The sequence below is a fragment of the Varroa destructor genome, unplaced genomic scaffold (assembly GCF_002443255.2).
Source record: "Varroa destructor unplaced genomic scaffold, Vdes_3.0 BEIS01000001.1, whole genome shotgun sequence".
Taxonomy (NCBI): domain Eukaryota; kingdom Metazoa; phylum Arthropoda; class Arachnida; order Mesostigmata; family Varroidae; genus Varroa; species Varroa destructor.
In genome coordinates, this window is record NW_019211454.1 from 60,415,397 (window position 1) to 60,487,485 (window position 72,089).

Here is a 72,089-nt window from a genome sequence, read left to right on the forward strand (position 1 = left end):
CGCCTTTAACTTTATTCAATAGGTAACGAACTTAGCGCTGTTCTCAGTTGCCTACTCTATCACTGGCTTCGTTTCAAGAGACGTTAGTACAAAGAAGACACTTCAGCTGTTTCAATCCGCTCGATTCGTTTTCTATATCCGGAACCTGCAGGTCTTTATCGTCTGCCAAAAACATACAATAATAACACTTAGTTGTTAATGTTACTTAGTTACTAATGAACAATACGGAAGGATGGTTTCCTTAATTAACTCGGAAAATAAGTTGCAATGTAAGTAAGCTTTAAATTGTTTCAACTTCCTGCCAAGTGAGTTCGACAAATAGTGTAACATGTATACTTAGCTGTTTCAGATAATTTTTGCTTTGTTTTATTATCGGACGCCAGTTTGAAGAGTGCAGAGACCTGCTTCTTAATATATATATATTATTTTATAATGAATACACTTACGACAAGTCAATTTTCGGTCGGCAAAGCTTGCAGCATGGACATACGCTACAGGTACAGATATTTTAAGCTTTTATCAAACTACGAGATAACAAATCATAATTACGAGGTCGAGCGCACCTCACGGCTCTTGTAGCACCGTTCCAAGGGTCTGAAAGCTGGATACGATGAGCAGTTTCAGACGAATGTTTAGCTAAAGAAAAAAAGGCTAGGCCTTCATCAGACGAGTAAGAGTCATAAGCAGGAATTCTTGGGTGTCTAGAACAACAATAATAATTGCTATAAAAAACGCAAGGACTTTGCATACAACTGTTTTTCGACGTTTTACCGAAACTTTACAACTGCTAGATGCGTCTTATGTTGATTTAATGGGCTTTAGCCCCTTCATCAGAGATCATAACACGTTTGGTCCTTTGCGCTTTGGCTATCCCAGTCATGAACGGACAATTCGTTGCCAGCGTATGCATAGTAAACGTCGTCTAAATTTTACTCATATCAAACCATCTATTTATCAATGAAAAAGGGTGTTTTCTTCTTTTCATTATTATTACTATACTACTACTACTACTACTACTACTACTATATTACACACTTATATCAACACATAGGATCATTGAAAAGTCCTTGGATTGCACTTCCATGCAGCGTTATTATCAATCAGTCCACTCGTAGTTTCTGATAACGATTGGTAAAGGGCATCATTTCATATTCGAATATGACGAAACTTAGCAACAATAGATATGTGAATTTATCTGTAGTGATTTGTTTTCTTCATAAGGCTGAAGGGACCTTTAAGATTTGACAATCATAGCCCTTCGTGTGAGCTCCTCCGCTGCAAATCGTGCTTTTCAGCATTAGACGAATCGCCTTAGGCAACGAGGGAACGTGTTTCTATTCTACTCTAGCCACTGTTACCGTTGCTATAGTTCTTCCTCTAACGGATTGGCAACGGACCAATTTGTGATCGACACATCTCCGGTTCCATGATTAATAAATATATCGTATACAACAAAGGATCCAACTATAGTCTTCAGAGATTCGTACCAGCCATCTCGACGACCGCCCATGTGGCTGGGTGTATTGATACGACTACTACTAATGGACTGGAGTAAGATAAAAAAAAAGAAGAATGAAATGAACTGGATGATCAGAACTCTGTGCCAGGAATATTAGGTATTTTATTAAGTTTGTATACTCACTGTCTATTCCGATCTGAACATTTAGTTGTTTTAAGGCTTAAGTAAGCTTTAAGGCGTTCGCAAATCTTTGACGGACGCTCTCGGATTATTGGGTCGTCATAAATATAATAACCTATATTTTCCTAGATAAACAGCTTTAATGTCACATAGTTTAGCTGATGTCGACTCGGTGTTGGTACCGTTTGAAAAAAAAAGCTGAGTTTTGACGGTGCTAAAATTGCTTAAATGCTATTATTAAAATTTAACATATAAGCGAAATTACCACGAAAATTCATTACATTACGGTAAACACAAGTGCCGCCTATATCCGTCTATAGTTAAATGCCTCGTCAAAACAAACGACCCAAAGATTGCGCTGTTACTTTCGTCCTGGAGATTTTGGGGACGCGAAAGGGGCTTTTGGTAGTGGTCGACCAACTACGAAAAAAGCCCATGAAATTATTGCAAAAGTTGAATAAGACAGACACGTGAGTGGTCATAATTTCAGCTTCCTTCCTCTCATAATTCACATGCCACCAAACAAAGTTGAACCATTTGAAAAACTGGCTAGAAAAAAATCAGCGACAACAAACAAAACAAGTTGGTCGTATTTCCATCTACGAATTTCTACAAAGATTCAACGAAAGCAAATAATCACGGGGTGATCGCAAATGTATTACATACGAGAACAATCTACAAATGGTAAAATACAAAGATATACTCTACAATGCGTGGGAAAGCCCAGACTGATGCCAAGGAAGGTGCCATTTGTCTGGTGGGAGTGGAAAAGAATATCTTTCCCGGGTTGTCAAATGGTCGCAACGATAATTTGGAACTCTTCGATCCATAATCAACAGCGTTACAGCACGCCATCAAAAAACTCGACCGGATCTCAGGAGCAGAAAAAGTGTTGTCTTTTACCATAACAATGATAGACGACCACACGTGTCCTTAGTTACTCGGCAAAAAAAATGCAGCAACTTGAATAAGCAATCATAGTTCACCAGCCGTATAACCCAGATCTTGCACCATCGAACTATCACCTGTTTCGGTCTCTGCAGAACTTTCTTAATTGATTTAAGCTAGTTTCGATGGAGGGGGCAGCAAAAGTCACTTGCTACTGAAGAACATTTTCGGATTCTAGGAATATAGCACAGGCTCATTAGCACTAGATCTCATTTGTGTTCTGAATGTAGTTGCTAATATTTATATTAATTGTCCCTTAATCAGACGCGCAGCCTACCTCATTTCACCGTTATTGGCAGAATGGTGAAGATCGCCAAATACGTGTTTCGGCCTAACTTAACAAGATTCCACTAAAAACCGCGCTTGTAAATTGTTCTGCCATTTGAAATGAGGACTTGTGGGTAGCCAAGATGGACTAACGTATATTCTAACGTTTTGCATATGTTTAAAAAATTATTGCATTGAACGGGGTCGCCTATACTCAACTTGTGAATGCGTGAACAGTGGTTAAACTCTGCTTTTTTTAGCCAAGGACCAATTAAATCGAAACAGGTCATTTTTTTTCTTAAGCTTTATTTGAGAATTTCTATAGATCGATTTATTACTTTTAAGGATTCGCCGTATATCGCAGGACATGCAGCCAGAGGTTATTTCCGAAATATTTTTACTTACATCAGGCCTCGAAGCATAGCTTCCGCAAAGAGCTTCTGCTCATGCGATTTCAAAATCGTCACTGTGTAAATATCTTAGTGCATATTAGCGTAGCTTTCACAGGATAAAAGACCATTACCACGCAATGACTGCAAGACGCATAACTTACTAATCAACATAGTTTTCCGCAATTTATTTACTCTAGTTCTTAAATAATTGTTATCCTAATACAGTTTGACGATTCCAAATATTGTGCAGTAACGATTCTTTATTTATAGAATTAGTAAATTACCTGAAAGTGAACAACCAACAGACTAGATTTATTTTTATGTAGACCTGAGTACGAAAGAGGACGTAAGTCTGATTATTTTATTATTTATGAGAAAATATGTAACCATGGGTGTACGACAAACCAATCATGTAAAAGCAATAAACGAAGTTGTATACTTGGATTGTTGTTTTGATTCGATTACGGTGATTCACAAAGAGCTCAGCTAAGACCTATTCGCTGTTGGAGTGCTCTCCTGAGGGTTCACATACTACATGCTGTAGAAACAAGTTTGATAAGCAAAGCACTGCGAATCCAGATGCGTCATTGGCTTAGACTGGGGGCTTGATAGAAACATGCTCAAACAATTAGCAGCTGCGGCAGGAACTGTACCTCTTTTTAGGCTGAATACGATACTAAATGATCATGTGCATTAAACGGAACGCAGAACTTTCATTGCAAGCTAAGGTCCGTGGGTTACTCCGTCAGGTAATAGTTTGTCGATGTATCCTATAAAATAAAACCTTTCATCACGAAGTAAATAAATTTTCTTCCCGCTGTATCTGAAGATGACCTAATAGTAACACAGTCATGTAATGCCTTGCCAGGTCCTAGAAGCACCTACTTTTAGAATACGGAGACCTTTTAATGTTAGTTATTCAGACTGAGGTAGTTGGATCCGCTTCATGTCATGCTGGTGGCAATCCGTGGTGGGGCGATGTGGGACAGCAGCATCGATCGTTAAACTCTGAAACATTTGCTGATGAAGTTGTGTAATTACAATGTTCGCCCAATGTTTACGATGCTACCGCAACCACTTAGGAATTGAATTGCAAAACCATTTCTAGAAAAAATTTTTGGACTTCCTACAAGGTTGGTCTTCACGAACAGCGTCATTACCCTCAGACTTTTGAAATTTATAAAATAGCACAGCAATTAAGTAGAGTTCGATTATTACATCATTAATTACTTAAGGCTCTTCTACCACCATCTTTCCCAATGTTCTAGACTCTAGTTTTAGCTTCCTCAGCAATTGATTTAGACAGCCAATGGACAACAAAAATACGGACTGCCTGGTAAAATTACTGGCCTCGGTGAGCTCTGTCCATTTAAAAAAAAACATAGTCTCTATTTATATAAGAAAAAAACTGTTTAATAAACGATTGCTTCTTTCTAAAGTAATCTAATGGTATGCCAGTAAGTCGGGGTTCATTTGGCAATTTTAACACGTCCACAAGCTCACAAATCACAACGAACAGCTGAATTGAAGGGTGAAATTGCCTATTTCTCAGTTCAGAGGCAAGCCAAGTATTCTTTACATAAAATAAGTAATAAAAATCTGTTCTATCCGCTTAAAATAAAACACGTTTGTTCACAGATTTTTTAATGCTGCCTCACCATAAACATCGCATAATACAAAACTTCTGTTCTATTATCATGTACTATGTGGAGCGATCGGTTTTTGAACAGCGCCTCCAAGTACTGCCATTGAGCCGGCTGAGTTACCACCGCACGCGTATGCAGAAAAATTTACAGTAGAGATATATCAAATTAGATCAAAGCAAGTCTCGTTCATTTTCGTCACAGCGGTTGCTTTTCGAAAGTTCGAGCTCAGTACTAATTGCACCTTAATTTTGCTAAGATCATCCGATACAAGAGGCGTACAAAATAAAAAAACAATACATACACACACATATATTTGGTAACATGAGTTAGTAATAACTGCATCTGTGGTCGAAATTTTCTTAGAAAGAGACGTCAGTACGACCTGATTTGCCTCTCGAGCTCTTCGCATGCGTGTTGCTGAAATACAAGACAAATTTTCACATACATTTTTTAATGCTGTTTTACCAAGGCAAATTGACGGCACGCTACGCTGCCAACAAACAATTGGTAGTATTACCTTAGCAGAATTGTTAAAGAAACACACTCTGTCATACATCATAAATTTCGTTGTGCCTGAGTACAATTTATTCCCCTTAATATCTTATCACATATTCAAATCGAACGATCCGATCTGTTATGCGGCTCTACGTCACCTACTCGCGGTCTAAATTCCGATCCCTACAGAGATATGAACTGGGTACATGTGGGCCACCAGACTAAACAGGCAGCTATTGTAAGGAATCATGTTCCTATTATGGATACGTTTTCAGGGGATCGCCACCCGAAAGCCTTACTTTGTGTTCTAGAATACTGATTATGTCAGCAAGAGCAAGGCCTCTCCCACTTACGGAAAGTGGGTTTTGGCCAGCAGAAAATTCAAAACTGGTCGACATAATAAACCGCTGCTGTTGTTGTTGTTAACCGCCCGCTCAAATAGACAAGGTGCGACCTATGCAGGATTCTGTTACCGGACAAGTATATGCCCACTAGAAATGTCAGCAGAGACTGATGTATGTAGTGTCAACGTTCTCAATTAAATATGACTGCTACGATGTAATACAGTTTTTGTTCCTGTCCACCATTTGGGACGCATACGGATCGAACTATGAAATCAAACTAGTATATTGCGGGACGGTGGAATTTCCTCTAAAACGTTGGTTCAAAGTGGAAAGCTAGGAAATTCATACTCTATTTAGCCTGTGGTATGGAAGTCTCTGTCTCCATCAGTTTTTTTATAGACGGCCTTTATGGCTCAGAATAGCAATTCGTAAAGCTGACCGAACAAAGCACTGGTCCTGATGCTTCCGACAATGACTGCAAGGTTGTACGTTAGGACTCTTAGAGTGAAACTGGTAAGACTCAGGAGGGCCAAGTGAGCAACGTAGAAAGAGCAAACTTGTGCTAGTCTATACATCTACTGAGCGAAAATGCAATTTGGGGGGTTAAGATTTGCTACAGGTACGAAAAGCATGTTCTTCGTTTTTATTGCAAGGAAGCTAGTTCGTATAGGGGAATTTGGAAGTATCTTTTTAACATAGTTTTTCGCTCGTAGTCTTTTTATTCAAGCCTGTTATTTTAAATTAAAATGTACATATTTAATGCTTAGAAAAATGATTAAAAAATTTATATAGCCATTCGTATTATTTTAGAAATATATAAACTTTTTGTAGGTAAATATATATCTATCTTAAAATAATTTGATAAATATACGATCTATGTTATATCGATGTTATTTAGGAAAGTGTCGTGATGAAATATACCGATAAGAGAAACTTAGGTGTTCGGGATAACTTGATGTCGCTCATCTTTACATCCTTGTTTAAAACTCCGTAATAAAGTACATCGTACATACAACAGGTATACTCTGCTATCGTTTAAATTTCTTTGAACACTAGTCTGTATTCAACAAAGCAACATGTAATTCGTACGACTATTAATACATATAACCTAAATATAACTTGAAGTTACTTACTTTTAGCTCCCTAAATATGCCACAGGTTAGAGGCTGGCTATCATAGTTCTATTGTAGACGGTCGTTTCACCGAACGTTCCTGATTCAACCGCCTAAGCACCGATAGAGACCGGGTCAGCCAGAAGAACCCACTTAGCCAACTTCTCCCATACCATTACAAAAATGACTGCACCAAAAAAGCCCATAACTTTTGTAGCAAGGGAGTCGCTTTCTTCGGTTTGGGCTTCGTAGTATCTAACCCTGAACGATCTAGGACATCAGCGCCAACAATGCATTTATATTTCTCTCTCTCTCTCTCTCTCCCCTTCGCGCTCTGCCAGTCTCTGACGCACGCGCGCGCACGCCTTTATGTCAGCTTCCATATTTTTCGTCAAATTTGAATAAACGATTACAATGGATGCAATTCTAGTAAACGCTGTGGTGAGAATGAGTAGAAGCCACGAACGACAGGGCGGTACGTACAAGCAGAAATGACATGGAGAAAAGTAGTTTTTCCATTTGAAACAGCTACAACGGCGCCGTCTGCAAGCAGTAACGAACTCGCTGTGAGCTTGCGGACAAAAAAAATGCCGCAATATTAGCAGAATTATTAAACCGAGTGTGACTGGACATGAACGAAGTGTATTTTGTCGTAGTACCAACGACACGAGCGTCAAATGAAATTCAATTTCACTTTTTCCACGCCCCAACGGGATGAGTTCATATGATCAGGTTTAACAACTACATAGAGAATTTCCGTAGCTGGCACTTTAATGAGTCACAATTTATTTAGAGGTTTATACAGTGAGAAGTGTATCCGTTTGTCAAGCAAACATAGATGCTCCTTGAACGAAAGCTGATAAAATTACTTCTGTGAATTCGGCACACCCTTTTGTTGCAGACAAAAACCGCGGACAAGAGACAACAAGGTGAGAACGGCTAATGAACGCAAATATTTGTCTAGGAAGCTGGAAGCACACCTTCAAGGTCTCTTACTGAAACTATTATATGATAGATACAATGACGTTTTGCTAGTTAAAGAAAATCATTAACTTCATTTAGTTATTGTGGACAGTGGGATTTGACGAATGTTTCTATTTTAAGCGAACGCGCTAAGCGATGAGTTCTCCGACTGTAAGCTGCATGGACATGACATTATCTAACGAACGCCCTGGTCCTGATTTTGCCTCGCTGTAGATAAATTTATTTTTAAAGGCTTCGTTAATATAATTTAAAGGTTTACCGCTCTTTTAGGACTTCCACTGCAGCTGGTGTATTTCTTTCATATAGTTTTCCACATCAGCGTTGCTAGGTTCACGAACCGAACTAGAAACGAATTTTTTTGAGTATTTTTTTCGCTGTATCGTGTTAACTGGCTGTTAGTTTACCAGATTTTACCAGACCGGAAGGTATTGAAATCGAGCCTGATGAAATTCAAATGTTAAACTAAAGATGAAATGTAGATTTAGTATGGAGTGCGAAAGCCTTGGACATCGCGGCCCACTTCGTATGTATGAAAAATATGACATCAGATGATTTATAAATGATTAGTATTCCTTCGAACAGGCGCTCCTCGGCCAGCAATAGGCCACATATGTTCTCCTTTGCAAGCCTAAAGTTCGAAGCTACCCTGTCCTGGGATATATATATTACCGGTCGAGCGAATACAGTAAGTACACAAGACGTATAGCAAGGGACTTAAGTTCGGACCACTTGAAGAGATCAAAGATCAATACGTTTACCCGCAGGCGAATATTGGCACATTGAATATTATTGTTTAAGTAATATTTGCCTCAGCCACTGCTTTCTAGTGTCTTGACCACTGATAGCTGAATAGCGCGGGGGTAGCTCTCTGTGAAGGTTTCACTTGAGTCACACAATTCGAACATTAGAGTTTCTGCTTCAAAGAGGCCCATTAATCTAAGCGTCTAAAACCTTAGTAGTTCTTTTCGTCGTGGGAGACGAACTGCTGGAACAATTCAAGATTTACCTCTTTGGGTATTTTCCTTTTCGATGAAGAAGCTCTCTAGCATTTATGCAGATGGTTATTACTAGAAGGTGAAGTGGAAAAAAATTCATAGGATTGATTTGACCATTTAGTAATTACGATTCATAGTTTTATGTCAACTTGCAGGATAGCTGATTCACTCAGGCAACGAAATAGCAGCTCGAATACTCTATACAACTGTGAAGTCATAAAGTGTATAGTAAAGTAAAGTAAAAAAAAGTCATCCTGTACGTTTTCTGTGACACTACTGAGTACTAATGAAACGTACAGAAATTGAAGTACACACGCTAATTATTTGTTAATTAATGAAGTGCAGGAGTGGACCTTTAAATAAACGATGATCGAACGACCAAGTTGCTCCGACGAGAAAATTTTCGCAGCGTTTTGAGCACGAACTATATAATATACAACTTTTAATGGTGTCGCTATATTGATATTAAATGTAATATTAGTGTACCCTGGAAACCGCCGCAATAGATACAGAACAACTATATATGAAAATGGCGTTCTTCGAGTAGCTTAAGCAAGAGGAAGGGCGGGCAAGGTCCTAACTCAACAAGATGAAGATAATGATGTGAGGTCTGTGTTTCTATTATAAAAGCAACTTTGAATAGATAAGATGACGAGGCACATAAGTATTTAGTGTAGCCTGTCTGTATTTAGAATTGAATATAGAACGGGTAACAAATTCCCCAAGAATGAAGATAAGCAAATGGGTGAAGATCGAAAATTGTTTTTTTGAAGGCCCCACTACGATTGAGTCGAAATAAAAAAATTAGTTCGGCCAAAACACCTAAACAATGATCTGTGTGTTTCAGCAACAAAAATAAAATGAGATTTTTTTGAGGTGAGTGTCTTTGCTTCAGAATAGCATGCCAATCTTGACAAAAGAAAACGCTCTTTAGTAGTTCTTACTTATTGATTATTGTCTATAGTAAATAGCATGTTCCAAGCACATTTTACTTGACCGGGCTAAAGCTAATTTGCCCCTATGTCAGCCTGATATATTCGAGGTATTTTCCCATAAGCTATCACGAACGTGCGGATTACCTGGATGTCTTCATTCAAGGGTATAACTCCCTGTAACTGGGCAGGAAATCAGTATGGACAATCTGGTAGCAGCCGCAATACCAGAAACCACCGCCGCCTTAAGGCACCTACTTTCCTTACGATGCATTCGTCTGCCAGCCAGGCTCTACGTCGAGCGATGGAAACTAGAAACCCTGAAAATGCTCCCGAACGAGATATCCTATACGTAGTAGCAGAAAATTTCTGCTCTCGCGGGATAAGAGTAGGTCAACAGTGGCTACTTTATCCTTGGATTGAACTGATGATTTTGCGGTACAAAGCGAAATTTCGACTTAACGGGAATTGAGAGCCGGCACTAAACGTCTATCGAGCTGATTACTAGAAACGTTTTACACACGAGTAAAAGCGATTTTGTTCATTTCTAATTAACCCGAATGTACCGTTTTTAATTCTTTTTTATAATAATAATTTTATTTGGGCATTTAGTCATGCTCCCTTTATTCTTTTCTGTTTTCACAATTTTCACCTTAATATTCCGTGACAAGACAGGAAAATTTATTTATAGGGCCAAATAGTAACAAATGTTCATTGAGCATATTTGTACCATCGCAAGCTCCAGTACATTCTGTGTATAATATCGTGTATGTTTGTTGCTGACTTAAGCTATCCGGACTCGCAGTTAAAATGTGGATCCATTCATTTATGGGGATTCAATCTGCCGCGTCCGAATTTACAGACTGACGCGAGTCGACAAGCCTTCACCTCGAACATTGAGCCCCGCTCTTCACGCATGCTAATCCTAGAAGTTATTCTAGTCTATTGCTTTTCCCTATATGCCGATACGGTTGATCACTCTACATGATCACGGCATCAGCTACCACATACTTTTTTTTTTTAGAAAAATTGTCATAATTGAAGCAGGTGAGGTTCTAATTCATTTAAGATTATCACTGTTTCTCTTCAGCCTACAGAAAACCCGTTTTGCCTCATTTGTTCAGGTCTTTCCATCGTTCGTCCAATATACAACAGACGCTCTTCTACTTGATCAGGTCAATTGATTGCCAAAACAACAAAGCTTCTTGAACCTTTACTAGGTCAACGTTAGGAAGATTCCAATTGACAAGTGAATGGATTTAATGTTGATTTAATTCCATCCGGTCAGCCCCCGAATACCTATGTCGGAATGGCAAGACGTTCGCGGTAGGTTTTTTCTCCAACGAAACGACCTAACCATTTACGGTTTTGAAAAAAGTATGACTACATTCAATACAGCCGTGGAAGTAACTACGTCAAAAGTAGCGATTATGTCTTTTATGGCTACTACGACGCCATAGTTGTACACGATGACACAAATCACCAAATGTGGTCTGTTTTTTCCGCATGTTGCTATCTATGACCAATCTTTTTACTCTGATTTCACCTACAAGCCCATTTTGTCTCAGCTATAAGCTTACATTTGCTGAAACTGCATACTTTATCCGTCTCGTTCCGCGTACCGGTGTATACGTAGAGTAACACAAACGAGCCTATGCATGTTATTACATATGGCCCAGCTAATAGATCCAGCAAAGCGTCGTCATAAGGCAAAATAATCTCAAGTATAATTTGACCACCGGAAGAGACAGGTCACTTCCGTTCAGGATGAGAGAGTGCTAACTGAAGAAGTTACGTACATTGCTCTAAAAGGGAAATAGCAAAATTGAAGGAGAATCGTAGGTCTACTTGGCCTCTTGGGCTCGTGCCAATACGACCCATCACCGCATTATTGAAGCAGCAGGGGATGTGAGCCCCGTAGGTACATTAATACAAGATAGGACGTACTGAGGTACATAGATGAAGTCAAATGTTTTCCTCTAGAAATGCGTGCTAAAAATAGTAGTTTTTCGCAGAGAACTTAGTTTTAACAATTTAGTGTTCTATAGATTTGGTGCGCATAGGCTAGATGCTGCGTATAGATACTTTTGACCTAGAAGCAATGATGTGTAGAATGACAATAAACAGGCAAACGTAAGTACTATACAATAGTAAAGGCCATTGTATAAATTCAACGTTAAAAAAATAAATAGAAACTGTATGCTGTACAGGTCACTCTGTTTCTCTCTAACAAGCGATGGTAGTTTTTCGAACTTTAAGAACTTTTGAAATGTATACGGGTCACAGTTGTGGTGCAATACGTGTTACTGGATTTTTTGTCGTTGTTGTTAGCAATGTGTTACATATGGTCATTTTTGAAAGAAATGTTGATTATTTCATTAGAATAAGGCGTCGTTCGGGTAAAAGAATGATGCCGATATATGTGCCATATTGCGTATAGTCATGACCGTAGACCAGCATTTACCATGGAGGATTGTGGTATCAAGTGGTGCGTCTAAATAGAACTGTTTCTCTGGCTTGTTTCTAAGACCGTATCTTAACGAACATGGACATTTCAATGAAATATTTTGAAAATGCTTGACATACCATTGCTAATGATTATCGTTATTTAGTATAAATACTTTTCACAAAGCTGACAGCTTAAATTCGGGTCCAAAAGCACTGACTAGTAGTATTCAATTTAATCCGAAAATAAATCGATAGTAGGTCAAAATTCACCAGGGTGTCGCTTATGTACGCCTTACTCGAAAAATTGTAGCGTAATTAGATTTTGGGCCGATAACAAACTGAAAATGTGAAGGGCCAGAATGGCCAGGAAGTGCAAAAGATGCAGAAAAACACGAAAGGTCTCAAAACGATCAACTGTTGGAGCTGATCCATACGACCCAATTGCCAGTTAATATTCTCCTTTCTAAAACGGCCATATTAAAAATGTTTTCCTTTTAACCAGTTTGCTTAATCTTGAAGCCTTTTATATCTAAAACCTACTAAGGATCTTCCGGTTTGTTTCATGGAAGTCCTTTCAAGGTTTGTCAGAGATCGCATGAGAACTAGCAATAACATAAAGCATCAACTTCAATCAAAAATGCTTTGGCTTTTTAATCTTTATGGGGATTCCCTTACTACAGACTGAATTTTACCTGATCCTCGCTCAAGTTCTGAAAACAATGCACTGCCGTTCGCTATGATGTGTACGTTGATTTGTTTTAGAAAGAACCGGCTTTCGTCTGGTAATGCCTGCTCGTAGCCCACCAGAGTCTTTCTCAATTTGAACGCATTACTACTCGTGTACAAGGATCATGTTGTGGTTATATAAGAACAGTGCGTACGTCATTACTTTGGGCCCCGCCGTTCGCAATCTCATCATTCATAGGTATATATATATATATATATATATACTGAAAAAATTGTTTACGATTTTGTTGTTTATACATATTTGTATCAGTACTGGTGTTGCTGCGTCGGTAGATAGCAACGCACTTAATCTATGGCTATGAATAGGGCTAATCAACAACCTTCAAAAAGAACAATTCTATGCTTGTGTATTGTTTACAGCCGCATTTATTGTCCGAGACAATAAATTTTTTTTATTTACTAGAGGCCACTCTGCGTAGCAATGGCAGGCGATCATTTTTACATTTGCAAATTTAGTAATGAATTGTATACCGTTCCCTGTTTATCCGCTGAACCCTTTAGCATAGCTGGAAAGGTACAATCACTTTTTTTTATTTTCTGTGAAGAAAGTCACTCCATTCCAAAGATCATCAAGGACAATTATTACGTATATGATTATAATACTTACGGGATGCATATAGCACGGTGGATAGCAGCTTTAATTTTCAAATACTACGCGTCGTCCGCGAATATTCACAGAATTTCCAGACGAACTCCAGTGTGCAAAAATCTACGTTCGTGATCCAATGCATTACTGGCACCCAATGATGCTATCTACAATGTACAGATCGCCGTCGATCACCCCCCAGAGAAACAATGGCTTGGAAAATCTATTATTTAAATTAGCCCAATTGATGCATGAATCGCTGGTACGTTTACTTCAATACTTTTGTGTTTCTATGTGACTTCAGTGTTTCTTGTTGAAATTTTTGTTTATCAGAACCCTCCAAATAAGATGCATAGAAACTTTTCGACTACGATTTACTAGGTAAATATCTTATTATTATTATTGTTATAACAATAGTTTTTACTACTGCTATTATTCACTACAGATATACTACAGTATACGACTAACATCTACCCTATTCCCTTCTTCATCATGGATTTAAAGATAATATTGGTAAAGTGTATTTTTTTAATCAAACATTGCTCGTGGAAGGGTTGTAGTGTCATGCCAAGAACCAGCCATCTGATGCAGTGGTTAACGGCGCTTAAATGAAAGACTCGAACCATCTAATTAGTCCAACACTTTTGAATTACCGATTTTGTGTAAGTTAATTAAAACACTTTAGAATTCACTAAGCTACAGCTCGAAGATCCTAGAAAGCCATTGTTTGGTTTGCCTAAACCTTAGCTTTCCCGTACCCTTGAGGAAAGCGATTGAACTGTATTAGACCATAAGAACGTGGCGACCACGATAAGTCACCGTTCTTCGAAATCAATTATTCGACAAGGTTAAATTTCTTCGGGTTTTATGGTCTGTTTAAAGCCATAGTTGAATAAGTTACACTTTGTGCAGACCGTTGCGAAGGGGCAAATTCAGCATCAGCTAAATACGTAAAAGGCGTTAACCCTTATGCATGACGCCACACCAAAGCGTCCGGCCCTTCATTGACACATCCCGAACAACTTCGATATTTTCCTCCGTTCAAGCAGTTTACAGCGGTCCTTGATGTTGTTTGCCATGAAGCGAATAGGGTTGTTGGGATCTTTTCTCAAATGACCTCTGATGCTCCGAAGGCGTAAACTTTACCCCAAACTACATACGAAACACTCGAGACGTTTTGGCGCCTAATCGGTTGTTGCCGGAAATTACTCCTATGAATGCAGTTCATTCGATATGGGTATTCCAGACAGTCCTTAAATAGATTTCGTGTGAAGCTCAGAAGGACCGACAGGACAGCGGCCACTGACACCCTGCGTTTGGCCATGTCACCTCTCGCTTATGTCAAGCGGTCTTTGTACTTTCGCACCGTATAGAATACGCGGCATTCAAGAAAATTGCACAGCGGCGAAACTCAAACAATTAAATAGAATCAAAGTCTCAAGAAAGTACTGGAATTACATTTAACGACCCCTAGATCGTCTCGTGTGTTTCCTAACCGACTCACTGCTGCTGTCTAGGGATTTGCGTCACCGCTCTCAGCTCTAAGCAACACGAGTCGTCAGAATCAATCCTGGTACCCTGGAACGAAAATTCGCAGAGGTCGATGGATGTTTCTTCGGCTCAGGTATGACCAAAACAGCGAATGAAACGAAACGAATCGACTAAATCGACATGTCGTGATTCATTTCGCCATCCATGGCTTCCACCGTCGACTCTGCAAGGAACCAGGTTTCCTTAGCCTGACGATAGGTGTAGCCGGTCTAAATGCGGAGACAACTGCAATAAATATAATGCCCTTTTTGTTCTCTGGTGACCTTTTACTACATTTGGCAAACTGCTCATTGTCATCAATTGAAGTTGTATTATGTAAATTATATGACGCACTCTGGCCTTGTGATGTATATATATATATGATAGCACATCACAAGATAGACTTATAATAGACAGAGATTCTTTCAAAAAGAATAATTTTAGATAGCTAAATTATCCTAAAACGGATATGATGTGATACATCAAGCAAGTTATAAAAACTTCGTACGAGGATTCCTGAAAAAAGGCGGCAGAGCAAATCTAAATGTATTCGACCCTACTGGCCTAAATTGTAACCTAAGATTGTCTAATAGATGCCAAGAAGGTGTTTGTTACGTGATGAAATTTCAAGCCGCCTTATGTAGGGCATTTCATGCTTACATGAGTAATATTGTGTACACCACCATATCGCAATAGCGTATAGAGTTCTTTCTTTAAGACCTCAGGATACGCTTTCTGTTTCGGTGACAAAATCCCGATAGTCCTATTCTGCACGGATGCAAACTAGACACGTTTTCAGACGAACAATGTTTATCGCATACAGCTTTTAAGTGAAAAAAAAGCATAATCCTGAACCAGCTAGACAAAGCAACTCGATGATCTTTAGTGATTAAAATTAATAAACTTTTATAACGCTGGATAATCGTATCGAGGTTGATGTCTATGTATTTGGAATAGGGACAGGATCAATGTAAATATATACAGTAGACTTACCCTTTTTAAAAGAGAACAAATAGCAGTGTTTCGCAGTACTCTCAAGAGCGTCATGATGAAAACTCAACAATAAGTTTGCTCAATCTCTTGTTGCTCAAGTTATATATATGGTATCGCAAGTAGCCATGCGAAGTAAACGTCAAACCTAGATTCGCTTTCACCCTTCAAAGGAGATGGCCTCTGTGAACTGGACTGCAAAATGGCTCGAAAGCCGACCGCATTGGCTCGAAACGCGGCAAAAAAAAAAAAAGAAATTCGACTTATGAAAGAAAGCACTACGATCTATCTAAAATTTGAAGAAGTGCTTTGTGACAGACCAACATAAGGTCGAAATTAATAATAAACAAACAGTCATCTTTGCGCGTAACATGTTCGATGCGCCAATATGTTAAATGATTTGGCTTACAAATGAGAGTTGGGATAAAAAGGCATTCCCAGCAGAAAATCAATGTATCCTGAATGCTTGTGGCTAGTTGTGTCATTGAAATTTTCTTTACACAGATTTATAGACTAGATACTTTACTTAACCAGTCGAACTTTTAAGCAGTGCTTTGTGTGCAATTTACAAAAAGTTTTAGCACACTAAATTAGTCGGAGAGCTTATGGCAAATGAATAAAGTAATGCCTTGACATGCTGACGAGAGGATGAAAAAGATATCGAATAGAAACCCGCAAAAACGCCGTCCGTGTGCACATAGAAATAATTACAATATAATAAGGGAGTACAAAAAATATAATGTATATATATAATATAAATAATGCTACACAGACAAATTCAATAAGATAGATTTAATACAGCTCACAGCTGAGATACAACTTACCAATATTATATTCCAGTCTGAAAGGGAACTGTGCATAGGTTCCAGTACTGTGTATAGCTGAAGACGGAGCTCTCTGGGAGTGTCTTAATGACGAAGCGACACGCCTGCAAACGGAAACTACACCGATTTTCGTCTGAATTTGACGAGCTTAGTACTTTAATATGTTATTGTTGATAAAAATATCCTGCTACTTGTCGTACTCATATAGAAGACCTCAATAAACATTCCGTTCTCACCAAAAAAAACTCGGCCTTATTTATGAATTCGTAGGTATATGGATCTGAATAATCTAGAAAAAGCAAGACAGACTCTGCTCCGCTTTGGTTGTTTCACCTGACAAGAAATTTCGCCCAAAACATTGATTGAGAACCCATTGGCCTATTTCAAACTGCTCAATATGTCAAGTGGCCAAGGTTCATGTATATATAATGATCCTAGATAATCGCGGACAGTCTTGAAGACGACAGGACAGTTTTCGGCCATTATTTTTGAGTAGACTGGACTTCACGAGGAAGAGCTTTTGACTGGAGAGCTCATGTCTGGGAACAGTCGTTTTCGGAGCGATAGACCATTTCCCTAGAATAGTATCGATTTGGTGTGTGAGCCTGAACTGGTAAGAACCAGGCCGAGGCTATGCTCCTATTAAACATAATCAAATAGATAGATATTCATTTCGAGGCTAGCCTATCGTAAGCTTCTTAAATCTCTGTTCCTAAATAAGTGCTCTCAATTTTCTTCCTATGATGCGGACAGGGGTTTTTCGCCTGCTATTTAGTAGATTAAGCTGTTCGGAGATAAATAATAGCCACTATAACAATTAATTAAAGCTCATGTATCAACTCGAATGAAGCTCAGGTACAACTCTTTATAGAAATGATAGCTTGCAAAAAGGTATGCTTATAAATCTTTTCAAGTTTGCACAGACCTCAGTGTATGATAGGCGATTTATGATACGAGCAATACTAATACTTGATATTTGAATCTGGTTTGAACTTCATGTTTATCATACGCAAGTGATACAGGCTTCTTACCATAGGTGTTTTTCAATTTTTGTGAAAAAGTACACATATTTCTCAACGTTTCAGTATCATTTTAGGTTAGGTAACTTTGCTTCATAGGATTTGGCTAGGAACGAGCAAACTTCACGAAGTAGAGTTTTAGCTGATTACAGAATTTTTCTTTCGTGACAAAGTATCGAGTCCATTTGCAAACCGGTGAAAGTTGGACTCACAAAAGAACTCATGACCGAATAGCATAAGCAAACGTAACGTATAAATGTTAGGAGATTACACGGATCATCTCCGGCATTCGCTTGACAAGTAGTGCCGATTAACGAATACTTCTATTATAAAAGCAGCCAGTGAGCAGAAGAACGATCTGTTCGAGTACTGAATGGAAACCCCTGCCATGCTAATGGTATATTTATCTTCCTTATACAGGAACAGAGGAGGATGAGTGAAGATCGGCAACATCAAAGTGGGAAAATCACAAGCAAATTTAGTTCGAGCTTGATGTTTAAAAGTCAAGAAATGGCACTTTTCAGTCGGATTGCATACATATGGTGCTCGGTGAATCTAACAAAAAGTACTGTCTCACATTTATCATTAATTTCAGTTAACAAAGAAGATATTCTTCAGATTTTTTAACTTAATGTCATTAGTGATTTTTTTTTATTTAGTCATTTGCGAACAAAGCTCGAATGGCTTTAGGAAAATATCCGGAGTATAGGCCAGTAAGCTCCTTTCTACACAAGATTTGGGTATACAAGTAACCCCTACATCGTTACGAGCCCTGAACCCTAAGCAGCGTCGGTTGTGAGAGGTTTAAGTTCCGTAGAAAAAATCTACAATAAACAATGAAGCCGGCTCCGACGAGATGTTAAAGGAGGTGTGTGTCAAACAGGGATAATCAACGTAAATTTAATCAACCACATTCTAAAACTTAAATGCTAAAGCTCCAGATAGGCACAGCTTTTAATCTAAAGCAAAATCCTTTGACAAGTGTAGAATCTTATTAAAATTTTGTTTAAACCTCGTTAAATTTTGTCAAAAAATCATGTTTAAACCTTATAATTTGGATGTGTGAATGCGCAGAAGAGATTAAAACACTACATTATATGTTATAAAAAGGTTTCTTTTTTTTAGCAAAAGGCTGTTTTTGTCCTTTATATCAAAGTCACATTATTTACTGAATAAAGACGTCGGGATAAGTGGCCACCTGTTCTTGGGCTGAACCCTAGAAAGGGTTCACCCGATGCCCCTGGTGAACCCTTTCTAGGACCTCCTGAAAGTAAAAGTTTCAGGCCCACGAGTATTTAATTAGCCGATAGGGAGAATGTAAAAAAAAAACCTGGAGTTTTGCATATGTTGGTGACTACAATTTTACCTGACATAAAAGGGCAAACTTACCTTAATTATATATTATAGCCGCCAGAAAACCTCGGCTCTATTTGTTCGTTTCTACCCTGCAAGTAGATCAGAGATAATTCACGAACAGATGGAAAACTGTAAGCAAATAAATTAGGTATGCGAAACTCTCGCTTGTTGATTGTGATTCGGCATAATGTTGTTGATACACGTACAAACACAGGCGTATAGAAATAGGGTGTTGAGTTCGATTGGAACCCGAGTTTCTGTTTTCTGCTTAATAATGGACTAATCGTACTGCAATCGTACGCAAAAATTCGTCACAATCCGTAGTGTTCTAGTCTAAATATTACTGAAACGGGACTCTATTCGAATTATTAATATTTTTTTTGTTAAAATTCACTGTTTAGTTGAACTCTCTTTGTTCGGTACGGTGGCTAATTTGAGTTAGTTTTGCATAGAATGTTTGAACAGGATGCACGTCAACGTGCACGGCAAACAGGAACTGATTGATAAAACTGGGCACGACTTAATCTACGGGGTATACTCTACACTTTAGTGGGTGCACTCCATAGCTAGCCTCATTAGGCCATCGGCTTTACGGGAGAATGCAAGCGCGGGTTTATATTCCCTCTTTTTTTTGCTTGCTTGAAGCATACACCAAGGCTAAAGGGTTCTTTTTTCTCTTCTTCGTTGTAATTTAAAGCAAGTCTCGTAAAAGACGTATCTTCAATCGTTCATGCGTAACTCTTTATAAACATTTTATTAATTTCTAGGCTTTTACGTATGGTAAGGGTGTTTCGAAGATTCGTGAGGAAGTAGGTGCGATCCAGGAATAAAACTATTTATACAATGGCAGAGATTTCTCAATATAGTCTGCCTTTTTCATATCGATTCACAGACGACCCTACGCTCATGACAGAAGTATATTGCATTTAATGATCGAACATGTTACACATGTATATCCAAAGACACCTATTGTTAGATTAAGTGTGCATCTTCCGTGCGGGCGATCTTCTGGGTAGCCTTGATCGCTACGCTCGAGGGCCACTTGCAACAGCCATGTTCAATTGTTCTTCGAACCTTATTTGTTAACATCAAACACACACGTTTGAACCTTTCTTTGTCCTTGAGCATAGTAAGGATGGCGAAGTTGTATGCAAAAAAAATCACTGCTTTATTGCAGACATAGAATCTAATCCATTATCCATCGCACGATGGATATTGACACAAAAAAGTCACGAAGGTAACTTCACGCGAACCGCACATATATAACTGAACCTGCAATATTGTTTGTGCTTCGTCAGTATCTTTTAGAAACACTTCATCAGTATGGGTTATGACGGATCTCTTTAGAGGCCTACGATTTGTGATACAAAGCTCGCTAAGTATACGCAATTTAGCTATTTTTTTTTCCGATAAAAACTTCGATAACATTTGTGACAGACGACAAGTTCTAATTTGGAATGCTTCACTTCGTCGGAATCCATTAGTCGCCGAGGGTTGAAAGCAAATATACTTTTTTAATATCTGTAAATGCGTCGAGCCATCACTGCTTCTGAATTTACAGTTGAAGCTTAAGCACAGAGCAGCATCGGAGAACAACCTGTAGAAAACACTCTAGCGTTTTACTTTAACGAAAATATTCTCACGAAAGCCTAAACAAATACGTGTTAATTATACATATATTATAAACTTGCGAGGGACTTGATTTTTCATTTCCAATAGCTCTGGCAGAATAATGATTTCAAAATACGGACGATTTCAGTGAATTGGCGTTGTTTTCAGCGTCTGTTCATCGACGACTTTTCTGCATAGATACGATTTATAAAATTAATTTTTGTGAAACGACGCGCTATTTGATCGGATGAGACCCCAAAACTATTGTCCATCCTTGACAAAACAGAGAATAGCCTATAGCGGTTCGAGAAATCGAAGAAGCGTTGAGAAAGCCGAGCGTGGTCTGTGGCAGTCAAATTTGCAGTTAGGGTATACAGCTTGAGAACTGGTTGGTCTGCAAGTCACGTTTCTTTTGCGGAAAGAGCGTCCTTTTTCGCTCTCCTCGATTTGTTAGGTTCAAGATAGCGGGACGATTTACACACTGCTGGAAACAACGCTAACAATCTTTTGTTGCTATAGATTTAATATAAAACCTGCAAAAGAAACAGTAAAATAGACCATTTTGTCCGTGGCTTGTAATAATCTTGATCTTATGAGTGGGTCATCGGTAGGTTATCTATGGTACCATGAATTTGGCGAAATTCAGTCATTTCAATTGGTGCTAACTCAGACTATCAATCGAATACATGCCCGTTCTATGTCATCTAACCCGTGACCTTTGTGAAAACTTTACCAGTTTCAGTTTGTACAACAGCGTTCAGTCGTCGTTTTAGCATTGCGAGTACAGGTCTAGGGTTCAATTAAACTCGATCCATTGGCAACAATGCGTTCAGAACGTGACTCTTCAAACGTGGACCCGATCCACACAACCAACGCTAGGTCCCGCTATAAACGAGGGTCTTGTCGAGAGAGAGTTTTTACGTCCTTCACACACAGGTGAAACTTATAATTACAACATTAGTTTCCGTCGTATCCTTTTGTTACTGCATATAAAGGAAAACACCGCCCATCGGGACGACATCTTATCGAAGTTACTAGAATGAGCCTCGCCTAGAGACGAGCATTGCTACTAAGGTATGCTGGAACTACTACTGATTTACTGGTATGAACTTTTATTTATCGCCTTACCCTGTCTTGGCTGACCAACCTAATACGCAAGACGCAATAAATAACGCCTCGCTATTATGTTACATTAATATGTTCGAAACCAGATGTCAAATACGTCTGAATGAGCAGCACGTATTGCAGGTCTACGCTGGACCAAAAATGCCCTTCGAACGTCTGGGCTCACTTGAAACACTCATGACTGTCAGCGCATTATTATCCTCTTTCGTTCGTACGGCCGGCGAGAAAGATAGAGGTCTGTCCCACTCAGACAGGATCTGTCGTGTACATAATCTACAGAAATACTTCTGAATGTTCCTTCTGTTGCAAAATAGTAAGGAAAAATAGCAAAAAAAATTCATCAGTACCCTTTCTTCGTCCGATCATTTTATTAGGATTTTACTTTTTTCATATAGGTACTGATGTGGAAGGTATTATGGCACGTTTATATTAAGAACAATCTGTCTTTACGCAGTCGGACTGGATCTCGTTGTTGAATGTTTTAGCTTACTTTTCCTGCGTTTCGTAGGTGCATGATAGATTAATATGGTTGGTCGTTTTTGGCATGTATAATACACTGGCTTGCAGCCAATGACTAACACCATGTATCCATGCTTATCTACACTCAATAATACTCTTAATAGGAAGTACATTACTTCTTTTACCGCAAGCATGGGTTCGTGTGCAGGTCCATCGATTTTTTTGTATGAAAATACCGATGTTTTTTTACCAAGGAAAGGAAACCCGGATATCATCCCGTTCATATTATCTACTTAGTTTTATCCGAACTGGAGAGCATATTTTCAGTATTGTAACCCCACTGTCGGTTCCCCGATCCGATTAGACGCTGGCTAATGCCCTCAACGTTTGTCTGATTTAACTGTTTAGTTAGACTACTAAATAAAGATAGTGTTTTCTTTGCTTTCTTCAACACCCTTGTTTGTTTCAAACCCAACACGTGCTTCTACAATTTCGGCAATAACATAATAACAAGTAAATTCTAGCGCTGACTTCCCATGTAAATGATTAACGGGCCTGCTGTGACGTGACCTCCGAGAATACAGAGCCATCTTTAAGTTCGTCTCCCCAACGTAAAAGATTCACTTACACACTCATACATACAAAATTGTTACCTTCGGCTGGAAGAGACAAACACAGAAGAGTTGACTCATTGCGTATGTAGTTGTGATATAGGTTCGGTTGGTTTTAAAAACATTATATACTTGTTATTACATTATTATATTATGTCATTTGTTTACATTTGTCAAGATCAGAGGGTACATAGTCTTTAATTTATAATTCCGCGCCATAAAGATGATGTGGTGCTTTTTTGCAAATTGCTGTAAAGACAATGTTGCAGAAAAAGAGCGCAAAAATTTGAATGAGTCATTTTCTAGCAGCGTGAATTTTATACGCATATATTGTATGCATCCCAAACCTTCATGTGTTACAGGCTCGTAGATAACCGAGTTTGACGATCTAATACTATTTAACATTAACTGTAAATATACGAACGATATAGGTGTAGTAACGGAAAGGACAGATCGCTAAAGTGATGGTAGGTTCATTTCAAACAGTAAAGTGCTGAGCATGCCCGTATGGCATTGTTAATAAGGTGCTGATATTCGAAGTCATTGGCAGTTGATATTGGATTCAGGGTAGTTACTTGTTCTTGTTGGATGCGCGAAAGCTCTTTGGAAATATAGACCATATTCGAACTAGTTTTAGCCATATTAACATCTTTAAGTTGGGCTTTTGTCTGAGCCAAGATACGAAGCAGAATTAGGCACAATGCACCTATCGCGGTCTTACGTTGAGCACGGGATCGAGCGAGTGAGCCTCCCAGAAAAACAACTCATTAAACCCAACCCAGATACTCTTATTTGCTATACTCAAGAACATCTTGTACGACTTCAGATGCAACCTTATTCGCCTCACATACACGAGCGCTGGGTTTTGTTTCAACCAAGATGTTTCCCTGACCGAATACATTCACATAGTGATCTCATTGAAAATCAATACATTGTTTACTGCATTACGTTTGTGACGTTTGGTTTACTTGAGGCTTGTGCATTATAGATGAGTTTTGCTTGGCTTTCTCGTACTAATCGTGATTACATATTTTTGCAGATTCTTTTTTCTTCTAATTACCCTTGACACTAAGCTCATTAAAGATCTTACTAAATATTTTATTTCTAGCATCACATCATTACAGCCAACTTGTCAATGATCACAGTACCTAGGTTAGGCGTTCAAATATTAATAGGTTCACAAAAACAGTTTATTCACTTAACGCACCCTATTCATCGTACGTGGACAAAGGACGTATTTGACCATCCTCGATTGGAAAAACATAGTTTAGCACGAGAAAATCGAAACAATAATTCCTTGCTTTAAAGACACAATCCGGCTTGTAAAATGGACGACAATATTTTTCCTATGAATAGGAAAGGCTGAATCTAATCAGAAACTAACTTATAGCTCTGGACATTTCTGACAGCTCTCGTAACTGGGCGATAATCCAGATAACGTATCTAACCCAAAATCGATTCTACGAATCTAATGCTGCACCTCCATCATTATACAGGTGGTTTTGTAGAAGAACGTAACAATATAATAATATAGTACAAACGTAATATAGTACAGACGAGTCTGAGACGTTCATTCTGCCGCGAAGTCTACACGCGACAATATGATTATTACAAGCTAGCAACTATTCTGAGTTAGGGAAGGAGTAAAGCTATAATACTTTCGGTTCATTCTTTACGCCTTCGTAGCTTATGCGTCCTCTAATGAAGATATTGGCCGATAGAATCGCCAACAGGTTCAGCCCAAGCTAGGCCAGATCACCCAGATAATTTTGCAAATAGCCTTAGCTATTGGCTCCACTCAGCCAGATACGGACTGTATAATGTTGGCGGATTATTTACTCCGTCAACTTTTTTTTTGAGGAAGTGTTGTTAGTTTCGAGGCGCAAAAACACGTGCGACGTTAGAATTCAGAGATGCGTTCGTTATCGAATTAGGCTTAACTGTGTTCACCACATGTTAGTTTGCAGACGTGGACGCATGGCTATAATACTCGTTTGCATTTGTAACAATCACCCTAATAATCACAGTTTTCTTTCTCTATCGATTTTATTCGTCGCAACATTCGATTCAACAGCTGTAGATCCACACATGGCTTTCCTCGTGGAAATACAGTGGTAACGTTTCTACGTTTTGAACTTCGGGAGAAAGTGGCCTAGATACAAATACGGGCGTTAACGCACTTCGTTTCCTACTGGGAGCAATACGCAAAAGTCAAAATATGCAACGCACACTGAGCTGCGATATCTACAGTCCGTGTAACTCTGGCGTAGTCCGATACCTGTGATATCTTTAATAGGAAGACCAAATGAGCAAACGCCGATATTATAAAGATATAAAGCTGCTTTCCTTCACGAATTAATCCCCCCAGGTTTTCGCTCTAGCAACCAGGAATACATCCGTAAAGCCTTTGCACGCTCTCAAATACGAAATTTCGGTAATTTTGTCTTTAAATATATACATTTTATCTATCTTAGCTGTCAGTTTTATCTAACTTTACCGGTAGAGTATGGGAATAGTTCCGTTCCGAGCTTCGTAGTTAATTTGAAGAAATGGTATTACTCATTGTACGACTACTAGATATCATTACTTAGTTCACTTATAACACAGCCTTTATTTCGTAATCGCAAAAATAGCTTCATGCTGTTTATTGACTAATGATGGGTCAATTTCTATGGGGCCATCTAGTTAACGTTAATCTTTCACCACTATCGTTAACGGCCTCTGACCATAAAAATCGAAGGATTTTTTCAATTACAATCAAGTTCTGTAAATCGACGCCATGTTAGATATTTTTACGCCTCACAAACTAGAGAATGTTTTTTTTTAGTATAATTATTCTTGTATTGTTTATAAGGATGCTCATAGTATCCAAGCGGGCTAAGAAACAATCCAAATGACTGCACCTGTTAATCGATGAAGGAAGTCGTCACGACCTTATGCGGCGCCTATCCTGCACTGAAGATTTCCGTGAAAATTGTCTCGACGAAGCTGGTGACACAATAAGCATTGACCGCCAGAGGTCACTTACTTTAAAATATCGAGGCTGACCTGAAGGCCGACGTAAACGGGCGACTTACATTGTATATGTCAACATGTTCATAAATATGATGTGACCAAGGCGACCTACAGGCAAACTTATCATACGATAAAAAAGATCTGTTAGAAGAGCGGATCAGTATCTGAGTTTCTTTTCGTTAAACAATCGGCTTTTCGTATGAGTAAAAGTCAAGATTGGTTGGAAGGTAAGTACATTTGATCTGCTCTACATTTATAAGCTGTGACAATTTCTCACCGCCCTGCTTCAACTACGTGAAGAGTGGGCTAAATAAATCCTTTAACGAAGCTTTCGTAGAATACCTGAACTTTGTTTGTTAAATTATGGAAAGATTTGCATAATAGCTAAGCTTGACCTTACTAACGACGAAATGTTTCTGTAAAAAAAGTTATTCACTTATCAAAGAGCTGAACAAAGTTCCCTATAATGGTGCACTGGTTACGTGTTTCGTCATAACTTAGGAACTCATGAGATACTAAACCTGTCTAGACATACTTAACTTCGCCATCTAAAGGTAACGTGATGCTCGAAACATTAATTTTATTTCTCTCTTCCGGGTTGTTCACAAAATCCGTACAGCTTCAGGTTGTCTGCGGATAGTTTTATGCGTATTCCTGAACACGTATATAATTCAGAGAAATCGTATACCGTGTATGTATCGATTGCTCCAAAATCATATTTTGTAGCCATTTTGGCGATCTGGTGCCTAGGGTATGTTGTAAGCCATGAAACGTTCGCTCGTTTAGAAATTCGTGTATAGAGCAAATAACATTCGGGTAGAGTCCTCACATTAGAAAAGTATCGATTAAATGTTCATAAATAGCTTAGTTAAAGACCAAGGTCAATGTAAATCGGCAATAATTTATGTTAGAACACACTGACCGATTTCCGTGAAGGGATTAGTCACGTCGAGTTCCCAAGGGTTGTGGGGCACAAAACTTTTGCGACGTCGTGCGAACGCGAGTCGACGCTGGTAGCCAATCCCATGATCTTTACCTACATTCATATATATGGTTGACTGAAAATTCTCTCGGAAAACTTTTGGTGTTTGATATATCAATCTTTTGGTCTTAATTTCAATTATATTTCCATTTTGCTCAGGGCTGATTTTACCAAGATTTCGCCGCCATCTGTCGTTGATAAGGTTCACTGATGCTATACAAACATCATGGACTTTTCGTTAAGCTCCCATGATAGCTTGACAGGATAACGTATTTGTCTGCTCATTTTAGACACGCGTTGTGGGGGCCAGCCGTATGATGGAACAGCAAACGGCGATATCGGACGTGAAATTCGAAATATAGAGAAATTGCCCAGTTAACATTAGTAATTTTTGCCTACGCACTTTAACGGCAAACTTTTGATAAGTTGGAGGGAGATAACACTCAATTAGTCCAGACTGATAGTAACAAATGTATTTATAATTTGTGAAACCATTGCGGGAAATTAACTTGTGAACAGTAGCTATGCAGCTGCATGGAGAATGCGTAGGAGGTTTCATGAACGTAACTAGGCTGCATTTTTTTCTTAACTTATTTTCACTGTAAATAGACGGATACGGTTTTTATCAAGTTTCCATTATAATTAGTTAAAATAGAAAATCAACCACTATTGGCTTCACTATTATTAATATTATATGTATCACACAAATTGATATTAAATTTTCGATTATCTATTTCTCAACTTCTCATGTAAAATTTATCATCGGTGGATACGTAAGAGGAAATTTTTTGAAAGATGTTACTCTTAATATTTATTACGGCATGCGTTCATTCTAACGATGGACGATTATTTACTCGTAACTTATACATATTAAAAGGAATAATGCGTGTGTTCTTTTCATGCATTGTTCCCTCTTTCTGTAAATAAAGGCGTTGCTCAGTTCGATTGTTCTCATTAGGAGTGACGAAAAACGTGATCTATTGAAGATAGCTGAGGTCTATTCACGGTTTTGTCGAGCCCAGATGTTTAGTTCAGCCAAGTCATCTGGTTGAGATAGCCCCTAAACCCATGATATGTCTCATTAGTGGTTAGATAGCCGAACGAATAGATTTCAGTTGTTTGCTGTTATCACATCATAATCAGTATCGTGGTAATCCAATGCGAAGCTGGTTGTGGTCGTCGGATGCGTGACAAGTGCTTAGAACTCGAAAATTCAAATCAACAAGTTCCTTGGGTAGGATTATCTAACCTGTACCGCCATTATTTCAAGCAGCGAAGCCGCAAGAGTATTTAGTCTTATATATTTTTAGCCTTATATAGCGGAATGAGGTAAGCTTACAAAAGGTTGCTATAGATAACAGTTCGTTCAGCAGAAGTATTTTGGCCCATCTAAAAACGCGATTTCATTGAGAAAGACGCGATGGCGCAGTGTAGATAGATCTAGGCTTTCGAAGCACAGTGGTATGTAGATATTATCTATACGCGGTGCTATGCTCTAGATAAATGAATAGTACATCCTAGCCTCCCGCCCTGTTAACTGAACAAATTATCGATCCAGTTTCCGCTACAACCTAATTACGCAGAACGCTTTTGTTGTACTAATACATTAAAAAATGAATCCTACTGAATAGGACTTGCGTTCGGTTGTCCATTATAGTCTCTAATGTACAGATGCCATATCAATGCTACATGGATCAAACGCGTGACTGCAGCACAACGCCAACATTTCAATTATGAATGAAAAAAGAAAAAAAAAACATAGATACAGCTCAAGAAGAGCACCCAGTATTTGTATGCAATTTGGCGCTCAATGGACGCCGTTCGATTATAATACACGAGCTTACTGTTCATTCGAATCACGACAACGCCAAATTTTCTTCCCCTGGGCGTAGCATTTGAGTCAACTCGTCACACTCTGCACGCTTTTTTCTACTACTGCTAAAACAATTTCGAAAATTAGCATTGGATAATTTCTATTGCGAAATTTTTTACCATTAGCAATCGGGTGTTTCTACAAGACTGGTTAATATTTCCCGAGCGGGCACTGTTGCTCTGCGCCATTTTTTTTAGTAAATTCCCAATTTCCTGATGCAGTTTGTTATTTCTATTCTATTTTAACGTCGTCATAGTTTGACATTCTTTGTTTGGGAGCCCGTAATGGTTCTAGTGCCTATCTGAGGCTTAATTTTCGCGGTTATGCCATCGTCCTTGACTTGTAACGTCCCAAAACTTTGACAGCGGTACGTTCATTGAAGTTTCATACAGTTATTCAGCGATATGTCCAAAGCTGAAAATTTAAAGGTTTGGCATACATTACTGTTTTATCTCTATGCATGTGCTAATGACCTAGTTTTGTAGGTCATGCTTTTGTGCCAGTCTTATTTTTAGAAAGTTCAGCCATCTTCTTCGACTGCTACACACCTTCTGCATTCATTGTGTGGAAATATCATTGGCAATACATTTTATTCTGTTCATAGGCAACGCATAGACGGTACGTCTTAAAGGTACTTATGATTAATGCCAATTGATTTACTACGAGTGACAACCGGAGTGCTCCTTTTCTTTCTTTGTTCTACCCGTACCATCGAAATCGGTAACTTCCGAACGTACATATTGATATGAACTTTTTGGATTAAGTGAGCAATATATTAGGGATAATACCCGCCGTAGAGAAACAGAAAATTTTCTAAAGTTTAGTAGTATTATTTTTCGCTCACCAAGCGTTTTAGTAGGAAAGATGTGTTGTAGAATCTACAACTGTCAATGTGGCACTGTTATTTGCCTTTCAAAGCTTTATCTTCATTCGATACATCTGCTAAAGCCGGAACGTGCGGGGGCTTAGGTTTCCGTTAAAGTGTTATTGGGTGTTTTCCAAATACTACTGTGATGGTAAGTGGTTTCTCGTGACCATTCGATAGGCGTGTACATTTGGGTTTGCATGATTTTGAATTGACTCGTATTAAAAGTCACCTTACTTCGCACGGTGAACTATGTTTACGTGACCGTTTGAGCATGTCGATGTTTCTTTACAAATACAGTTAATCCCAGAACAAATTCTGAAAAGCTCTACCCATAAATACTTGTGGGTTTAGCTATGGCGATGCGTTTCAGCGTAATAAAGCGTCTCTTGACTTAGCCCAAAATATGACCAATTCCGTACTGAGGTCAATTTTCCTTGTCTGACTTAGAGCTCGACGTCGTCATGGGGGTAAGATGATGGGCCAACAGCACAACTCCATAGGGATATTGTAGCAATTTTTTTGCGCAAGCTTTTTTTTTTTATGGCATTTGGCTGCAATAGCAATGTACAGTAATACAGAACACTGAATGTAACTAAAAGTTCTGCAAGCATCACCTGTGCTCTTTATTTTGTAATAACAAAAATTGCGTTAGGTGGGTTTCATTAGACGGGCAATCTATCGACAATAAATATTCAGATCATCAACGTATTCAAGCTACCCTACGTTAAGTGCCATGTAATTGTTCCTAATTAAAACGACACTAAGCCACGGCTGATTTGGGAAACATCAAAGAAGATTGAAACCGTTCTCCCACATTGCCGACACAATCGGCCACTTAGCTAAGCATCGATCTATTTTATTGCATAGCCGTGAACCCCTCTAGATTTAGTATCGGTGAGTGATCGGTTGCATTGAGAACATTGTACTAAAGCAAGTTCAATGAACACGATTTACAAGAATCGACAGACAAGTTCCGGTCCTGAGTCATTTCTGAAAATGAAGTATAGGATAAATAACACAAGTACATTTATTCTGGGTAGAATAAATGTCGCTTAGTAGTTCCGAACGATATGGGACTGATACATTTTCCAGCCTTCCGGCGGAGTAGCTGAGTACTGACCAGTAGCTTATCAGACCAGAAGTTAGATTTGCAATTGCTTTTTAAAGTACTGCCATGCAGAAAATATAAGGAACTAATTTATCAGTATAGGGCGTTTTAAAAATTCACAGCTCCAACCAAGTTAATCGCAAATTTCGTACATCAGGTGGATAATACCTGTGAGTATAATGGCATTTCGTTATGTGTTCAGTGAATCAAGTATTCTTTCATAGACGTGTCGGGATTAGAATGGCTAGAGCTAGTACTAATTCGAGTATAGGCGGTTGATTAAGCGCACAGAAGCTGTAGTCTAATATGTTACTGATGATTTATGTCGTCGCTTTAAGCAACCAGCAATAGAAACTATAGCAACTGGGAGGAAAAATTCGCGAAGGAAAAATAGTCACCTTGTATCTCATCAGACCGCCTGTTGTCAATGTTAACCAACCAGTTTTCCTATTTGGGATTGCTCTTCCTTGCAAATGGCACAAGTTTCACCGCACACGTCACCGAAAAATGCAGAAAGGCAGTGTCGGCAGTATGAGCGACCAAGCTGCTTTATTGCATGTCCATCGCTACCGCTCTCAGTAGACTTTAAGCTAGCTCCGATCGCAACGTAACGTATACCCGTCATTTGGAAAGATCTTACAGTGGAGAGCTTTGAACAATTGAATTGCGCCAAGCCCTTCTTTCTCAAAAAAATCAATGGGATTACACATAGCGATCCGGAATCTCTTGACTTACCTTCTGGCGAATTCGTCACTGTTGCTTAAGAAGCTACGACGTCGCTTTGAGCTTATACAAGCGAAAGCCTTCGAGACTAGGCTTACGAGCCGGATAGCGGAGATTTATGGGGATTTTTTTTTGCTTCGGGTGCGATGAGAAACCGCGAGTAGAAAGCTACGAACCGACTAAACTGGACATGTCGCAATCATTTTGCCAAGCGTGGGCTCCACCATAGGCTCTGCGGGAAATCAGGTCTCCATGAGCCTGACGATACATGCAGGTGCTTCAGAGGTGAAGGAAATTGTGATAGATATCATGCGGATCATTGCTTTTCGGTGCCATTTTTAGAATATCTGGTAGATCTCTAAATTAATTAACAAGACTCGTATACCTCATATAAAGCAACATTTTTAAATAGCTCTATATAGTGTCTTTGATATTAGGACATTATGTTGTTGATCTGCATAAATGAAGTTTCTGGTCATTACTACTAGCAAAGGTCAGTAAATAAAACTTGGTTGATTGAGTATATTCCCTCTGTCCACAGTATGATCGAGATGGCGGAGCAATAGCATTGTTGCCTGCTAGTCTGGTAGTCTGAGTTCGCATTTTCGGGTAGCAAAAAAGCTGGTCGTAGTCTAGCTACTTTAGCAAAGTGATTGCTTTTTTCAAGCTTAAATTGAATTCAGTGAGTATTCTTGGACGGTTGCTGGCCTTGTCACTTTTACGACCTAATGTCAAAGTGATCCAGGAGAAAGGCGGCGGTAATGCTCGGTAAGCGAATGCTGCCGTGTTTTGCGGTTATACGGCTCTGAAGCAACATTAGAAATAAGTTAAGCCCCCAAAGTTAAACAGCACTCAATATACTTAGTGCAGATCTCATTTACAGATTCATAATGATTAAAGAAAGCGATTTATATAGAGCTATATTTGCATAGTTTCTTGTGATTAAAGTTGAAATACCGATATCAGCAGGATCAAATAAGGCGCCAGACGAAACAATAATAATTTCCTGGCTTTGTAAGGACCAAATCAATTATCGTATTCTCAACCAACTCGCAATTAATAGTAAATAAGAGATCAAAATGGCAGCAGAATAATAGAGAGGAGTTGTTATGAGGTCAATAGAATCGTTTTCAAATCACCAGTTTCCAAATAGTCCTTGTTTAGTTATAAATTGTGCAGGCACAGCGGCCGATTGGTTCATTTTAGGAAAATCAAGATCGCCAACAGGTATAACTAGTGCGTAGTCGCGACAATTTAAACTACCGCCAAAGGAGACCTGCGCAAGCAATCCGAGCGCGTGTCAGAGCTTCCGAGATCAATCATGTAGCACTACATCACGTAAACCTTCTTTGAGAAGAATTATCCATTGAGTGATGAATCATATCAAGCATATTATGATTCACCGTTGTATATCAATATCATGTCAAAACGATACTTCCGTTTGACGGACGATTAAAAAAGCGTAGAAAAAAAAAGTCTATAGATCTGACTTTTTTTTCGATATTGTGTTCGATATTGAGTAGCAATAGCAAAAATGAGCTTAGAAAAAGTTTCTATACTCCACCAATTGATTTGAAATGTTATTGGCTTTCCGAGAGCGATTTTATTCGCTATGCCGCTATAATCAAGATAAGCTTTGTTCGAGTTCAGGAGATCGAAGTGTAGCTTTGTGTCAGTATCGGTAATCCAAAATCTGAAATTCATCACCCTAAACGCATCCTCATCATTGACAGATAGGCAAAACGGAGTCTAGAAGTAAGTCTCGCTAAGAATGGAGCAGCCGCACTGAGGGGGCCAAAATCAGCTTTGGGCTTACGACACTATGCATACACCTAAGGTGCTATATATAAATATAGAGATATAGAGGTGAACTCATTAAGCACTGCGGCAACGGCAGGGCCAAGATACGTCCTAGTCTCTTAGCGCTTCAGTAAGCGTCACAGGCTGTAACGATATCAATGGAGGAAAAAAGTTCTATGCATGATTAACATTACGTGAAGGTTTAAATAGCCGAATTATATCAAACGCCTAAACTCTGTCCGCATAAAATCATATTTTTAACTGTTGGCTATAACATGTTTGTCGTTAGATAGGCGAATGGGCAATGCGCCCCAGAATAATATCGGATTTGAATGCCTGCCGAACCCACAGTGATTTTGCTTACAAATATTTCACGGTTTCACTTAGAAATAGAGTTAGTTTAGAGGGGGTACATTTTTTTTCTTCTTCCTGCTATACATACGTAGAGAAATGTATGTAAATTGGCGAATTTATACGTCGAAGCTGTCCAGGTTCTATATATATTCTTTATTTAATCACACTCACCGTGCAGTAGTCAGTTTAGGTATACATAAAACGATTCAGCGCATTAGCTTATATGTGTCACAAGATATTTTTCGTTGATAGACTTAGATTATCGACCTAGATGTTCGATTTGTAGATTCTATACAATGTATCATTCCTTCAAAATAACAATGAGATATCGATATCGGCCCAAACTTTCCTTTGAAGCCGAACCGGCTTTGCAATTTCACCTTATGTTGGCCTTTTTTCTCCTCACCTCTTCCTCTAAGTTTAGTCTATCTAATAGCGGAGAGAAATCAACCCTGCACGCACTTCAACGGTAGTAGAGGGAAGGAAGTGCGTCATCCTAAAATTTCACTTCACTCTACATTACTTCTTGCTTTTACGCTACATTGAATAAACCGGAACCGCCGCATGTATGAGCATTTCAAATTATTGCAGAGATAGCATCACTAGCGCTGACAGCAGACGCAGCTATCGTAGCTGCCGAATGCGTAATTAGTAGCTCGTCATGTACTTTCGTGTAGGGACGCCATTATTCGATTAAGTGAGCGGCGGACAAGGTTAAGGTTATAGCGGCGATGCTGTAAATCGAGATCTATCGAAACACGACAGATAACAGATGCTCGTACGCCGGCGACCGTTTGCTCAACTTTAATCATGTCGTCAAACGTTTACATGGCTTGCAAAAATCCTCCGCCAATATTCTCCTACTCATTGTTCCTACGCTGTCTCAATGGGCAGCTAAACTTGGTCAGCTCCACTTGTGACCCCCCGGCTTTCCGTCTCCCCCTCATTTTTTTTGGCTTACTTAGTTAGTGTGAAAATCGACAATTGAGACAACGCTTTTTCTAGGCTAGTTTCGGTTGTCGACTTTTCTAACACGTGTTTCTCCTACAGCCCCGAAAAGCGGATTCGTTCAACAGACACCCTATCGCAACTACAGTACAATAGACAACCACTAGTTAAATTAAACGGCAGATATATGTTAATAGTTATCGGTTCCGGTTTTGCTGACATTGTCGACCGAACGAACGAGCGGTTTATATCCCTTTCTAAATCAATCTTTTAGCAAACCTCAGCTAATGTTTTATCTATAAGAAGTGCTCTAACGGCCGTTCCTCATTAAGCGGCATGGCAGTATACATTTAGGTGATAATTTAATGGTTTCGCAGTCACCGTAATCGAGCATCAGCTCTGGCGTATCATCTGTCAACTAGCACGCAACAAATAGTGTTTCGTTTTATGTAGCTGGCCTTGTAATTGGGGGAGTTTTTGGCCGCAGACATTTGTAGGCCGTGCTAGTTCAAGTTCGTAGAGGTATGATTTCTTGTTATCTTCGCCTTTCAAGTATAGACCAGTATGCTGCACATGCAGGATGAACGCAAATCGGATCGATGTCTGACGCTCGTGAATGCTACTCTGGGACAAATCTGTTAGCCAACAGTGTGGGTAAAAGCTAGACGATTTTTTCGAACTCATCGCAAGCTATTTGGTAGAATTAACGCAACAGAAGACGTAAACGAAGCATCTGATTATTTCGGTGCTGACAATGGATACCGAATCTCAGTAGAAATGGCCAGCGCTTCACCTTGCCCCGACATCTTTGATCCCTTTGATACGAGTGGCACAGGAATTACTCCGTGCCATTCAGATGTTAATGAGCTCTGTTATTGTGTCAGATGCGGTCGGCCGAACATCCTTTCCGTTACTATATGAAGTGAGTGATGCAGGAATCGATGCAATAGGCCAGCAGATGAGAAAGATCTTCTCAACAGGCCTTTGCTTGAAAAAGTTCAAACTCATGTATAGCTAGTGAGGATAAGCCGAATGTGCTGTATTAAGTGTATAAAGCAGGATGCAATTAATGACTTTTGAATTAGCAATCACCCGATTGATGTTTAATCGACAATTCCAAGTAAATGGTAAATGCGATCTAATACCATTAAAGCATCGATACAAGAGATATTCAAAATTGATTGGTAATAGCAGGTTCCGCTTTTCGGGATGTTATCGTAAACGTACAATATTTTCATAATACGCTGAGGTAGACAAAAGTTGGACTGGATAACTAAAGTGCCTGCCTCTGAAATTTATACAGAACTTTTGTAACATGTTGATCTCTGTATGCATTCATCATTATATGTCCTCAATGCAAGTGATGGGTTACAGTACGAACGTACTTCTGCGAATATTCGAATTCTCGATGACTAAGTACTATCATTCGTATATATAATAGGTTCTTTAATGGCAATTTTCTACCTCACAGTAATCAGTGCCGAGTATGCACAGTTGAAAGGCCTACGTAAGCCGAGATATAGCGTTTGTGCCGTTTTGACGTTGAGAAAAATACTTAATTAAGTGATTTAGCCAAACTTTACTCTTATTTGTTTAGCATTTCACTGCATTCATCTTGAAGACATTAGTTAACATTGCTAGCATCCGAAACTTTTAGTCAACTTACTCAAGCATCATCTGTTCTACGTTGATAATTATAAGGCTTAAAGTCTTCCCATCAAGAAAGCTATCGCCAGCGATCGATCACAGCTAGTAGTCCAAAACCATCCATATCTATCAAGAGCTTCACACTACTGATAAACAGGTGTGCATGTAAGGAGAGGAACGCGCGTCTCTGAACTACCCTGCATAGGCATAAGGTTGCACTTTACAGCCAAAGGCAAGCGAATTGTGAGAACGGTCCGATTCCTTTGTGGTCACGAAAGTGTCCATATAATTTCAGGCAGTTCCGGACTGGAAAGGCACGTGGGCCGCACAAGAGCTCCCTCCTCTTTCCTCCATTCGACTGAGCAGTTTTTATTTGAAGTTCGTAAATTAAGGCGCATTGTATTTCGTAGCGAAAAAGACATTTTGGATCATTCGATACAGAGGTACACACTGGAATACTATATTTTCGACCCATCGATTGACGACACAAGATGAAAAAACTTATAAGCGGTCCGATAGGCATTACACTGAGGAAAAATGTCGAAGGAACAAATGGCAATAGGTAAACGTTTTATCTTATCATGAGCTTCATTTCTGTGGCTTGACGTCTGTTTTAGAATATAACGCCAAGCGGAGCCATTTGGCGCTCTTATCGATTAGTCGGGTAGGCTAACGATTACTTTAGGTAAAGCTGCACAAACTTCAGTTACTTTCCTGGGCGTAGTGCCCACTCTTCGCAGCTACACCACAATATATACAGCTCCATATGGGCTTCGATCTATGTGCAAAAGTCATACCCCGATTACATTTCAGCTAAAACCGTATATTCTTAGCATGTATAAACGATACGTTTGTTATATCCTACTATTACTGAATGTTTTATTTAAGCTGTGGTGACCTGGCATAGGTTTATGATTGCGTTGTCCGAGATGCTATAACAACGAATCTCAAAAAAGAGCTAGTAAATTACCTCGAACACAATTTTACCATTGTAAACCTATATATTATATAGGTACATACGTACAAATCACGACGTGTAGTATGCAAACATATAAGTATACCACTGAAGCCGTGACAACTGCTATCTCTATAACCGTCTTCCTTGCGTTCTCAGACTTAGTATCCGCACACTTCATCGACTATTTTCACGTGTTTTTGATATCTTATTTGCCTACGAGTGTGTCCTTATTGCGCACGGTTGGTTCAAATAATTTTATAGACGGTCAGTTAGTTGGACTATTCGCTTCGTACTTGGCCCCGTAGATGCGCGTGTTATTTTTCTTTTCACTTACTGTAAATCAGTCCTTAAAGACACTTGATGCTGTATATACGTTTTCCTGGGCGCTGGGTTTGCTTGGCGATGACGGCGATGCCATAAGGACAACCCACAAACATACAAAGGCATAGACGATATGTTGTCAAGTTGTGCCCTGTTTCGACGTGTGGCCTTTCGGTGAATGCTGCCGCATGAAGTAAAGCAGTTTTCATCGATGGGACCGGCAAGACTACAAACTGTGTATGCCGCGTTTGCGGTCTATAGGGGCGGCGGCGGGGGGTGGAAGTGGCGTTACGTACCAAAAATGAGAATGCACCAAGGGGCTCATGAATGGGCTGGTTAAGTGCACTATTTTGTGGCTGTGCCTACTGACATTGGTCTATCTCGTTTCGCTATTTGATGTTTCATTACCGTTAGAGAAGTGGCGATACAATGAGTAATCTGAGGCTAACGAGAGGCTGCTTCTTAGTCATACTTTCTCGGTGATGGTGGGCGACGCGGCCGTGTCACTGACCGCAAGCTTGTTTGTTTACGCACTGGAGGCATAAGCTGTGCGTGACAAATCTGACTTGTTCGCTCTTTCGCTTTCTCGCTCTTCCCTTAAAAGAAAAAAACTTTTCTTAATAGAAAACAGCTAAATTAAAAGGTCTAAACAGATAGTGTTTCAACGAACCGATTGTAACCTCAAACGCGCATTTTTACTTTTCTAATGACGTATTATGCTGTGTCCCATACAAACGATTATCTCTCTAATGTCTAAAACATATCGAAAAGTGTCGACGATTTCTGCATGAGTGCGGCCCTATTTTGACCTGACGCCTCATTCGACACAAGTAATAAATAACGAGCACCCATTGTGTATTACTTTGGTCCAAGTATTCGATATCTCCCTTTCGCCTAGCGACACGTTCAACAATGAATGTATTGCACTATAGATCACCTTCACAACGACGACAAAAACGATAACACAAACTAATAAAATAGGAACTTCAGTTTTAATCCATGAAAAAATCACTTAAGAAAAATGACAGCACTGACTGTGTGTGGAAGACATCTTTCAATTCATACTAAGCATAAACCTCCATTAATATATGCATATTTTTAATTTTGATCTGGAGCTTTTATAGTTTAGATTTGTTTTCAATTTTATGCAAAGTTGGTGTTACGTTTTTCGCCTTTTGCATGAAACTGCACGGTCATATCATGCATATACGTAAAATTTTACTAAACTAATAACGTTACGCTAAACCCTTCGTGAAACTTCCTATTACTAACGAAGACCATAGAGCAGACTTTGGATTAAATAAAGGTCATCCATCTTATAAACATTACTCTAAACATAACTTTATTTTAATAAGTAATCATGCGTTTGAATAATTTCGAGCAGCGCTATAACGAATGAGCGTTACAGTTTCTAGCTAATAAAAACTAACAGAATTAACATTATTTACGAAATATTGAAATTGCTTCGCTTCACACATAGTATCATTATAAGTTATGTATTTTTGTCTACTATATTTTGTATTTCGTTTTCTACATCATATGTAACCTTTAGGTTTTTCAAAGGTAAAAAATTTTTTTCAATATTTGCAACGACGTTTAGAGAGTTGAACAAAGAGGAAACACAAACTAGAAAAATGCATCGTAAAGGGCGTAAAGTTTTGATTCACGTTCTGAACAGTCGTTAAGTGGGGTCTTAACTGAATTATGACATTTTCCCGAAGAGACGTTTTCACATTGTTTCCCTATCAGATTCGTTTTCAGTTGTAGACACTATAATCTGGAACGACAAACCACGAAGCCATATTATAAGGCATATTACTCTTGAAACTACCAACATCTGTTTAACCTCCTATAGTCATTTTGTGATTCCTTTGCATATGATCTATCAGTGGGATGCCGCTTCTACGCTGTGTTACGGCATGCGGTACCCTAAAAAGAGGAAATGTAGAAAAGGTTCACGCAGCTACCGGGTTACAAATGAGCGACACTTGCTAACGCTATTTTGGACGTAACATTCGAAACATTTCTTTATGCAGTGGACATACGAAGGCCTTTATTGTTATGTTTAAGGCTTGACGAGCATTTGGAATTAGCTCTTGCATCTTACGCTTTGCGGTATAAGGTTTGGCTGACTTCTTCTGATGATTTCAGTGTTATTTGTATTATACTCGTTATATGCCGATATGTGTTAGAGTTTCATACTATTTATGAGGTGAGCCGTCAATTAGTTTCCACCGAGGAAATATATGGAGGTATCACCGCTATGTGGAAAAACTATAATGAGGCCAGAAAGAAAGATGAAACAATAAAAACCATGGCGAACCCCCTATCAAGCAGATTGCTATGCCGATGCGATTCGAGCTGCTTCAATAACTGTCGTAGCTGTGTCATTAATTTTCCTCACACAATTAATTACCCGGTTAACATCTAAGCTTTCTCCCAGCTTGCGATACCCATAGTTATGATCTGTCCAATACGCTATTTCGTGTTTATTTCCATCGAAGGGAGATGCGTGCCTATGTGGATCTACCCGAGTGAGCCTGACGCGAGGATCGCTGGAGATAAGTTGATGTCTTTCAAGTAGTCCACGTTGAACTCATGAGAAATGCCAGTCGACCGTACCCCTTCTATGGCATACCTAGTACGCAAATTCTCGAAAAGGGTACGTTGAAGATCCCTGTCGAATTCTTCATAACTTGGGGGTAACGAAGCGAGTTCGGTTTCCTTACGACTGCCAATTATTGAACACGCTTTGAAGTCACGTTACTGTATGGCTTTTGTCCTAGGTTATAACTCGCTAGGCGCTTAATGGTTCCGAAAACTTGGTCATTTCCTTTCTCGCCTTTCAGGAACTATACACCACGATACGACATTGCTCGACATGACTGTTGAATATGATTTTCCTGTTTTGAGGAAACCACCACCACCCTTTTCATGACGCTTCCTGGCAGCTGAACTATCAACGTAATATTAGTGGTTATGACTGAAAATGGACAATTTCAAATGTACATGCCGTATGAGACTGGATTTCAATTCCAGGACGAGGGCAATACGTACTGCGCAGAACGAGCGTCCATAGACGAAGTGGTTGCTCACCTGTAAAATTCAACATTAGATCAAAACGTAATGGAATCAGAAATACGGAATTATATGCCAACTGGTTATATATATGTTTAGGGATCGTAACTTTCGTATACGATTAATCAGCCCACCTTTGTCTGACTAATTTAAGCACACGTGACTTGTATTTTTGCCTTTGTTAAACTTATGAATATTATCCACCTGTGTTGAGGTTGTATAAGTGCAATCAAAGTCTTCGAATGTGTCTTGATACCAGCTAGATTAGGGGCAAAATCCTACAAGTAACGAATCAAAAGAAGGTAAAGGTTTCCGTCGGCTTTCGTGGCAATTAATGTCAAGGGTGAAGATGTGATGATATGTTTGTGGCTTTTTATACTAAAGTAACCTAAACCTTAAGCGAAGAGGATAAAAATAGATGCAAGACCTACATATTCAACAACAATAAAGGCCATAGCATTTGTCTGCTGTGCAATACTGAAATTTATAACTCAACAATAAATCCTTAAGGGTTTTTCTAAGCATCTGCAACAGCTGATATAAGAGAAAAGTATTGCAGTGCTCTCTTCAAGGGCTAAGTAGACGTTAAGATGGTCCATTGGCTAAATGAAATCAATTTGTTGCCACGAAAAATTTCGGTCTTTCATACGTAGTATTCGAAGGTTTAAATCACTCAGAGATATTTTTAGCAACGTTATTGCGGAGCAAACCTGTTTAACCTAATTCCTTTTTAAAATATTTTAAATAAAAGACCTCAAGTTCCATGTATATGATATTTACACTACATATATACGCAAATGTATTAAATATGTAACCGTAGTTATACGTGTGACCTTTTATCTCTCCTTTTTGTTAAATCAACGGACATCACACTTCACCTGAAGGAATCACGTCAGCGTGTTTAACTGCTAAGTTTAAGCAATTCCGTTTATAGTACTAAGTTCGTTTGTCCATTGAACTTAAGAACAAAGTCTATGAATATTACCTGGAGTCGCATTTTCAGAGTTGACTTATTGTTTTAATTCCTATGTACATCTTCCAACCACTCCACCTTTTGCTAGTTATATGAAAAAAGTCACTTGACGGTTTGAAGGTCCTTCTTCCACATTTATTCAAGTTGCAAGGATGTAAAATGTAATAAAAGTAGGGGTTGCATAAAAAGTAAGGCAAAGTCTCTCAACCTATAAAAAGACTTTTCGAACCATAGGACGATATGTCTCATATGCATTAGTACAATTACCGCATAACCTACTTACTCTGTCTCGTTTAAAATAGTGTGCTACCCGAAGGCGCTTCTTCACCTCGTTATGCGCAAATCATCACCACTGTGGTTGGAAACCCATTTATATAGAGAGAGCTATATAAGCAAAAATCCATGCCCGTAGAGGTTTGCTTAGGACTAACAATTCCATTGTTGTCTGCCTAGATTCATGAGTCGCTGGTATGCTTCTTGGTACATCAAATACGACGCGGCGCAACGGCATCTGTACATATTAACACTTTCTGTGCTTCCGCTTTCCCAAAACATCAGCTTTTTCGTTGCCCGTTGCCGAACTACAGGCTGCTTCATCAAATATGAACGCAACACTGCAATTACGTGTACCATATGAATAAATGCGGAACATCGTGATCTGGATGAGTAATGAGCGTCTCTTTGAATGCGTCGCTATAATAACAATGAGCATACGCGCGCCGCTGGTTAACATTTCAGTCTCGGAAAATAATTACCATACCATTTTATGCCTCCATTAAAAAAACTTCAGATCTGAAGTCCAGCAAGGCCCACTCCGGCAAAGGCAAATCCTTAATGCTATGCTAAACAGCTGATTCCAAGAACTTGTTTACACAGTAGAAACAGCGAAGTGTGTTAAAAAGTTAGGTAACGAGTCAAGTAAAAGAATAAAGACCTGCCCGTAAATCACACATAATGGTGGTAAGCGTACAACGTTATTGACCAATTCTGGCTACATATAATAGCAAAAGTTCATGGCTACCATGGCCGGTTGTGCTCAAAGCCCATCATTAGAATAAGCAGACCTTTCTCCTGCAGCAAGTTAGTTTACGTAACCTTCAATGTGAGATATGATAAAAGCGATGTTCTGTTTCATCTTAGTGAAAACTTCCTACATTCCTGCACTTAGTTAAGGTTGCGCCTAAGTCCAGAAGTTGTAATTTTTCGCTCGTTGCCAAAAAAAACACCAACGCTTTTGCCGCCGCTGACTTTGATCCTTCAGTTAGCACAGCTTGAATCAGTAAATGCTTGCATCTAAATGCAACAGCTTATCGGGCGGTATTAAGCCATATTTGTTCAGATCTATATTGGCAGCAGCCTTCTCGTATGTTTGCCAAAACGCTCAGCCAATTCTAGATTTGTCTCTTTCACGATATGTTACCCTTTAGTAGATTTCTACAGTGCAATTATGAGGCTTTTCTACCGTTTTGTGATTGACTCTGTTTCTTAAATCATGTGAATAAGGTAAGCCCTGTCAGTCAGATAAGCCATTGACTCTGCTGCTACGACGTTTTGTTTTTTATAAATTACATACCTTACTAAGTCAGGATCTAATAAACACTTCGTGATCATTTTATATGTTTCGGTTGAAGTATTGATTCTGTTCCTAGGACTCCACTAACGACTAAAGGTTTTTTAATCTGTTTCTAATTTTCTTATCTGAATAAGTGGTCATATTAGCGCCCGATTTGCGAAAGTCAGCATTAAAATCTAACCGTAAAAACCGTGAAAAAAATGTTCATTCAATCGATTCCACCTTATCTGCAGCTCTACTCTTAACGGTGATCTAGTAGTCCGCCAAGAGTCATTTGGATCCAACCACTCTGAAAGATCCATTTTTTGGATCAGATGATATATACACAGTGCCTTACTTTAATTATCTAAGTTTAGTTAAAGGTTTAAATTTTACTTGGTTTGTTTTTTCGGCGGTACAGCCACTAGTTCTATTGGCATGATACATCAGAGAAAAAAGGGCTCAAGCAAAAGAAAATGTTAAAAAAATTCGAAACGTAGAAACTGAAACGTATTGTCATCTGTCATGGTTGCTTTCAGCTTTGCTAAGTGACACATACAACAGGGCAAGCACCTGTGTTTAGTACTGGCTTTTATCTAAGCCCTTGTAAAGTTCGTTTACGTTTTCTTGACGTTGACTTGTTATATAATCCCAAGCTACATTGGCTTTAATTACGAGCAGAGCGGCTGAAGTAATATGCCTCATCGTTTTCAATGACCTATAGCGCCTCGCTAGTTACCATGGATGGTATATTTTCGCTTATCGGCCACTAGCGCAAAGTTATCGTACTGGCTCTAAAAGGCCTGGGTTTTTTTCGAGCACGGTATGATACGCGTGCACGCGATTGAAAGCAATATATTCGCTCGAAACAGTTATGCGTTCGCAAATACGCGGTCCACCTAATTAGTTGCACAGCACGCTTAACAATGCCCAATTCTCTATCGATTCGTGCTGCGTCAGCAAAAAGAACGAACGAGTTACATTTCAAAGGTCACAATATCAACAAATGTATCAGCAATGAACGCCATTTTTTTCTTTTTTTCATTTCAATGGTTGAGTCTTCGACAGTCACCACCGTGCCTGCTAAAAGCTGCGCTTTGATTCAGAATAACATTTGAGATGCAGACAAATCTTTTTAACGGGACGTTTAACGGTCGCTCGAGGTTATTATGTATTCTGCTGGCAACTTTTCGCCAGCTTGCAGAGAGTATCAGAAATCTCCAATGGCCGATTTCACTAATCAGGGAACTTTTTCCCGAACTACTGCATCAGAAGCATTGATAGGCGATCATCGTACTGAAATTTACCTTAGCAGCGACTTAGAAGAGAGCCAGCTACTAATTATCTACAACGCTAATCGAAGATCATACAGAGCTTCATCGTATAGGATATTTTACGTTATTTCTATTCAGACTAATAGTAGCGAACTACAAATGGCTCTTGTACAGTATAATGCCGCTCAGTTTCAGTTTTAGAACAGAGTACTAGTCCTTTGCGGAACAACTTATCCGTATTCGAAACTTCCCACCGGGAACTGTTGCTATCATTAGATCACCACATATTAGACGTACCTTGCCGTAATGGTAAATAAATCAGACACAGATATGACGATCTATCCTTTTGTAACAAATTATATTTCCTAGGCATATAACTTCCTGCGGCGAAACCGCATTGTCTGTCAAATCAGACAAGTTAACGAAATTATGATGCTACTATACAAAATAATGTGGAGAAACGCAGAGTTTAGTTCGAAAGCCGGTGAATAGAACCGATAGGAAAGATAGGCTTATTCGAGTGGGTGGCATTGAAGGAGTCACTTTTATCAATAGACTAATCTCGCTTGGCTTCTTTCTCTGCTTTTATACAGCGTGAGAGCATTTTGGCGCGAAGTCCCTTGCTAAAGAAATAGCCGTATTTAAAAAAAAAAAACAGTACACTATTTAACGCAAATAAATTCGCAAGGATGAATTTTCAGTAGACTGTTTCGTTACGAATCATCCAACGAACCAATGGTTTCTGTACAAGGACATGTGTTACAGGGCTTAATTGCCACAGAAAAGCTATGCAGTATAGTAGTTTGTAGGCCAGAGTGACGCAAGGGCACGTCTTGTATATACGTACACGTATGTATCTTACATCCCGAAACCTGTGGAATGAACAAAATTAATTAGTTATATCTTTAGTTAAATGTTTTTTTCGATAGGATTTCAAAATACTCATTAACTAGTAAGGTGTAGTTGCGACATTTAGAAGTGAAAATTACTGTTTAGGCAGTTCTCGAGCTAATATTTTAACAATAGTTCAATAAACCTTTTCCGTAAAGAAGTATTTCATAAGAAAAGGCGGCTTTGAGTATTACTGCGAGATTTTTCGATAGCAAGTAAAAACGTATTTTCGTCTCTTTTTGCCATATTAAATTATTGATTGAGAACCTTAAATAACTATATGGATTATAATATACTCTGATGCTCAAGTAGCTTTACAGCGCTCAAAAACAAAATATTGATTGATTGATCTTTTAATACCCCTTTACTCTGTTCGACCTTAAAATTGTTTTATCCAAATTGACTTCTGTTTCCGATCCTAGGAACACAAAACCCAGAAGCAGCTGAAGGTCAGGTTGAATTTGTACACTTTGAGTGTAGATCAGTTTAGTTTCTTTGCAACAGGCCACCTGTTTATATAGTTGTTGTTAAGAAATGCTTCAGTCATTAAAGCAACTGACCTCCAAATAATTCACCAATGTCTTTACAGTGGAATAACCAAAGTCATACATGATGGCAAAACATATTCCCGGTTCTTTTTTTTTTTCTTTATTACTTCCCAATTGCTGGATTCGTGTTAAATACAAGCTGACTGAAAGTTTAATTGTTATAATCCCGTGAGGATAGTTTGCATGTGGGGTTGCTGCTAACTACAGACACGAAAGATTGATTAAGGTCTTATCAGAATTACCCATGAAGAACATGCGCACCAAATGGCGTTCAAGCTTTTCAAAAGCAATATTAACTTGAAGCTTGCTATCAATTCAAAAATAAGCAAACTAAGGCAACGCATATAATTTTTTTTACACTACATTAAACTGCTACAGAATTTTGTTGGATTTATATTTATTTGAATAAGCATCCTATTGTTCAGATGCAAATGATCCCCTCATCTAATCTAGGCACACAGTTTGTTTTACGGCCGCATTTGTTCGTTGGGTGATAGATGCCCGTTTTTTTGTGGCCACTTCTCGCTGTCGCAACGTATTGTCATTTGCTTGTGGCCCTACAAAATCTCTGAGAAACAGTAACTCTATGTAATCGCATCTTAAGTAATATAGCATAAGTTTATTATTCAGATTTGAAAAGAAGCATATTTATGGGTTCCATCAATAATTGGGCGTCATCATCCCCTGACCACTCTTAAAATCGGTTAACTTTAATGAATGCCTCCACATTAATTTCCGATCGAAGATCCAGGGGCGTTTTTGAAAAAGCACCAAAAAGAGCTAGTATTTTGTGAATGCTGATTCGTTGAATGTGGAGCGCAAAACATATACTAACGATAAGTTCGGAAAGCTTTCAGATAGGTTTAGCTAGGTATAAGTTCTTTTGTTCTCTTGTTGAGTATAAGTACGCAGAGCTTCACTTGTCGTTTGAAGTACTAACCATAGATAACACAAAATTCAAGAGCAAACAAGTCTAAAACAAAGAATTCGGTACATTGAATGTCCCGAGCGCACGTCGATCGAAAGTTCAAATATACTGGCTGAATACGTAATTTATGTCCTAACCGACCCACCGTCCGCTCTCTGAATAAGTGAGTTCTATCATGCTCCAGGGAGTAAGTTTCCTTTATCTCATCGAAATTTCCAACACGTGACATTTCCATTACCGCGTTCAATTTACATAATACGCCGTACGTTTTTCTCAGTACTTGTGATAATACCACTTTGCAAACAGACGTTGTCCTCAACTTCCCTTAAATACTTCCTGCCAAAGTCTTAATTGAGCGCGTTTAGGATATAAGGCCACACAAGTCAACGAATAGCAAGACGGTATGCATTTTCGGCGCTCCTTAAATACTTCGTTTAGACGGCAAAGCAAAGATAAGCTCGATCTTCATCTATCGCAAACCAGTAAAACGTACTTATCGTATAATATGTATCGTTTATGCATTTATGACTATCTAAACTGATATAGGAATCGTTTGAGTTCGAAGTAAGGGAAAAAGTGATCAATCAGACAACTCGGAAAGATTACGTTGCAAAACGTAATACCACAATTTACAAACACTGAGATCCAATGGCTTCACGAGCCCAGCATGATCTGACATTAGCTATGGCTAGTTCAATTTTGCAACAGATGAGCCTTAGTAACATATCACCAAATTTGCCATTGTATAATGGACGCTGAACTATAACAAGCCATTCCTTGAATCGACTCCTTACTATCAATGGAACTTCATAAATATAGTTTCTCTTCATTCGTAACTTTCAAATATACATTTTGTGACACCTTGCTACTCGAATAGGTATGAGCGTTGCATCAGAGTTGTCGAAATTATTATATATGAAAATGTAGCTTTTCAGGCACGAGTGAGTTCTTTTTTCAGGGCTCTGTTGTCGGGCCAAGCCAAAGACCGTTACTATTGTTTTCGAGATTGCTGCCCAGAGATATATGTCTACATATACAAGCTGCATTCATTTAAAATATAGATATTTAATAACATCGTTGCTTTGACCTAGGAACCAGTAGAAATGGTTGCTCGTTTACGGACTGGTTTTATTATATCTATCCTAAATAATCTCGACCTATTTTTCAACGAAGGGTACCTACACGACCAATTGTACTATACTAGCATAACAACCGTTCTGGATTATATTGTGCTCCTAACTGCCTAAAAAATCATTGAACGAAATAAAATGTAAAATTCATAAGCAAAGTCTAAAAAACAAGCTTTAATTTTCTCCAGTTAGCGCTGAAACTAGCACCTAATTCTATTTCAATCAACCTTAATCCAGATAAACGATTCAACATACATACTAATTAAGCAAATTTAGTTTGTCAGCTCTTATGCTAGTCTCTCGGAGCAATCTGATTAACTCTCTCAGCCGCTCTGTTAACTCCTACCTATAATATCTAACCATCCTTTTTATTCCGACCAAACTTTTTTTATCAGCGTTTTTTTTTATAGTATCTACCTTCTGCTGCTACATTCCCGCTGCTTCCTAATGATAACCACTGCATTCTCGTTCGGCTCTTTTCAAGATGCCAGTGCGTTTAGATCAGCTCTTCTAGCCAAATTTCTAGCTAGCTTTGTCCACGCTTTCCCATCGCTATCCGTAGAAGGGTTCAATATCTGCAAACATGCTACGATGGGAGTATTCAAATGCAACAGCAGATGGTGTAGTATGAAAACTTTAATTGGAAACTCATTATTTTACCGTTTGTGGACACCAATCAACCGCTCTTTGAAATCGGGTGTGCTTTTCACAGCGCGGATGGCTCAATCGCGGCCTGTCAATAAGCAGATTGAAAAGGTGCGGCCCGCTCTCAGCGCCGATGCCTTTCTTCAGCTCGGTACAAACTCACTCGATTAGCTTATTATAATTAATTTCAAACACTTAATCATTTATGGCAGATTAAGTATTGACGTAGTTATGAGGAACGATCTATAGCGTTATGTTTCCTTTTCTATTCAGCATACCCCAGTTTCAGAGACCTAAGCCTATCGTGATTTTGATGACAGCAGGGTCAAAGAGGTACATGGTGTGTCTCTGTCTAATATACAACTGTACAGCTACTTTCGAATAAACAGAATTGCTGATCGTTGTTTGGAAAATTTACGACAGTGCGGAAAAACATACGAGTGAGTTCTTTCTCTGATTCAGTTCCGAATTGGCTTTATATAGTCTATAGGAATATAGTCGTGAGTAAAGAAGGTATCGCATTCAGCCTGCCAGTATTAGATATGAAATTGTCTATCGCGATTTAAAATAACTTCTAAGGTATTGCTCTTTAAGACTAGCGTAGATTTTACGTCCTAAGCAGCACTGGGGATCTATAGGGCGCTGTTTACAGACAATCCAACAGAAGCTAGAACTTAACAATTTTAAAAATATATACCAATTCCGAAATTGTGGCCGGACTTCCGGAAGCCAAGTGATTTTTAATTGGCAGCGTTTCAATTTGTACGCGTTCCGGAAGACGCGTATAGGTTGCTAGTATTTACATATAATGAACTACGAATGAGTAGTGAAAGTGTTTTTTTTATAAGGGAAAAGGGCGCCAACTTCCATTAAATTCATGAATTCTGCTTAATTTATGCGAATGAGCATATGACAGCATGTAAAAAATAACGACGATATGTTCGTGCTAGATTGCCGGCCTGGAGTTCCTGTACGCCAGTATTACCTCTTCTTGATTTCTACATCATTAAATTGGAAATTATGAATCTGTTTTGTAGCAAAGGGTATAACCATCTAAACGGTATTCCCTTTAACATTACATGGTGGTTAGGCCCCAAGCTGCTTAAACTTGCGTGGCGCTTTGTACTTAGCACAGCTTACTTCAAGCAATTCAAGGAGCTGTCTTGGGAGGCTTTACTTACCGTCGTTATATGTAGAATCATTAAAGTGGCCTTAGTATATAAAAGCTATAAGTGATCGCTCACTTAGCAACTAGCAGTTTCTTTGACGCTACGATTTTCACCTTGACGAGTCTTCGTATGAGTTTTCACAACTGTTTTTTAAAGGCATGACTGAAAATCAGATTAGACATTGTTCTACCACAGTGAACGGTTTATTATGTTGATAAATAAACGATACTCAGGCGCTACCTTTGCTGGCATTTGGGCGTTAACAATGAACATTGATCGCGTTTCGCTATCACCTTCACGGTAGCAAGTCGCCTGCCAGCACGCCCTATTGTTGCAAAGAACTACTCAGTCTTTTCTTCATTGAAATTTCATTTCCCATATGAAAAGACCCCGTCCTCATGTATAGGGTTGTCTGCTCGAACTTGCGTGCCAGATTGAGCTATTACGACTTTTTCTCTGAGGCGTAAGGCTTCTCCTTTTACAAATATATTGACTACGGGCGACCTGCTAGCCGGGAGAACAAAGGCTGAAAGCTATCGTTCCCAGTTATCTTTGTTAGGCTGAAACGCAGCCTGGCCATACAATAAGGCTTACTTTACAGGCGGTTGGCTTTCGCGACCTGGGCCAGTCAGCAAACAGAATGACCAACTGAATGCATCTAACTTATTTACAGCTTGGCTCGCTAGCTAGAAGATGAGCTCTCGGTATGCTGTGACGGCTGCCAATGGCCACCATTCACCAGCAAGCGCCCTCCTGTGGGGCGGTTAAGTAGCAGCAGGCCCTACAAGAGGAAGGATAATTAGATATTCCCCCCAAAGCCGACCGTGCTATTTTCGTTATGCATCCAGGCACTAGTCAGTCAGTCGTTTACTTACGTTGAAACAGCTGGAATTGCTTGTGGTGATGCTTTCGATGCCGCTTCACCCTTCGTCCGAAGAATGTGAGGTTTCCCCACACCCAGCGTCTCACGCAAGTGGAATCGAGCCAACTGAAGCCAGTAGAAGACCCGTCTATGCTTCAATGAGAAAAGATCTAGGCTTTTGTCCAAATACCGGGTATCTAACAGTTAACTAGTAGATGACCAGTAGTTAAGAAGTAGCCGCTACCAAAGAGGAAAGTATTCGTCGGTTGATATCGATAACAGGTATTGAGCCAAACGACGAGGGTGCATGTTTTTTTATAAATCATTACCGACCTAACGAGAAATCGCTCCATACGTGTGTCGCGTAACTTTCGGTGTGTTTAATGTCGCATAGATTATTCGATGCTCCAACTAACTTAATATTCCCAGATGCGATTGTTCAAGGATCAAGATTTTTAACGCAGACACTGTTGCTGCCAGTGGCAAGTCAGGAGAGAAGTTAAGGGTCAAGAAAGGGAAAAAACATGATATTTTATGTAACATTGGTATCGAAATAGATAATCTCCAGGGAAAAGCTTCGATGACCTGTCATTAAAAGGGCAAGGTTAGAGAGGAATCCTAGATTACGTGTTACGTGAATCTCGCCTGAATCAAAATCTGTCCATGCGAAGTTCTTGCTTTGTTCTGCGTTAAAGCCTTTGCTTTCATGCCGAAAGTAACACATAAATGAATGCTATTTGAAGCTTGAACTAAAGATTTATCAATTAAGTAAGCAAAAAAAACTCAGTATTTTATATCCGCCCACCTGTCGTGTCCGACTCGCCGAATGATGCTGCTAGAGCAAGAACTATTTTTTAATGTAAGTTAGGTAAAATTAAATCGAGACTTTACAACTGACGATATAGAACTTCCTCCAACTTGTTAAAGTTATACCTGTGGCTTGTCGCATATAAAATAAGAAGCACGAATGATCTTATCCAGGTGCGCTAGAACGTCACTAGAACCATATTTTTTAAATTCCAAGTAGTGTATAAAGCTTTTGAATTTCTTACGTGGTATTTTCATACTCTTTTAAATCTATTTAGGAAAAGCAAAAGTAGAATCCGAAACTGGATATTCGCCTTATGATGTTTTTATGCGACAGGCTTTCATATAAAACATGTCATATTTTCTACTCGTACCGCATCAGTCAAGCCTTAATAGATAATGCAACGATTGGGGTACGAGGTAGGTCCTCCACCTTTCGATTTGATGCGAACACGGAAGCAAAATCACAAAAAAGCAAAAAAAAACCCTGTAATCATGATGTATTCAAAAAAAATCATTCACAAAAGCAGTAAATCTCAACCCGTTATGCTAAAAAAATATTTTTACCAAATTTCTCGTATATGTTTGCTTACGGTGCATGCCGTTGTTGTATATACTCTGTTTTACTGAAATTGTCATGGATTTTAGTAAAGTGGAGGTTACTTTTGTAAATTTTCATACCGAATTTCGTGAAGTTCTTCTTTCCATTTTCTTCTCACACTGTTTCGCCGACTTGGTATATGTCAACCACAAGTTTAAATTAAACTTGCTTGGATGTGCCCCACGGAGTTGTCTCTAATAGCAGTGGAATGTACCATACATAACCACCTTGTATGTCTGTGCAATTTGGGAACGCACCCCGTAATTCTTAATGTTCAGCTATGATCCTTGAATAGACTCTCGTAGGCTTTAGTTCCGTTCCCAAACTACCAAATTGAACTTCCCTCTTGAATTTAAATCAGGTGGAAATGAGGCACGGATCTCGTCGTCTCAAGGTTGCCATATAGGATGTGTAGAAATAAGAAAATTAACCGCAGCTGGATGGGTAGTGGTAAACGCCAGCTATTTTTTCCAGGGGTATTTTCTAAGTATCAAAAATCATGGTGTGAATAAAAATAAAAACGACTTCTCGATAGTTTCTTGAACTAAACTGAGACGTACTTTAGTCTGTTAAAATGTTTCCTTTGAAAAAATAAAACTTGCATTCGAAGTGATTCATTTAAGTATAACAGAAAATTTTATCGCTTATTTGTCTCGGATCAATTTTCGAAGGGGCATTCTACTGCAGAACACGCTACTCATGAATAAGACGACAAGGTGTCTAAAAATGTAAATATGATTCCGTTCTAAGCATTATCGAAGGTGACCCGTTTGTTGGGGAATAATCTGGCGCTTGCCTACACAAAATATTTCTTATAATTATAGCCCTACCATTTAATTCTCCGTTAAATTTAAGTTTACAGGCAACTAACGCGTTCCGCAATCGCGTAACAACAAAGGTGATTCTTCCATGGGTAGCTAAGGCTGTAGCGAAGCTACCATCATAAGTTAGTTTTGCATAAGTTCTGCGTTCAAATCTGGCTATTACTTTCTTGGTCAATATTTATGTAAGGAATTCTGGTCTTCCTGAAGTGGGTAAAAGCGAAAATTGCGAAAAGCAATGAAATAACCTAAGCCTAGTGCAAGCGCATGATACGAAGGAAGCTGCACTGAAGCAAGGATCTATGCCTCAAGGAATTCGTGTTGAAAGAGTCACAAACTTTCGAACTAATGTAGCTCGATCGCAACGTATGGGATACACATCTTAGAAGAATCTTACAGTTAAGAGCCCTGAACGATTAAATCACGGCAAAGCTTCCTTTCTCAGAAGAGTATTGGGACTACACATAGTGATCTGGAATCATTTCCGATTCGTCCCTATCGTCCGAGAACCTACGTCGTCGCGTTGAGTTTTCAGTAATGGAAGCCTTCAAGATACTATTACTTAGAGGCTAGGTTAAGAAGGCCCCTAGTACCATCTCTAAGATATCTGATAAATCTCTTAGATTAATTTTATAAGCTCAATAAGACTCGTATGACATAAAGAGTTTTAAATGGTTCACTCTCTATTCTGTTGTTAACGCCTATTTATGAATTTCTTGAAATAAAGGGTGAGTAAATAAAATTGTGTTGAAATCTGCAATGTGGGAATTATATGATACTTGTACAAGAAGGTGACCAGCATTCCAACAATAGAGTGGAAAAACATATATAGAGATTGCGTGCTATGGTTCCGTAGCACCGACAGAAATAGGCAGCTTACTGACGGCTCAGTGTTGTGGAAGGTAAACTATACTATATTGTAATAAAGAAATAGAGGTTTTGAAATCATAGTCAATAACACTAAAATATGGGCCGACAATTTACAACTTAACATATACATATATAGCTGGCCCACTTTTATGTAAGCATCTAAATACTTGTTTTTGCTTTAGTTCTTAAATAGAATTTTTAGGTAAAGTTAAGTTTGGAACAATATGTACCACTTGCGCTGGACAGCTGCCTCCGCCTATGAATCTCGTTGGGCGCAGGCAAAGGTAAACTCATCAAAGACACGTTAGGATAGATCTTGCTTTAGAGCACGCTAGAACTCTGATAGCTTAAGGAAATCATTCTGCTATTCGAAATTACTGCACACTATCTTGCATTATAGACTATGATGTAGCAGCACATTGTTCTGCGTGTGAGAAGCAATTTTATACGTTTATTTAGATTTAAATAATGTAACGTACTTATACATACAATTTTTGAGACCTCTGTTACAAAAATGGTTAGATTAATTTCAAGAGTAAACAACTCTAGAAGCAAAGTCAGCTTGTACTGTGCTCTAAGATATCGGTTCCTAAGTCAACAAGCAAACAGAGGTTAATGGGAATCAACTCAAAGCATGGCAATAGCAGGAACCCGCAGCCAAACACGTTTAGCAAATAAAGCGGGAGATGAAAATTGCAGGAAAATCTACAAGTCACTGTAAAGTGTGATAAACCGAAACACGACAATATCTGAGACGCTGTGGTACAAGGTCTCTGAACGCGAAGATGGTTGCATTATCAACACGCGACCACTACACATTAACAGATGCATTTATACGCTAAGGCTAAACATTGTATTTAAGGATGAATGCTCTGCGATAGAGCCTCAAGACGTTTCGACAAGCCGTCGTCAAACACGACATGTTGAATTTATTATCTATTGTTACTATAATAAATTAATTCGTGTTATTATATTTCATATTCTTCTAAGGTACAGACAACAAAGGTTACGACCCTCAAAATAACATTTACGCCTGTGCGTTTCCTCTTAAAGCAGTTTCAGAAACTGGCAGAAAGCTTGCAGCCGGATATGTAGTTGTAGTTGAACGGTCATCTATGCAGGTTTTACATTCACTTCTAGTCCGGCGATTAGGAACCTTTATAATATATATCTCTTTCTTACGATCTCACACACCTCGAATTTGGTATGGAAGACTGAAACACTGTAAATACATTCTAATTTTTAGGCGTACTTTCTAAAGATTGAACTGTAGAACTGGTATATATTTTGCAGATAATAGATTAGCGTTACGTCTGGTATGATATAAAGATGTATAAAACGATTAACTTAAATATCATTATCTTCGAGTGGCTGCATACTCGTTTCTAGAAGTACGTTCATGCTGGCAGGAAGAAGCCCATTTCGATGATGTAAACAAGCTCGCAGTAATAGCAAAAGACAGTATTTCATCATTAGAGTTTGAAGAAGGGCCAGCTGTCGTTCAGTGTAGCTGCTCTGCGCGACCTACCGATTGGCTAACAAGCTTCTTTTTTAGGCTAGGCCAAATCGAGCTTGTACGTTATCGCAAGTAACTATACGGCTCCACAAGAAGCAAAAGCACATTACGCTACGGCACAACGTAAAGTTTGGAAATGCTGCAAAAAAGACCGGCGATCATTTCCGATATTTAAGAGTGCATTTCTGTTGATCGGTCTTTGTCGAGAACAAACTCATGAAAGCCTCAGGAGCCAGGCAGATATTTTTCGTGGCAGTGGTTAGATGAAGAGGCCGTATGTCTCCCAGAAAGATCATGTGCATCCGTACTAGTCGACTAGCGCAGGGCTGACATCTTTAGAATCCGAGCATGCCTTAGAATAATTATGTATGACTACCGGTCAGCAGATTTGGGGTCACCACGGGATCACTGTACATATGTCGTTATCGGACAAGATTCCATCCAGTGTAGACAAGACAACGTCAACTCACTCGTTCGTTTTATTGAGGAGACATTTACACTATAGCAAATGGGAAATCGAAATAGATCTGTGATAGAATTGAAGAGGTAGAGGGAAGTTGGATCGAATGTTATGATTGTCATCACGGATACACGAGCATGCAAAAATTTCCTCAAAATATCAATTTTCGTTTAGACACAAATTGTACTTCATTAATTCAGCTTTAAACTAACCGTAGGATCTAGTTAACCAAAATTATTTACTAAGAAGAAACATATATAAATATTTAACAACAAAATGGGTTTTCAAAGAGAAAGTTGCCTTTGTGAGCGTGTCAGTTTGTACCTATTTGAAATTTGTAGGCGTTAATCGATATCATTACGACTGATAGTTTCTAATGGTATTTTGTTTTGAAAAATTAAAACAGTGGTTATAAATCTAAAAACTGCGCCCTAAAATCAAGCGACGATTTACGATGCCCTTAAAGATAACTAAACATATCTTAAAGGTGTTAGTTACTAGAACACGATTTAACTGACATTCACAATCATAACGGATCCGAACTATCCGAACGGATCCGAATATATGTATGGACAAATCTGCAGAGCTGCACGATATACCGTACACAGAAACTGACACGTATAACATCGGCCGAATGGGAACCTCTCAATCCTTAGGATGTCCATACTGGTCAACATTATAGTAGCTGATAATAAGATATTCTTGTTAATATCTTCATACTTTGATATACGATAGCACTTGCGTAGTCGTCATCTGCACACTCAGTGATTGCAAAGTAGACAGCAGAATGGAAATATATGGATAACGGCCGTTTTATTAAGTGGACGTATTCATTTTGAGTTTTCCAAGATCGGCAGTCAAATCGAATGTAACCACGGCGGCCTCTTGCGAGTTGCGCTACATGAACCCGCCTAGACGGCTCTGCTAATTTACCTAACTAACTTTTTAATAGCTTGTAACTACATTACTCTCTTCGCTACCTTTTTCTAGCAGATAACAGTTGCATCTCTCTTGATAAAAAAAAAAGGAAACAATAACAACACGATAACTGTATATATGAAAATAGTTTGGCTTTCCATTAACTTTCTCTAGGTTTATTACTAAGTGATGTTCGTGTGATTAGAAAGCTATAATTTCAGTAACAATAACGGTGGTCTTCGTTTGTAAATATTGCTCATTTACTTTGTTTCGTTATTCTACACAGATTCGCTATCGAGCTTCAAGTTTTGATGGAGTCACTCTGAACGGCACGCGTGAACTTATGGCTTGTTGGAAGTTGATCATTTATACCATCCTTTAATGACGTTGTGCTACTTATCAGGCTTGTCTTAGACAAACCTTCCTACTGCAGCGTATGTCACGCTCTAAAACACTTTTGATCATGTTAAGTTGATAGACGTATTTGAGAGAGAAGAGCTTGGTTTCATCGTAAGTTACATGTTTTTAATTATCTAGACAGAGTGTATGGTTCCAGCGATTTGAGCAGATATCTTTGGTGCTCAACCTGCTCCCTACACGCATGGGAATTGATGATGCTGAAGCAAATACGAAAACGAAATAAACATCCCTTAGTAATTAGTTCAATAGTACGGGCTGGTACTCTTCGCGTTTCTGAAATGTACCACTGCACGTAATCCATACCTCGTTTTCGAACACTTTTTATTTAACGGGTCGTTTCCACGCTAAGTATCGATTAAAATACAAAATTAGCCATGAATATATACTTAGTCCCACCTAAAGACGTCGAGTGAAGTACGAGAGCGAGGTAGGAGCCGAGCAGTAGAGCGCGGTCGAACCATCAGGGAAAAATCTGGCTATTAATTTGGCAAACGACAGAAGCATAATTATTTACCTAATTAAAGAAAAAAACAAAGCTGAAAAGGAGGCAAAAATTAAAGGAAAGACGAAATAAAAGTACTTAAGGAAATCCTCTTTGTCTCGCCAATTAGAATTTGCATGCTAATGGATCGATTTATACTTCCACTTATAGTTCTGCAGCAGTCTTAGGCTTTATTTGCCCCTCCATTTTAATGAATGACGATATGATTTAGGTGGGCTCCATTTTTAATACAGATTTTTTTGAAGTATGAGGAAACTGCTCCTAAATACGCTATCTGCATGTCAGTGTCGCGTCATCTGACCAAAGAGTTGCCCAAACTTCAACACCTTGATAATTATCTATGTATAAGAGTACGTTCAAACAAATTACAGAAAAGTAATAGCGTCAAGAGTTCTCTTTCATATGTTAAAAGGAACTGATTGAGCTATCTCGGATTGTGAAAGGTAGACGCTTGCATGATTTACTTGCGTCTCGTCCCTTGGATATGCGCAAAGAAGAAGAACTATAATTACATTCAATTGTTCTTGAAAGTCGGAATAGTGCTTCTTAAAATGACGCGAACACTGTTCTTAGCTTGTTTAGTTAAAATAGGATGCATCCTTAATGTCATTCTGATGGCCGGGTGGTATAAAATAGCTCAAAGCCGGCTGCTTGCGCTAACGAGTTCGATTGTGATCACTTCTGAGATTTGCAGGCCCGTGTTAGGGTGTTGCCTGCGAGATGTCGGCGATTAAAGCAGCGATCCACTTTCGTTTGTATACAAATCAAGTTAAATAATTAACTTTAATCTTCAGTGTAGTGAAGAAGATCGGGAGAAATGTATATTAAGGTGACACATTCTAAGTTTTATTATCTAGTTTCGTGCGTACAGCAGCTGGCAAACAATTGAATATTGTGTGCAAATAATGTAAGAATAGACAACATTTCTGCTACTATTAGTTCACAGAGAATAGCGTGTTTTTATTTCATTTCTATTACTAATTAACCAATTGATTTAAAACATTTTTCGCATGGAAAAACTTACACACTTTCCCATATATTTCGAAATAGCTTTGCGCAAAAACAGCCACGAAGAATGAATGAATGAATATGGCCGTACATTTGATTCAATTCATTACTAGCCTAGGCTGGCCATTGAGTTATGGTATCCCTCAGAAGCAAGTCCGCAGCGCGTACATACACATGAGAAGGTACGTACGTGGTGTTCGCTAGCTGAATGCAGAGATTAAGATGATACTAAATAATGGTAAAAAGCTTTGCTGGTAAAGAACTCGGAGTTTGCTCTGCCAAATAGAGATTACGAGAAAGGTGTTGCAAGTATGTTGAAGAGTTTCTTCAGCTTTTGGATGATGTTCGCTGGAAGATGCATGAGTCTGTTCCAAATCGTACGGTAGAGAGCCAGGACGCGTTTGAAGTAGAGTGTTTTCTGGCTACTGAGGAGCTTGCAGCCGAACTGATTTAGGCGCCGCCTGATGGTCTTCACCCTATATGCAGCTATTAGCGCACTTCTGGATCAGATGACGTGACACATAGGAAATAAAGGTTCCTCATTGTCAGCAAAACAGACAGCGCCTCTCGGCATCGTTCGGTGGTATGAATTCTAAAGCAGGTAGAAACAGACCGAGATACAGTAATTTGAATTAGTGGAGAACCGGTATTTACGGAGACTTGACGCCACACACGCTCTACGTCTTAACTTCATTGCTATCTTCGTTTGATTAACATATAATTTAAGTTATAGAGATGTCCGTATAGCCTGATCTGGGCCGGCCCTACCTGGAACAGGATCCACCTATAGCCTAGAACGTTGGCCAGGACTTACCTGCTTCACATCATGACCAGCAGACCTCTTGCAAAGACCTAAAACAGCAACGTGCTAAGGGTATACCGCAAGCTAATCTGGTAGGTGGTAGGAGAAAGAGGGCCCCTCCGTAACGCCAAACGTGGATCTTGTGTACTTTCATGTTGTCTGGCTATTAAAAGTTTTAAGGTATTTTATGATATCCTTATCCTTCCCAGTGTTTCCAGCAAGGTGGTTCGGGCTATTTTAAAACTCAACAATACGTCAAATAAACAAATGGATTTAAATGCAGTTTCTGTGAAACGCAGTGCTCCCTGATGAATTAAAGTTGAGTTTTACCTTTTTTTTTTTTTTTTTCTTCTTAACAGATTCAGCAACTGCACCGTAGTATCTAGTGATGTTTACATAAGCTATGTAAGAGTTACCAGTTCGAGTGGGTTTAGATATCTGCCTTTTCCTGTCGGGCGCTTTAGGTGCAATGCCTGACTACATTGAATACATTAATTCAGATTGAGTTTCGTTCGACACAAGTATTTCTACTTCACCTGTGATTTGAGCCTTGTGGACTCGATCATTTCAAGGTATTAGTCGATCATACAGACTTAATAAGTACAGGAAATAACAATATGCCCTGTGCAGCAGTTCTACGCGCACTAAAAGCAGTATCGTTGAACTATGTACGATTAACCAATATGGCAATCTGTCGAGTGTATCGATCGTTGTAGTGAAGAGTGAAGGGGTAATCAGAGGCTCAATTCTACTACACAATTAGTTCTAACGGGTCAACAATTTTACAGCAAAAGCTAAAGATTTGTTTTGAGTATAGCAAGGCTATAATCTGCCCAGCGCGGATAATATTCGATGTAATGATGGCGTAGCCTGAAACTCTCGCTTCAATGACTATTTCGGTGGGCGCGTATTTCAAAAATGAATTACTACGGTTTGCGTTCCCTTAAACGCAAAGATCCTGGATCCAACTAATAGCCATAAGTCAATTTACTGTTGTGAACCTATGGATAAACGACGGCTTATTGGGGAAACACGACGAGCTGCTCTCTGTTTTCAGAAAGAGATACTGTCCTATTTACAACTTATTCAGCTAGTTTAGAGTCGCTCGATCCATTTGGATTTCTATTAGAACTTGTACTCCACAGCTACCGAGCCTAAGTAGAAAATGATCAAACCACCCCCAAGTACAATTTGTATAATTGCTTCAGCCATGCTCCGTGCTTTGTTTGCAAAAAAAAGCGTTAAAAATCCTAACGTCATGTATGGAATTGATGTTAACCGAAAGAGCTTTTGTATTTGTTAAATCTAGTTTGACATTTTGTCTACCTTGAAATCCCACCGTTCAAAACGTCCGTGAGCTCAATTCGGTTAGTTCAAAAACGACGCTTTATTTGCTTACTTTAACATTCTAGTACTCCGTAGTAATAAAAAATGCCTTTATTTATTTACTTGTAACATATTGTTTTATAATAGCGACTGAGGATAATCGTTTGGTACGCGATTTAAATTACGCTTTGCAAGATATTATAGAAAAATAGCTGACATACTAAACACACAATAGTAATGAACAGTCTCTCAAGTTGTTTAAGCTCACTTGTTACACTCCCACGTAACTTAAAAGGTTTTCGTGTTCAAATAGACAATTATGCGGTAATCTTTAGTTGTATTAGGGGCTATATGTATATATACATATAGCTCCTAATATATAGACCCATATATATGGGTCGTCTGCCGGAGATCGCTAGAAGCCTAAAACCGAACAATAGTGTATACACGATATAAAGGAAAATTTTATTTTGCAATTTTCACTTTAAAAAATCCACTTAGTCATCGCAGGTATTCTTTGACTCCTCATCCTTGCTATAGAGACTGCTAGATGAGCATCTAATGTTTAGACTGCAATCGCCAGGATGCTCCAGTATTTGATGCGAAAAAGTATGTGATCCTATTCTACCCGTTTGCCAGATTATCAAGTGCCGCATAATCATTTTGGGTGTCATTAGAATCGCCCAGATATGTCCAGACTGCGAAAAATGCCTGTAGAGGACTGTGCGTCTGTTCGTAAATAGACAGCATATACAAGCAACTTCGAATTAGCCTCATATATATATTCAACTGGATAAGATGAAGTAATCTTTGAATGTTTTGGGGAAGTTGTTTATTCTCTAGTTACTCTCTAGAAGTTATATGAGTATACTCGTCTATGAGTCACAACATTTGACCGATTTTCCATTAAAAAGTGACCGATTTCCATTTAAAAGACTTTTGTCAAAGTCTTACACAAAGCATACTTATATTTATTAGATAAGTCATAATCGGAATATTAGACGTTTACTTCATTCGATTGAAGCCGCCATCGGTTCAAAACCAGTATATGAGCTGTTAGTTAGCAAAGTAAGTTAGCTAGGGCGAAGTTTTTTTTTAACGAAGTATCTTGGATTGTACTCGCAGAATACGAAAGAGTCCACGATCTATGGGATAGATCGGAGGCAGTCCAGCCGTAACAAATATCACCACCGCTTTTATGCATGTTTACTATATAATAATGAGTTTGTTATGATGAAGAAATATATTTAGCGAACATATAAAAGGTAGCTTAGCAAGATGAAAAGTATTGAATCGGCCATGGCAGAGATAAGGTTCCATGCCATTGAAATCTTCTTTCTTCTATATCGTAAAAAAAAATGTGTTCCATTAATACAGGTTTACTATAATTTCGATAGAACCACTGCTCACACTCAACCCACTTGATAGAGTGAACTGCGACAGCTTTCAAATGCCCATTTTTTTGGCTTCGCTACAGTAGGAAAGGCCACGATAAAATCTAGCCTAATCATTATTAGAGTTATTATTATCAATTATTATTAAAATTATTATCAATCGAAAACGAGCCTTAAAAAAGCGAGCCTTATTTTTCTTCTAGTTTTTACTCCTTTTGAGTTCGTGCCATCTGCACTAATTTAAGAGGTGCAGGACAAAACCACCAAAAAAGAATGTTTGAAATTGGTTATCTTTGGACTCATCTAGCTGCACTACTAGAAATACAATATATATCGTGCTATGCCAATTGTAAGGTTTCGTACTTCGTGACGTAAGTCGCTCGCCAAGTACCCGAAATTTGTTATCATGTTCGACGTAATACTGATCTGCGAGACCGGGATAATCCTCTCACGCGTCTAAAAGGAGTCGCATGTCGGGCTGCCTGCTGTTGTTTTTTATAGTCGTCGTCGTCGTCGTCGTCGTCGTCGGCGGCCGTTACATGGATTAAGTGGGGCGGAATCCATTTTATTTCTGCTCCAGCCCATGTCCTATCCAGACGCGTCTCTGTCCATTTCCTTGACCCTCTTTGCTTTACGTCTGAATGGCGCACGGTGCACGACAACGCTGACGCTAGCGTTGGTCGCTTAATATCGAAACGTATCACAGTAGTGTAATAATACATTGTCGGGAATGTCATCATTTAGATTGGTATATTATTAAATATGAAGCGAGTTGAAACACTGGCGAAGCGAGAAAAAAAACACTAAGAAATTAGATTTGGTTGACTACCGTTTCGTATAGCCCGTTTAATAAAAAAAATCCTGATAATAGAATATCTTACGTAGAATTCTGAAAAGATTGCTTTAAGTGAACCTTAGTCTGAAGCCTTAGTCTCAAGGAACTATATAGCGGTATCTAGAGCTTTGAGGATAATTCAAAACCGCTTTAGAAATTACAATGAGGGTGGTTTTGTGGGGCTATCTGAGGGCAACTATAGTCGCTACGAAGGCTGCGCTAGAACAGCCAGATTTCAAGGAAGCCAATAAAAAAACAATACTAGCTAACATAATTCCACAAGTGCTGGAGTAAGGTGGAAAATAATTTACGATAAGTTAGCCCGCGCATACAAGCCTAATTGTTTTCAACCTGTTAGAATGAACCTTGATTGTCCGCAACGTGTTACTACTTTGGTATCTCAGGCAGCCCTGGGAGCGAAAAGTTACAATTCAGCAAGTAAGCCTATTCAACTATATTTGAAGTATCTAGCTGCGCAGTTCCTTAGAGGAGCACTACCAGTATATATCGCATCATCAAATAATCTTATCATACTACAGTTCAGTTTGAATTTTTCTACTTAATGAGTTTAATTCTCCTTGTATACAGATTCAATCCTGCCTGTGTGCTGGGTCTTACTAGGCTGAAGTGGAAATATTGGATAGGGAGGAGGATGCTACAACTTCATCAAAGTTTTTTTTACGCTCTTGGAGTGTAGATGTCCTTGGAAAGTAATGGACCTGAACCTTGTGCTAAAAAGTCGGACGGACTCCTTCTACAAACGCCCTTAGCAACATCAGAATCGGGCGTGCCTTTTAAATGCACCTTTGAAAGTCCTCAGGAAATCTGCGTAGGTAGCATTCACGGCTTAGACACGATATACGTATGCAGGATCCGTGGCACATCAACAAGCAAACTTTAAGGAGATCAAGGAGTAGTTTCTAGGAGAGTGCGCACAATGTTTTCTATTCATTTGCGAAAGGAACGATAGTAAAATCGCATAAAAATTACCTAACTACTATAAATGTGATGACATAGCTACGCTTGCCTTGCGAAGCAGGATTGCTTAAAACTTAGAGAAAATTCAGGGTTCTTTTTTATTGCCGATATAGGATCGAAGACTTTCTCTAAAGCTACTTAACTTTAAATAAGTATACGATTATTAGACAAACGTCTACCTGTGATAGCTTAGATTATTTATCGACAAGTTCAGACTCTAATATTCTACACTGCTTACGTAATGTACGCTAGAGAATGTAACTACTAGATGGATCTTCGGCTAATTTTGCTTCGCCTAAGTCACACCCTTAAACGACACCCTTCTGTTTCATTAATTTTTGATCTATTGTATCAAAAGTTATGATTGATTTGGGTAAGTGTGACGCCGTATTTTATCGTTGCATTTAGCTATAATTTAAAAAGTAATTATTATCATTGGCAGGTTACGTACAAATTATACATAAACATATGTGACATATCATCGCTACGTTCAGCTGACGTGATGGTTAAATGCCGAAGTGGGGTGTAAAATGAGTATTGATGCAGAATAAACGCGCTGAATCTGTAATCAAATATTTTTCTTGTACAGAATCAGTATATTGTTCCCTCATTTAAGGCGGGTACGCTGCACGCCGATCTCGGAGTGCGGCTGACCTATCGTAGTGGCTTCAGCAAACACACACCGCAACAAATTAAAGTTTTCAACTGATGTTTTGCTGCCACTAGAGTGTTTGAATTTGAAGATCATTTTTACAATGTATTGATTTTACTCAGAATACATTTAACCCCATCAGGCCAATAATATAAAATGCCTTTTTTTAATTATGGGCACTGCGTTATAGAGACGACTTTGTTGTAGGTGTCTTTCAAAAAAGATTACTCACTTCTTTCATTTGCTAAGCCGGCTTCGAAACGTCAAATCTCACATACTTGTTCCTATATGACAGACTATATCATATATATTCGAAAACAAAATGTTTATCTTTACCCGTGTTTGATTAACTAGAGATACACGCGAATGAAGCTGAACTTCGGTACTCATGCCCATGGCGATTAGAAGACAAAGACTAGCTATGCTAAGCTCGTAATACAATGTATATGCAGTTGGGGCTGGAACTAATTATTATATGAAATAATAGGCAGCTTTCCTCCCGGCGAACTCCCTTAGAATTTTACAAAATGGAGTCAAAAGGCTTTGAGAGGTTTCAGAGTACGTATAATATGCAAACGACTATGCAATGAACTAGTACTTTTCCGGTCATTTTGCTTCAGGTGACTCGTTCCGCTAAACCCAGATAGATAACGCATAATTTTACCGTGGATGACACAGCTCTGATATTGCCTTTAAAGCAGCAGGTAATGCAAAAACGCTAGCTAATAACTAGGAGAAACATTCGAAAAAGATTCTATAAGGGCTACGGAGCGGAAGATAGGCAAATGGCCCAATGTGCAAAGAATTGTAGGCTGGGGACGGGGTAAAATGCCGAGACGCGCATTCTCGTCCTTGTCATGCATCGAGCGTAATCTCGCCTCGTTCGCAGACCTGAATTTGTGGCGAAGTGTTTCTCATAGGCAGAAAAAAATCGGAACCTGGTAGGTTTTTCAGTAGAACAGAATCAGGTCAGAGAGAATCCACTGAGACATTAATTTTCGCTATTTTCGTCAGTGAAACGAAATCAGTCAGTAAAATAATGCGCTCAAAACTTTCATGGCACATACATCGATAACATTGGCAATGTCCATAATTTAAAAATGAACTTTTCGTTTCATCACCAGTTCGAAGAGAAATCAACCGCTAGTGGTGATGCACGCGAGCATTACCCAGACCACTATTACTCAAGCAAGAAGTTACTCTTGAGTCTTCAATGTTATTCAATTTTGTTTTGGTATATGGATACTTCAGTAGTCAGTAACGCTGAAAAATTTCAAGGCTTTTACCTCAAGTCCGCATTCATTATCGTTCGTTGAAGTCTGGTTGAATCTGGCCGTGCTTGGACCCATATTGCGACCTAAGCTGTTACCGTATCAAACGGAGATCGAGTAAGAGAACATCCTTAGTATATGCGTAGAGATGTGGATTGCCAACTAGCAGAAACAAATTTGACAGATCAATAGTTAAACGCAACCAGTTGTAATCGACGGTAATAGTTTCTATTCGTAAAAGTAACCGTCGACGAGTTGAGTACAAAACACCCAAGAAATAATTGAGCGTATTTGCAAAAAAAAAACAAAAAAAAACGCTTAGTTTGCAGCCAGATAATTGATATTACAGTTAATTTAAGTTGAGCTGGTGGATACAATTTATGGTATCAGGTCTATATTTTTTTAAAAAAAAAAAAAATAAGTACAAATGTACAACTTGTTGTATCTCTCCAAAAATAAATTGGGCTGTTTCTACCTATTTGACTATTAGCTGTGTTTTTCTCGCAAAAAAACCAGCAACCATTTATAGAACGAAGGAATACAGATATATTTATCTTATAAGATTGTAAAGAGATACGAAAATGTGTTTACAGTGGGCAAAAAGCTTGTTTTTTCTAATTGATGGGTCTTTGAACACGTATTCTTTCGGCCTTGCGAGCTCAATAGATTATACTTTACCTCAAATGTTTACTTATTTTTTGCACAATTGCATTAATGTGCTGCCCATATAAAGCAAATGAACCCAAGAAAATCACGGTTGGCTTCTTAGAATACCTGTCATAAGCAAAGGTTACCTCACAATGTCACTTCAAATCTTCAAGTTCATTTCCAAATATCGTGCAATTTCCAGTGATTTTTATCACTGATAAGGACTGCGTACAAGTCCAATTGTCGTTAGAGTTCAAAAGTCCTCTATGCAGCAGCATCCGTTAACATAAGCAGTGCGAACAACGAGTTTACCATAATGAAGGAATTGTCTTCCGTATTTCTAATGAGTTCCTGGCTCTAAGCATGATTTCGCGCTTCCTGATATAGGCAATTTGGTTAGAATGATACCTGCAGAAAAACACAGACTCGAATCATAGATGAAATAAACGATTGAATATTTCAAAGCACAAACTAATAAACAGTACCTCGGCAGATCAGTTTGAGTGATCTCATGTAATAACGTTAACAAAAAACTGGGTGCAAGTTTTTCGCGTTGCAGGCAGCGACTGCATAATACACAGATCCTTCTAAAGCGAAAGCTTTTTCTATTCAAGCAATGAATAAGTCATTAAATCTGCAATTCACAAACAAATGAATATAAAAAATTGTATGTCTATTCGCTGCGCACACGTTCTTATATTCGAAGTAAAGTACTTGCCTTTAGTAAAGATACCCAACTTTCGTGTTGCAGATTCTTTCCAGAGACTGATATGATATTGTTAGCGTTAAGTCTGCTCCAGCAAAAGTCTGCCTTGCAGGTGGCTGAATCCGAAAAAGTTCTTTGTGTACTTCTGTGCTTATCATACGCTCGTATGACTAGCTTTGCCCTCCGTACTCGGATTGAAGAAATCACATCCATTCGTATGTATATGTCTAATTGTAACTTTCAATCCCGAAAGCACATTTTGTTCAACTCGTCGATGTGAAGTCATATTTTCTTCGTTTCTTCGTCCCATTTCCCTTGTAGAAGGATTGTCAGATTCTTGAGAAGATACCCCGAATCTGTCTCAGCGTGGCGTTCGATACCACTGTGTTTTGCAGGCATGAATTCAAGAGTTTTACGTCAAATTCCAGACCACGTTGTTGGCAGTGGTCCTTAGATAAATACTGAATGGTCAACGGGGGAGCTACCGTATAAATTTCAAAAATTTAGTCAGATCGAATACATATCGACATAACCGATAAGCATTAACGGGAATCAGCATAGGAAGCTGCAACGTTGACAGCAAAGTTCGACACGAGGGCATACAAAACCTTAGATTTTGGTAAGGTCTCTTGGCTGGCAAAACAGGCTTACATCTGTTGATTAGTATTTGGGGTTTAACTGGAAGTTATAAAGCACTGAGGAATTAAATTGTAGGCCTATATGATTTGATAACGCTAATCCGCAAAGAGAAATCGAAAAAGTCTTATAATTTAACTACATTAAAATTACGATGTATGCAACAAACTCGAGAAGAAACTCTCATGATGCAATTGCTAGAGTGCAAGTGGTCCCAGCCGCGCAAGTTGTACACAAAAAAAGTATTTCTTCTGCCAGTACTCGAAGACAACGCATTGCGATCAACTATATCTAGATCAGACATATTCAGAACGTAATTAGTTTTCAAATAGAGAAGAAGAGTGTAGCACATGAACGGTGATGAAGGTACAGTCAATCGACAACACTTCGTCGTCGTTAGTTAAGTAGATAACTACCATTGATTAACATAGCATAATCTGACAGTAACAAGTGAAATTTGGAGAGCAAAAAGTGATAACTCTAGAGTAAAGGAAAGAAAAGAAAAGCCTGTGATCAAAAAAGAAGACAATGTGTCTTGCTTTATCCTGAAGCAGCTATAAAAATAAGAAAGAAGAAAACGATGACCACACGACTCGGCGTTCCCCGGCTAAACGATGCGTTCGGAAGACTAAACGATTTTGCTGAAATACTGAACAGATAAATGACATATACGGAAGAAGCTTTTGTAAATACATGACCCTATTCGAGTGACGTTCCGGTAAGACGCATCGCATATTCCTAAGCATCCCCAGTGTAAGGACAGTTTTTAATAATAAGCCCCAATCAAATTGGCGAAGAACCGTATGCAATACTGAAAGAACTTGTGTGCGAGCTTTACAAATGTCACCGAAACATCATATTTTCAAGCTACATATTACAGGCAGCGACGTAAAGGGCACTGGTATAATCAAGGAGTTTAGAAAAGGCATGAGTCACCAGGTGAAGCGGTGTATATACAAATATACAGTCAAGGAGGTGCTAAGGGATAAGTTTTTATTAGGGACCCGACTGGCAACTGTGAGCGAAGTGTTATTTTAAAAAGCGAATAATAAACTGACAACTGAAGTAGTGATGCAAACCATAAAGACATACGAACGGGCTATGCAAATGGTAGAAAAAGACCCGCGAAGGACGCTACGGAACAACTAGCGATCGCCTTATTTTTACCATGTGGGAAGAATAACAGTACGAGAGCGCCGACAGAAACGTTTCAGAGAAGACATCGGCGAGTACTGTTTAACTGAAGAATTGCGCCGCAATCTAAAACGTCACACTCACAGAGAGGGTCTAGCTATTGGCCAAGCATGCAAGGTATGTGGCCAAGAAATCACTTCGCCCCCGTTCGCAGATTTCGCAGACAAAGACAGAATCACACGTTCAGCATATTTCAGGGCAAAGGAGAGTCTGAACTATATGACACCGACAGTTCGTTCCGAATCAAGATATTGGGTCGAAAGCCTGAACGCAAGCTATATACAATATCATGCGTCAGTGCGCCCCAAATCGTAGAACTCTGCTGCTCTCGTAGTAAAGGCATGGCGTGTAATAATCATGGGCCCCTATGCGTACCGAATCTTGAAAAATGAGTGCTGCATCGATCACAACGACGGAACAATTCTACGATCAGTCATGACCGATATCCATATGATTAACAAAAATCAGCATCAATACGAAAGGCGTAAAATAAGAGCAAAGTTTCTGCCATTCATTCATTGCTGTCCGCGAGTGTCTGCCTCAGACTGAAACTCGTTCAGGTCTCGAATGGAGCAGAGATAATAAACGTGATTACTGAACTCCACGATAACCGGTTAGATAACTTCTGAGGCGAATAAGAGGACCAGTCCAACCACCGCCCCGCATGATACCAATAGCCCTTACATGGGCAATAATAAATCGCCTAGAGGGGTTGGAGTATGTCGGCATTATTCAAAAATTGGACCATCCAACGAAGTAGGCCTACAGCCTCGTAACCATCTATCGACCTGGTCATACGTTCAGAATCGTTTCAGATCTACGCGCTCTAAACCAAGTCATAACCTCTATACCCATAACATCACTTAATGACATTCTCCACTGGCTAAGCAAAATAGAAGTTTTTTCGGTAGCCGGCGTTAAAGATGAGTTTTACATAATGGTACTCAGTCCCGAAAAAGGTATTAGATTGCGTTCTAAACTCCCATAGATACTAGTATTATAAGGTACCTCAAAAAATTGCTTCTGCCTCCGAGGAATACCAGAGATATCAAAAACAAGCGACTTAAAAACTCAGCAGACTACACAACTGCATAAGAGAAAGGCAGCATAATAACTGAGACCGTAGTAAGTCTCTAATCAAAAATCTATAATCTCTTTTGAAAAAACCAAATAGGATTTTGATGCAACAAAAAGAAACTACGCGAACAGATGGTATGGGGCAGGTAATTAATAGGAAGCGACTAAATGCTGAGCTGGAAAAATCAAGGCAATATTAGACATGTCGGTGTTTAAAGAGGCTTAATGTATAATGCATTTCCTCGGTTGCGTAAACTATAAACCGGTATTTGTCTTCGACCTGTTCTAGCCTATAGAACCCATTGAAAGGCTTATTTGAAAGAAGTACCGGTTTTAATGGCAAAGGTAACAGGAAAAATTTTTAAGGTCATTAAACCGCTCACTGAGATCCCACACTTTTATATATTAACAGAACAAGTCCTACTACGATAATACAAACAGACGCAAGCGATTGCGAGCTAGACAGGGTACGATGTACCCACTCACTACTAATACCCACTGATTACTGGAAGTAAGTGGTAAAAAAAAAGCTACCCAGGCAGAGAGAAGGAGTGTCTAGCCGTACCTAAATACGAAAAAATTTTAGCACTACATATATATTAAAATCCATACGATAGTACACACAGACCACAAGCTTTTAGATATTATACTCTTAGAACCTCTAGATTTCTGTTCGAAGAAAATTCAACGTATGACACTCGAACTCAGAAAATGCGACTCGACAGTAAATTACATATCTGCACTTATGTAGCACTTACTTAATAACATATCTACTCAGTAAATGTCCCTTCTAAACGACTGAAGTGTACCCGAAAGAATGCGGACACCGTAGATAAAGTACAAAACATACTGCTTCTAATAAGGTCAGCGTTTGCGTTAATGAACTCTGAGCTCTCTTTGATTGCGCCTACTCTAGCAGTCAGAGTTCACCAATGCAAGTGCTAATTAAATTCGTCTGTATATAACTATATTAAATTTATCTAAGCAGAGAAAGACAACGACGTATAACCAAAGACACTCTCTTTCTAGGAGATTCGGGATAAAAGCATTGAAAATCAGAGAATTTACGATAATTACTTAGCACGAAATTTGCAAGTAGAACTAGTCCGTCGGGCACACAAATTGCGTCTGGCGTATGATCCGATATGCCACCATATCAATCCACACACCATATGCTGACCATATGAATCAAAAACGGTCTCACAGACCTAATGGATAGACATTCAGTTTGTCAATTATACAGACAGAAGCAGCAGGCAGTATTATTACGCAGTAAAGCATTCTTACAACGGTTTTAGCAAGTGGTGCACTAAGATATATATGTGTGAGACGGCAAATTCTACCCGAGATGATTACAACGACTTGCTCGAACTTGATAAACTAAGGCGAAAAACAATATAATTACTTGGGAGACCCAACAAAATATACACGAACTCAGTTTCAACGTATCTATTCGTTCCTAAGAAAGTTTGAAGGCTTTTGTATGACAGAGCAGGTCAAACATGCGATAAGCGTCCTTTACCACCAGTAGAGCTACGGTTTGACTGAAAACGCTGTCTAGATAGTTAAGAGGCTAATGAAAAAAAAAGAAAAACTGTTTTAAAAAAAGGATATCAGCATAGCGTCCAAGTGGCCAGCAAGATAGATTGTCGTCACCTGTAAAAAAAAAACTGGGCGCATACTGATGCCCGAGATGACATTTCAAACCGTTACATTACATAGGTACACTCTAAACGTTAACAACAAGCGAAGAAAAGTTCCGATTAATGAACAAAGAAATTCTTAATAACTCGGTTAGGGCCAAATACGGCCGACAGATTTCTCACACCGGTGGGTAATAGGACGCTGCATCGAAAAGAATAGGCCCAGAACATACAAAATCTACGCCGAGAATGAAGCAGAGGCAGTCAGCAATAAGCGACACCTACTACCCAATCCTA

At 38.9% G+C, this 72,089-nt stretch overlaps 4 long non-coding RNA genes across 5 annotated transcripts; 2 read left to right on the forward strand and 2 right to left on the reverse strand.

Annotated features, from left to right (window-relative positions):
• Positions 1 to 3,426: 3,426 nt before the first annotated feature.
• LOC111255450 (uncharacterized) lies at positions 3,427 to 7,151 on the reverse strand. Of its 2 annotated transcripts, none has more exons than XR_002675492.2 (4): positions 6,865 to 7,151; positions 5,194 to 5,309; positions 4,132 to 4,254; positions 3,427 to 3,530 (listed from the first exon to the last, which is right to left on the reverse strand). It is a non-coding gene; the product is annotated as an uncharacterized LOC111255450 (long non-coding RNA). The 2 variants fall into 2 exon arrangements; XR_002675491.2 differs by having other exon boundaries at positions 4,132 to 4,266; positions 6,865 to 7,150.
• Positions 7,152 to 7,208: 57 nt separating this feature from the next.
• LOC111242793 (uncharacterized) lies at positions 7,209 to 10,246 on the forward strand. Its single transcript, XR_002670160.2, has 3 exons — positions 7,209 to 7,772; positions 9,670 to 9,698; positions 9,921 to 10,246. It is a non-coding gene; the product is annotated as an uncharacterized LOC111242793 (long non-coding RNA).
• Positions 10,247 to 12,002: 1,756 nt separating this feature from the next.
• On the forward strand, positions 12,003 to 17,109 carry LOC111243019 (uncharacterized). Its single transcript, XR_002670263.2, has 4 exons — positions 12,003 to 12,242; positions 12,965 to 13,127; positions 13,628 to 13,797; positions 16,896 to 17,109. It is a non-coding gene; the product is annotated as an uncharacterized LOC111243019 (long non-coding RNA).
• Positions 17,110 to 19,190: 2,081 nt separating this feature from the next.
• On the reverse strand, positions 19,191 to 31,467 carry LOC147758893 (uncharacterized). Its single transcript, XR_015319403.1, has 3 exons — positions 31,305 to 31,467; positions 25,964 to 26,194; positions 19,191 to 19,343 (listed from the first exon to the last, which is right to left on the reverse strand). It is a non-coding gene; the product is annotated as an uncharacterized LOC147758893 (long non-coding RNA).
• Between the last annotated feature and the right edge of the window lie 40,622 nt (positions 31,468 to 72,089).